Here is a 72089-nt window from a genome sequence, read left to right on the forward strand (position 1 = left end):
GGTGGAGGATTCTCGCAATGTAGGTGTGTTCGCGTCTGGTTTCGCGTCTTCTCCAGGCAGCTTTTTTCGTCGCAGGTGGCTGCGTGGTGGCCGGTGCCGCAGTGATGGGGATTTCGCGTCAGAAAGTGCCCTCGTCGTCGATCTGATTCGCAGTGGTTCTGCAACGCGTGCCTTCGTCAACGTGTGGTAGTTCGTCGTGGCAGCCTGGTTTCGCGAGACATCTGCTGGCTCTGGTTTCGTCGCAGCGGAGGTGGCTCGCAACACCGATCTGGTTGTGTTCGCGTAGGTGGTTCGCGACGACGGCGATCTGGTTCGGGACGGCGGCTTCGCAAGCGGCAATTTGATTTTCCAGGCCCTTTTTTTGGCCGTCAATGGCTGTGGTTTGCTCTAAAGTGTGCCGGCAGAGATTCCGTTTAGGGGTTAGTTCATGCGCGTGGGAGAAGATAAAAACCTGATAACCAGAGCAAAAGTTATGGTCCTTTGAAGTTTCACTTAAAATCAGTCCAAATTTTGTTTGAATCTCTTAACTCAGACCATACCAATTGCTCTAGCTATTTTTCCTATCAAGTTCAACGTCTTAGAAGTGGGGAAAAAAATTTCAAGTTAAAACAAGCTCCGTAGCTACCAAAACAAAAATCCAGAAGTTAAATGCCAGATTCGGACACTATTCAAACACTATTCACTACTACAAATGACCCTATTCATGCGCGCCGCGACACTATTCACTACACTAAACAGAAACACACAGGAATGGAAACAGACACTAAACTTAACACAACATTAACATCACAATGAACATATACCAACTCAACCACACTTGAACTACACACACACCAAAACACAGAACACAAACACACTGAAAATTTTACTTTGAACGAAACGATTGGTCCCCGGCAACGGCGCCAAATTTGATAGAGGCCGTACCCCACCAAATTAAAACATATTAAATGCAGTACATGAAAGTGAACCAAGTCGTCTCCCAACGACCAATATTTTCATTTAAAGCCAATTTTCCAGATGAACACAACAATAAAACACAGGGGGGAGGGGGGTTGGCAGACAGATTCAGAATGCTAATCAATAGATTAATTTAAATGCTACAGTGACTAAAACCGTATTGACATCCCTGATTCAAACGCAATTTCACTTACCATAGGCCACCAAATTAACACCAACCCTGCCTTGTCTCAATCCACTAGATAATAATTCACTAAGCGAAAATTACAATCTAGCTTCATTATGCAATTAAGCAATGCACACATCCTTAAATTCGTGGCAGCCAAGCTACATACATTAAGCATGAATATATCTTTAACAAAGCACATGCAATTACTCTGTAAATTAAGCATTGATAGATTCACCACATGCATTCCACGAGTTCAGAACAAAAACATGGCAGATTTCACAGAACAAGCACAACCTCAAAGCTTCATTGCATTTTTCATCAAGGAGTCAATACACGAATTTAGCTAGACATGGAAATGAGTAATTAAACACTTCAAAACTGAAATCACAAAAATCAGAACCAAGAACCAAGAACCAAGAACCTTTCAAATCTGAAAACGCAATTTAAGAGCAAAAATTGAGATTTCAAAGCTTAAATGGAATGCAAAACAGTGTTATCATATATAAATGCGAAAACCCCATGAATGGGTATTGTTCCAAGTCAATAAAATCCACAAACCGAACTGCCCAACCAAGAAAACGAATTCCAAACGTAAAACCCTCAATGGGTGCTGTCAAATATGCATAAAAACGGTAAAAATGAGCCTAAAACGTGAAAAACCGCAAGGGGGACGTCCATGGAAGCTTGGAGAACGAAAATGGAGGTTTTGAAGAGAGGTTGAAGATGAATGAGCGGCTGCCTTCTTCTCATGCAGACCTAATTCGTGGTCATATCACCCATGCCACTCAGAATTACAAAACTGCCATTATAAGCCGCAGAATTACAAAAATGCCACTATGGGCCTCAAATGTTGACCCATTGACTTTGCTGACGTGGAAATGACATGGAAATGATGTGGCAATGATGTGGAAAGTTTCTTCAACTAAATATTAATGTCCAAGCTCCAAAATTGCTTCACCCAAATACCTAAAAATAATTAAAAACAAAAATTAGGCCAAATAATGTGAAATTAGTCCAAATTCGGAACAGTGGCCCAATAAAGCCCAACAGATGAAAAACACTCTAATGATGAACAATTAAGCACTAATCAACTGTCTAATGGGTGCACAAAGGCTAGTGGAATAGAAGAAAATAATGACTCATCAGTTGCTTCGCGGGGGTCTGTCTGATCTAGTTTTTTGGAGGTACCGTGGTGGCTGTCGCATTGGCGCAATCGACATCGATTTCTGTCACGGTGGCCTGCGGTTCAGTTGGGAACGGAGGTGGAGGATTCTCGCAATGTAGGTGTGTTCGCGTCTGGTTTCGCGTCTTCTCCAGGCAGCTTTTTTCGTCGTAGGTGGCTGCGTGGTGGCCGGCGCCGCAGTGATGGGGATTTCGCGTCAGAAAGTGCCCTCGTCGTCGATCTGATTCGCAGTGGTTCTGCAACGCGTGGCTTCGTCAACGTGTGGTGGTTCGTCGTGGCAGCCTGGTTTTGCGAGACATCTGCTGGCTCTGGTTTCGTCGCAGCGGAGGTGGCTCGCAACACCGATCTGGTTGTGTTCGCGTAGGTGGCTCGCGATGGCGGCGATCTGGTTCGGGACGGCGGCTTCGCAAGCGGCAATTTGATTTTCCAGGCCCTTTTTTTGGCCGTCAATGGCTGTGGTTTGCTCTAAAGTGTGCCGGCAGAGATTACGTTTAGGGGTTAGTTCATGCGCGTGGGAGAAGATAAAAACCTGATAACCAGAGCAAAAGTTATGGTCCTTTGAAGTTTCACTTAAAATCAGTCCAAATTTTTTTTGAATCCCTTAACTCAGAACATACCAATTGCTCTAGCTATTTTGCCTATCAAGTTCAACGTCTTAGAAGTGGGGAAAAAAAATTTCAAGTTAAAACAAGCTCCATAGCTACCAAAACAAAAATCCAGAAGTTAAATGCCAGATTCGGACACTATTCAAACACTATTCACTACTACAAATGACATTATTCATGCGCGCCGCGACACTATTCACTACACTAAACAGAAACACACAGGAATGGAAACAGACACTGAACTTAACACAACATTAACATCACAATGAACATATACCAACTCAACCACACTTGAACTACACACACACACCAAAACACAGAACACAAACACACTGAAAATTTTACTTTGAACGAAACGATTGGTCCCCGGCAACGGCGCCAAATTTGATAGAGGCCGTACCCCACCAAATTAAAACATATTAAATGCAGTACATGAAAGTGAACCAAGTCGTCTCCCAACGACCAATATTTTCATTCAAAGCCAATTTTCCAGATGAACACAACAATAAAACACAGGGGGAGGGGGGTTGGCAGACAGATTCAGAATGCTAATCAACAGATTAATTTAAATGCTACAGTGACTAAAACCGTATTGACATCCCTGATTCAAACGCAATTTCACTTATCATAGGCCACCAAATTAACACCAACCCTGCCTTGTCTCAATCCACTAGATAATAATTCACTAAGCGAAAATTACAATCTAGCTTCATTATGCAATTAAGCAATGCACACATCCTTAAATTCGTGACAGCCAAGCTACATACATTAAGCATGAACGTATCTTAAACAAAACACATGCAATTACTCTGTAAATTAAGCATTGACAGATTCACCACATGCATTCCACGAATTCAGAACAAAAACATAGCAGATTTCACAGAACAAGCACAACCTCAAAGCTTCATTGCATTTTTCATCAAGGAGTCAATACACGAATTTAGCTAGACATGGAAATGAGTAATTAAACACTTCAAAACTGAAATCACAAAAATCAGAACCAAGAACCAAGAACCAAGAACCTTTCAAATCTGAAAACGCAATTTAAGAGCAAAAATTGAGATTTCAAAGCTTAAATGGAATGCAAAACAGTGTTATCATATATAAATGCGAAAACCCCATGAATGGGTATTGTTCCAAGTCAATAAAATCCACAAACCGAACTGCCCAACCAAGAAAACGAATTCCAAACGTAAAACCCTCAATGGGTGCTGTCAAATATGCATAAAAACGGTAAAAATGAGCCTAAAACGTGAAAAACCGCAAGGGGGACGTCCATGGAAGCTTGGAGAACGAAAATGGAGGTTTTGAAGAGAGGTTGAAGATGAATGAGCGGCTGCCTTGTTCTCATGCAGACCTAATTCGTGGTCATATCACCCATGCCACTCAGAATTACAAAACTGCCATTATAAGCCGCAGAATTACAAAAATGCCACTATGGGCCTCAAATGTTGACCCATTGACTTTGCTGACGTGGAAATGACATGGAAATGATGTGGCAATGATGTGGAAAGTTTCTTCAACTAAATATTAATGTCCAAGCTCCAAAATTGCTTCACCCAAATACCTAAAAATAATTAAAAACAAAAATTAGGCCAAATAATGTGAAATTAGTCCAAATTCGGAACAGTGGCCCAATAAAGCCCAACAGATGAAAAACACTCTAATGATGAACAATTAAGCACTAATCAACTGTCTAATGGGTGCACAAAGGCTAGTGGAATAGAAGAAAATAATGACTCATCAGTTGCTTCGCGGGGGTCTGTCTGGTCTAGTTTTTTGGAGGTACCGTGGTGGCTGTCGCATTGGCGCAATCGACATCGATTTCTGTCACGGTGGCCTGCGGTTCAGTTGGGAACGGAGGTGGAGGATTCTCGCAATGTAGGTGTGTTCGCGTCTGGTTTCGCGTCTTCTCCAGGCAGCTTTTTTCGTCGCAGGTGGCTGCGTGGTGGCCGGTGCCGCAGTGATGGGGATTTCGCGTCAGAAAGTGCCCTCGTCGTCGATCTGATTCGCAGTGGTTCTGCAACGCGTGCCTTCGTCAACGTGTGGTAGTTCGTCGTGGCAGCCTGGTTTCGCGAGACATCTGCTGGCTCTGGTTTCGTCGCAGCGGAGGCGGCTCGCAACACCGATCTGGTTGTGTTCGCGTAGGTGGTTCGCGACGACGGCGATCTGGTTCGGGACGGCGGCTTCGCAAGCGGCAATTTGATTTTCCAGGCCCTTTTTTTGGCCGTCAATGGCTGTGGTTTGCTCTAAAGTGTGCCGGCAGAGATTCCGTTTAGGGGTTAGTTCATGCGCGTGGGAGAAGATAAAAACCTGATAACCAGAGCAAAAGTTATGGTCCTTTGAAGTTTCACTTAAAATCAGTCCAAATTTTGTTTGAATCTCTTAACTCAGACCATACCAATTGCTCTAGCTATTTTTCCTATCAAGTTCAACGTCTTAGAAGTGGGGAAAAAAAATTTCAAGTTAAAACAAGCTCCGTAGCTACCAAAACAAAAATCCAGAAGTTAAATGCCAGATTCGGACACTATTCAAACACTATTCACTACTACAAATGACCCTATTCATGCGCGCCGCGACACTATTCACTACACTAAACAGAAACACACAGGAATGGAAACAGACACTAAACTTAACACAACATTAACATCACAATGAACATATACCAACTCAACCACACTTGAACTACACACACACCAAAACACAGAACACAAACACACTAAAAATTTTACTTTGAACGAAACGATTGGTCCCCGGCAACGGCGCCAAATTTGATAGAGGCCGTACCCCACCAAATTAAAACATATTAAATGCAGTACATGAAAGTGAACCAAGTCGTCTCCCAACGACCAATATTTTCATTTAAAGCCAATTTTCCAGATGAACACAACAATAAAACACAGGGGGGAGGGGGGTTGGCAGACAGATTCAGAATGCTAATCAATAGATTAATTTAAATGCTACAGTGACTAAAACCGTATTGACATCCCTGATTCAAACGCAATTTCACTTACCATAGGCCACCAAATTAACACCAACCCTGCCTTGTCTCAATCCACTAGATAATAATTCACTAAGCGAAAATTACAATCTAGCTTCATTATGCAATTAAGCAATGCACACATCCTTAAATTCGTGGCAGCCAAGCTACATACATTAAGCATGAATATATCTTTAACAAAGCACATGCAATTACTCTGTAAATTAAGCATTGATAGATTCACCACATGCATTCCACGAGTTCAGAACAAAAACATGGCAGATTTCACAGAACAAGCACAACCTCAAAGCTTCATTGCATTTTTCATCAAGGAGTCAATACACGAATTTAGCTAGACATGGAAATGAGTAATTAAACACTTCAAAACTGAAATCACAAAAATCAGAACCAAGAACCAAGAACCAAGAACCTTTCAAATCTGAAAACGCAATTTAAGAGCAAAAATTGAGATTTCAAAGCTTAAATGGAATGCAAAACAGTGTTATCATATATAAATGCGAAAACCCCATGAATGGGTATTGTTCCAAGTCAATAAAATCCACAAACCGAACTGCCCAACCAAGAAAACGAATTCCAAACGTAAAACCCTCAATGGGTGCTGTCAAATATGCATAAAAACGGTAAAAATGAGCCTAAAACGTGAAAAATCGCAAGGGGGACGTCCATGGAAGCTTGGAGAACGAAAATGGAGGTTTTGAAGAGAGGTTGAAGATGAATGAGCGGCTGCCTTGTTCTCATGCAGACCTAATTCGTGGTCATATCACCCATGCCACTCAGAATTACAAAACTGCCATTATAAGCCGCAGAATTACAAAAATGCCACTATGGGCCTCAAATGTTGACCCATTGACTTTGCTGACGTGGAAATGACATGGAAATGATGTGGCAATGATGTGGAAAGTTTCTTCAACTAAATATTAATGTCCAAGCTCCAAAATTGCTTCACCCAAATACCTAAAAATAATTAAAAACAAAAATTAGGCCAAATAATGTGAAATTAGTCCAAATTCGGAACAGTGGCCCAATAAAGCCCAACAGATGAAAAACACTCTAATGATGAACAATTAAGCACTAATCAACTGTCTAATGGGTGCACAAAGGCTAGTGGAATAGAAGAAAATAATGACTCATCAGTTGCTTCGCGGGGGTCTGTCTGGTCTAGTTTTTTGGAGGTACCGTGGTGGCTGTCGCATTGGCGCAATCGACATCGATTTCTGTCACGGTGGCCTGCGGTTCAGTTGGGAACGGAGGTGGAGGATTCTCGCAATGTAGGTGTGTTCGCGTCTGGTTTCGCGTCTTCTCCAGGCAGCTTTTTTCGTCGTAGGTGGCTGCGTGGTGGCCGGCGCCGCAGTGATGGGGATTTCGCGTCAGAAAGTGCCCTCGTCGTCGATCTGATTCGCAGTGGTTCTGCAACGCGTGGCTTCGTCAACGTGTGGTGGTTCGTCGTGGCAGCCTGGTTTTGCGAGACATCTGCTGGCTCTGGTTTCGTCGCAGCGGAGGTGGCTCGCAACACCGATCTGGTTGTGTTCGCGTAGGTGGCTCGCGATGGCGGCGATCTGGTTCGGGACGGCGGCTTCGCAAGCGGCAATTTGATTTTCCAGGCCCTTTTTTTGGCCGTCAATGGCTGTGGTTTGCTCTAAAGTGTGCCGGCAGAGATTACGTTTAGGGGTTAGTTCATGCGCGTGGGAGAAGATAAAAACCTGATAACCAGAGCAAAAGTTATGGTCCTTTGAAGTTTCACTTAAAATCAGTCCAAATTTTTTTTGAATCCCTTAACTCAGAACATACCAATTGCTCTAGCTATTTTGCCTATCAAGTTCAACGTCTTAGAAGTGGGGAAAAAAAATTTCAAGTTAAAACAAGCTCCGTAGCTACCAAAACAAAAATCCAGAAGTTAAATGCCAGATTCGGACACTATTCAAACACTATTCACTACTACAAATGACACTATTCATGCGCGCCGCGACACTATTCACTACACTAAACAGAAACACACAGGAATGGAAACAGACACTGAACTTAACACAACATTAACATCACAATGAACATATACCAACTCAACCACACTTGAACTACACACACACCAAAACACAGAACACAAACACACTGAAAATTTTACTTTGAACGAAACGATTGGTCCCCGGCAACGGCGCCAAATTTGATAGAGGCCGTACCCCACCAAATTAAAACATATTAAATGCAGTACATGAAAGTGAACCAAGTCGTCTCCCAACGACCAATATTTTCATTCAAAGCCAATTTTCCAGATGAACACAACAATAAAACACAGGGGGAGGGGGGTTGGCAGACAGATTCAGAATGCTAATCAACAGATTAATTTAAATGCTACAGTGACTAAAACCGTATTGACATCCCTGATTCAAACGCAATTTCACTTATCATAGGCCACCAAATTAACACCAACCCTGCCTTGTCTCAATCCACTAGATAATAATTCACTAAGCGAAAATTACAATCTAGCTTCATTATGCAATTAAGCAATGCACACATCCTTAAATTCGTGACAGCCAAGCTACATACACTAAGCATGAACGTATCTTAAACAAAACACATGCAATTACTCTGTAAATTAAGCATTGACAGATTCACCACATGCATTCCACGAATTCAGAACAAAAACATAGCAGATTTCACAGAACAAGCACAACCTCAAAGCTTCATTGCATTTTTCATCAAGGAGTCAATACACGAATTTAGCTAGACATGGAAATGAGTAATTAAACACTTCAAAACTGAAATCACAAAAATCAGAACCAAGAACCAAGAACCAAGAACCTTTCAAATCTGAAAACGCAATTTAAGAGCAAAAATTGAGATTTCAAAGCTTAAATGGAATGCAAAACAGTGTTATCATATATAAATGCGAAAACCCCATGAATGGGTATTGTTCCAAGTCAATAAAATCCACAAACCGAACTGCCCAACCAAGAAAACGAATTCCAAACGTAAAACCCTCAATGGGTGCTGTCAAATATGCATAAAAACGGTAAAAATGAGCCTAAAACGTGAAAAACCGCAAGGGGGATGTCCATGGAAGCTTGGAGAACGAAAATGGAGGTTTTGAAGAGAGGTTGAAGATGAATGAGCGGTTGCCTTCTTCTCATGCAGACCTAATTCGTGGTCATATCACCCATGCCACTCAGAATTACAAAACTGCCATTATAAGCCGCAGAATTACAAAAATGCCACTATGGGCCTCAAATGTTGACCCATTGACTTTGCTGACGTGGAAATGACATGGAAATGATGTGGCAATGATGTGGAAAGTTTCTTCAACTAAATATTAATGTCCAAGCTCCAAAATTGCTTCACCCAAATACCTAAAAATAATTAAAAACAAAAATTAGGCCAAATAATGTGAAATTAGTCCAAATTCGGAACAGTGGCCCAATAAAGCCCAACAGATGAAAAACACTCTAATGATGAACAATTAAGCACTAATCAACTGTCTAATGGGTGCACAAAGGCTAGTGGAATAGAAGAAAATAATGACTCATCAGTTGCTTCGCGGGGGTCTGTCTGGTCTAGTTTTTTGGAGGTACCGTGGTGGCTGTCGCATTGGCGCAATCGACATCGATTTCTGTCACGGTGGCCTGCGGTTCAGTTGGGAACGGAGGTGGAGGATTCTCGCAATGTAGGTGTGTTCGCGTCTGGTTTCGCGTCTTCTCCAGGCAGCTTTTTTCGTCGGAGGTGGCTGCGTGGTGGCCGGTGCCGCAGTGATGGGGATTTCGCGTCAGAAAGTGCCCTCGTCGTCGATCTGATTCGCAGTGGTTCTGCAACGCGTGCCTTCGTCAACGTGTGGTAGTTCGTCGTGGCAGCCTGGTTTCGCGAGACATCTGCTGGCTCTGGTTTCGTCGCAGCGGATGTGGCTCGCAACACCGATCTGGTTGTGTTCGCGTAGGTGGTTCGCGACGACGGCGATCTGGTTCGGGACGGCGGCTTCGCAAGCGGCAATTTGATTTTCCAGGCCCTTTTTTTGGCCGTCAATGGCTGTGGTTTGCTCTAAAGTGTGCCGGCAGAGATTCCGTTTAGGGGTTAGTTCATGCGCGTGGGAGAAGATAAAAACCTGATAACCAGAGCAAAAGTTATGGTCCTTTGAAGTTTCACTTAAAATCAGTCCAAATTTTGTTTGAATCTCTTAACTCAGACCATACCAATTGCTCTAGCTATTTTTCCTATCAAGTTCAACGTCTTAGAAGTGGGGAAAAAAAATTTCAAGTTAAAACAAGCTCCGTAGCTACCAAAACAAAAATCCAGAAGTTAAATGCCAGATTCGGACACTATTCAAACACTATTCACTACTACAAATGACTCTATTCATGCGCGCCGCGACACTATTCACTACACTAAACAGAAACACACAGGAATGGAAACAGACACTAAACTTAACACAACATTAACATCACAATGAACATATACCAACTCAACCACACTTGAACTACACACACCAAAACACAGAACACAAACACACTGAAAATTTTACTTTGAACGAAACGATTGGTCCCCGGCAACGGCGCCAAATTTGATAGAGGCCGTACCCCACCAAATTAAAACATATTAAATGCAGTACATGAAAGTGAACCAAGTCGTCTCCCAACGACCAATATTTTCATTTAAAGCCAATTTTCCAGATGAACACAACAATAAAACACAGGGGGGAGGGGGGTTGGCAGACAGATTCAGAATGCTAATCAATAGATTAATTTAAATGCTACAGTGACTAAAACCGTATTGACATCCCTGATTCAAACGCAATTTCACTTACCATAGGCCACCAAATTAACACCAACCCTGCCTTGTCTCAATCCACTAGATAATAATTCACTAAGCGAAAATTACAATCTAGCTTCATTATGCAATTAAGCAATGCACACATCCTTAAATTCGTGGCAGCCAAGCTACATACATTAAGCATGAATATATCTTAAACAAAGCACATGCAATTACTCTGTAAATTAAGCATTGATAGATTCACCACATGCATTCCACGAGTTCAGAACAAAAACATGGCAGATTTCACAAAACAAGCACAACCTCAAAGCTTCATTGCATTTTTCATCAAGGAGTCAATACACGAATTTAGCTAGACATGGAAATGAGTAATTAAACACTTCAAAACTGAAATCACAAAAATCAGAACCAAGAACCAAGAACCAAGAACCTTTCAAATCTGAAAACGCAATTTAAGAGCAAAAATTGAGATTTCAAAGCTTAAATGGAATGCAAAACAGTGTTATCATATATAAATGCGAAAACCCCATGAATGGGTATTGTTCCAAGTCAATAAAATCCACAAACCGAACTGCCCAACCAAGAAAACGAATTCCAAACGTAAAACCCTCAATGGGTGCTGTCAAATATGCATAAAAACGGTAAAAATGAGCCTAAAACGTGAAAAACCGCAAGGGGGATGTCCATGGAAGCTTGGAGAACGAAAATGGAGGTTTTGAAGAGAGGTTGAAGATGAATGAGCGGTTGCCTTCTTCTCATGCAGACCTAATTCGTGGTCATATCACCCATGCCACTCAGAATTACAAAACTGCCATTATAAGCCGCAGAATTACAAAAATGCCACTATGGGCCTCAAATGTTGACCCATTGACTTTGCTGACGTGGAAATGACATGGAAATGATGTGGCAATGATGTGGAAAGTTTCTTCAACTAAATATTAATGTCCAAGCTCCAAAATTGCTTCACCCAAATACCTAAAAATAATTAAAAACAAAAATTAGGCCAAATAATGTGAAATTAGTCCAAATTCGGAACAGTGGCCCAATAAAGCCCAACAGATGAAAAACACTCTAATGATGAACAATTAAGCACTAATCAACTGTCTAATGGGTGCACAAAGGCTAGTGGAATAGAAGAAAATAATGACTCATCAGTTGCTTCGCGGGGGTCTGTCTGGTCTAGTTTTTTGGAGGTACCGTGGTGGCTGTCGCATTGGCGCAATCGACATCGATTTCTGTCACGGTGGCCTGCGGTTCAGTTGGGAACGGAGGTGGAGGATTCTCGCAATGTAGGTGTGTTCGCGTCTGGTTTCGCGTCTTCTCCAGGCAGCTTTTTTCGTCGGAGGTGGCTGCGTGGTGGCCGGTGCCGCAGTGATGGGGATTTCGCGTCAGAAAGTGCCCTCGTCGTCGATCTGATTCGCAGTGGTTCTGCAACGCGTGCCTTCGTCAACGTGTGGTAGTTCGTCGTGGCAGCCTGGTTTCGCGAGACATCTGCTGGCTCTGGTTTCGTCGCAGCGGATGTGGCTCGCAACACCGATCTGGTTGTGTTCGCGTAGGTGGTTCGCGACGACGGCGATCTGGTTCGGGACGGCGGCTTCGCAAGCGGCAATTTGATTTTCCAGGCCCTTTTTTTGGCCGTCAATGGCTGTGGTTTGCTCTAAAGTGTGCCGGCAGAGATTCCGTTTAGGGGTTAGTTCATGCGCGTGGGAGAAGATAAAAACCTGATAACCAGAGCAAAAGTTATGGTCCTTTGAAGTTTCACTTAAAATCAGTCCAAATTTTGTTTGAATCTCTTAACTCAGACCATACCAATTGCTCTAGCTATTTTTCCTATCAAGTTCAACGTCTTAGAAGTGGGGAAAAAAAATTTCAAGTTAAAACAAGCTCCGTAGCTACCAAAACAAAAATCCAGAAGTTAAATGCCAGATTCGGACACTATTCAAACACTATTCACTACTACAAATGACTCTATTCATGCGCGCCGCGACACTATTCACTACACTAAACAGAAACACACAGGAATGGAAACAGACACTAAACTTAACACAACATTAACATCACAATGAACATATACCAACTCAACCACACTTGAACTACACACACCAAAACACAGAACACAAACACACTGAAAATTTTACTTTGAACGAAACGATTGGTCCCCGGCAACGGCGCCAAATTTGATAGAGGCCGTACCCCACCAAATTAAAACATATTAAATGCAGTACATGAAAGTGAACCAAGTCGTCTCCCAACGACCAATATTTTCATTTAAAGCCAATTTTCCAGATGAACACAACAATAAAACACAGGGGGGAGGGGGGTTGGCAGACAGATTCAGAATGCTAATCAATAGATTAATTTAAATGCTACAGTGACTAAAACCGTATTGACATCCCTGATTCAAACGCAATTTCACTTACCATAGGCCACCAAATTAACACCAACCCTGCCTTGTCTCAATCCACTAGATAATAATTCACTAAGCGAAAATTACAATCTAGCTTCATTATGCAATTAAGCAATGCACACATCCTTAAATTCGTGGCAGCCAAGCTACATACATTAAGCATGAATATATCTTAAACAAAGCACATGCAATTACTCTGTAAATTAAGCATTGATAGATTCACCACATGCATTCCACGAGTTCAGAACAAAAACATGGCAGATTTCACAAAACAAGCACAACCTCAAAGCTTCATTGCATTTTTCATCAAGGAGTCAATACACGAATTTAGCTAGACATGGAAATGAGTAATTAAACACTTCAAAACTGAAATCACAAAAATCAGAACCAAGAACCAAGAACCAAGAACCTTTCAAATCTGAAAACGCAATTTAAGAGCAAAAATTGAGATTTCAAAGCTTAAATGGAATGCAAAACAGTGTTATCATATATAAATGCGAAAACCCCATGAATGGGTATTGTTCCAAGTCAATAAAATCCACAAACCGAACTGCCCAACCAAGAAAACGAATTCCAAACGTAAAACCCTCAATGGGTGCTGTCAAATATGCATAAAAACGGTAAAAATGAGCCTAAAACGTGAAAAACCGCAAGGGGGACGTCCATGGAAGCTTGGAGAACGAAAATGGAGGTTTTGAAGAGAGGTTGAAGATGAATGAGCGGCTGCCTTCTTCTCATGCAGACCTAATTCGTGGTCATATCACCCATGCCACTCAGAATTACAAAACTGCCATTATAAGCCGCAGAATTACAAAAATGCCACTATGGGCCTCAAATGTTGACCCATTGACTTTGCTGACGTGGAAATGACATGGAAATGATGTGGCAATGATGTGGAAAGTTTCTTCAACTAAATATTAATGTCCAAGCTCCAAAATTGCTTCACCCAAATACCTAAAAATAATTAAAAACAAAAATTAGGCCAAATAATGTGAAATTAGTCCAAATTCGGAACAGTGGCCCAATAAAGCCCAACAGATGAAAAACACTCTAATGATGAACAATTAAGCACTAATCAACTGTCTAATGGGTGCACAAAGGCTAGTGGAATAGAAGAAAATAATGACTCATCAGTTGCTTCGCGGGGGTCTGTCTGGTCTAGTTTTTTGGAGGTACCGTGGTGGCTGTCGCATTGGCGCAATCGACATCGATTTCTGTCACGGTGGCCTGCGGTTCAGTTGGGAACGGAGGTGGAGGATTCTCGCAATGTAGGTGTGTTCGCGTCTGGTTTCGCGTCTTCTCCAGGCAGCTTTTTTCGTCGTAGGTGGCTGCGTGGTGGCCGGCGCCGCAGTGATGGGGATTTCGCGTCAGAAAGTGCCCTCGTCGTCGATCTGATTCGCAGTGGTTCTGCAACGCGTGGCTTCGTCAACGTGTGGTGGTTCGTCGTGGCAGCCTGGTTTTGCGAGACATCTGCTGGCTCTGGTTTCGTCGCAGCGGAGGTGGCTCGCAACACCGATCTGGTTGTGTTCGCGTAGGTGGCTCGCGATGGCGGCGATCTGGTTCGGGACGGCGGCTTCGCAAGCGGCAATTTGATTTTCCAGGCCCTTTTTTTGGCCGTCAATGGCTGTGGTTTGCTCTAAAGTGTGCCGGCAGAGATTACGTTTAGGGGTTAGTTCATGCGCGTGGGAGAAGATAAAAACCTGATAACCAGAGCAAAAGTTATGGTCCTTTGAAGTTTCACTTAAAATCAGTCCAAATTTTTTTTGAATCCCTTAACTCAGAACATACAAATTGCTCTAGCTATTTTGCCTATCAAGTTCAACGTCTTAGAAGTGGGGAAAAAAAATTTCAAGTTAAAACAAGCTCCGTAGCTACCAAAACAAAAATCCAGAAGTTAAATGCCAGATTCGGACACTATTCAAACACTATTCACTACTACAAATGACACTATTCATGCGCGCCGCGACACTATTCACTACACTAAACAGAAACACACAGGAATGGAAACAGACACTGAACTTAACACAACATTAACATCACAATGAACATATACCAACTCAACCACACTTGAACTACACACACACCAAAACACAGAACACAAACACACTGAAAATTTTACTTTGAACGAAACGATTGGTCCCCGGCAACGGCGCCAAATTTGATAGAGGCCGTACCCCACCAAATTAAAACATATTAAATGCAGTACATGAAAGTGAACCAAGTCGTCTCCCAACGACCAATATTTTCATTCAAAGCCAATTTTCCAGATGAACACAACAATAAAACACAGGGGGAGGGGGGTTGGCAGACAGATTCAGAATGCTAATCAACAGATTAATTTAAATGCTACAGTGACTAAAACCGTATTGACATCCCTGATTCAAACGCAATTTCACTTATCATAGGCCACCAAATTAACACCAACCCTGCCTTGTCTCAATCCACTAGATAATAATTCACTAAGCGAAAATTACAATCTAGCTTCATTATGCAATTAAGCAATGCACACATCCTTAAATTCGTGACAGCCAAGCTACATACATTAAGCATGAACGTATCTTAAACAAAACACATGCAATTACTCTGTAAATTAAGCATTGACAGATTCACCACATGCATTCCACGAATTCAGAACAAAAACATAGCAGATTTCACAGAACAAGCACAACCTCAAAGCTTCATTGCATTTTTCATCAAGGAGTCAATACACGAATTTAGCTAGACATGGAAATGAGTAATTAAACACTTCAAAACTGAAATCACAAAAATCAGAACCAAGAACCAAGAACCAAGAACCTTTCAAATCTGAAAACGCAATTTAAGAGCAAAAATTGAGATTTCAAAGCTTAAATGGAATGCAAAACAGTGTTATCATATATAAATGCGAAAACCCCATGAATGGGTATTGTTCCAAGTCAATAAAATCCACAAACCGAACTGCCCAACCAAGAAAACGAATTCCAAACGTAAAACCCTCAATGGGTGCTGTCAAATATGCATAAAAACGGTAAAAATGAGCCTAAAACGTGAAAAACCGCAAGGGGGATGTCCATGGAAGCTTGGAGAACGAAAATGGAGGTTTTGAAGAGAGGTTGAAGATGAATGAGCGGCTGCCTTCTTCTCATGCAGACCTAATTCGTGGTCATATCACCCATGCCGCTCAGAATTACAAAACTGCCATTATAAGCCGCAGAATTACAAAAATGCCACTATGGGCCTCAAATGTTGACCCATTGACTTTGCTGACGTGGAAATGACATGGAAATGATGTGGCAATGATGTGGAAAGTTTCTTCAACTAAATATTAATGTCCAAGCTCCAAAATTGCTTCACCCAAATACCTAAAAATAATTAAAAACAAAAATTAGGCCAAATAATGTGAAATTAGTCCAAATTCGGAACAGTGGCCCAATAAAGCCCAACAGATGAAAAACACTCTAATGATGAACAATTAAGCACTAATCAACTGTCTAATGGGTGCACAAAGGCTAGTGGAATAGAAGAAAATAATGACTCATCAGTTGCTTCGCGGGGGTCTGTCTGGTCTAGTTTTTTGGAGGTACCGTGGTGGCTGTCGCATTGGCGCAATCGACATCGATTTCTGTCACGGTGGCCTGCGGTTCAGTTGGGAACGGAGGTGGAGGATTCTCGCAATGTAGGTGTGTTCGCGTCTGGTTTCGCGTCTTCTCCAGGCAGCTTTTTTCGTCGTAGGTGGCTGCGTGGTGGCCGGCGCCGCAGTGATGGGGATTTCGCGTCAGAAAGTGCCCTCGTCGTCGATCTGATTCGCAGTGGTTCTGCAACGCGTGGCTTCGTCAACGTGTGGTGGTTCGTCGTGGCAGCCTGGTTTTGCGAGACATCTGCTGGCTCTGGTTTCGTCGCAGCGGAGGTGGCTCGCAACACCGATCTGGTTGTGTTCGCGTAGGTGGCTCGCGATGGCGGCGATCTGGTTCGGGACGGCGGCTTCGCAAGCGGCAATTTGATTTTCCAGGCCCTTTTTTTGGCCGTCAATGGCTGTGGTTTGCTCTAAAGTGTGCCGGCAGAGATTACGTTTAGGGGTTAGTTCATGCGCGTGGGAGAAGATAAAAACCTGATAACCAGAGCAAAAGTTATGGTCCTTTGAAGTTTCACTTAAAATCAGTCCAAATTTTTTTTGAATCCCTTAACTCAGAACATACCAATTGCTCTAGCTATTTTGCCTATCAAGTTCAACGTCTTAGAAGTGGGGAAAAAAAATTTCAAGTTAAAACAAGCTCCGTAGCTACCAAAACAAAAATCCAGAAGTTAAATGCCAGATTCGGACACTATTCAAACACTATTCACTACTACAAATGACACTATTCATGCGCGCCGCGACACTATTCACTACACTAAACAGAAACACACAGGAATGGAAACAGACACTGAACTTAACACAACATTAACATCACAATGAACATATACCAACTCAACCACACTTGAACTACACACACACCAAAACACAGAACACAAACACACTGAAAATTTTACTTTGAACGAAACGATTGGTCCCCGGCAACGGCACCAAATTTGATAGAGGCCGTACCCCACCAAATTAAAACATATTAAATGCAGTACATGAAAGTGAACCAAGTCGTCTCCCAACGACCAATATTTTCATTCAAAGCCAATTTTCCAGATGAACACAACAATAAAACACAGGGGGAGGGGGGTTGGCAGACAGATTCAGAATGCTAATCAACAGATTAATTTAAATGCTACAGTGACTAAAACCGTATTGACATCCCTGATTCAAACGCAATTTCACTTATCATAGGCCACCAAATTAACACCAACCCTGCCTTGTCTCAATCCACTAGATAATAATTCACTAAGCGAAAATTACAATCTAGCTTCATTATGCAATTAAGCAATGCACACATCCTTAAATTCGTGACAGCCAAGCTACATACATTAAGCATGAACGTATCTTAAACAAAACACATGCAATTACTCTGTAAATTAAGCATTGACAGATTCACCACATGCATTCCACGAATTCAGAACAAAAACATAGCAGATTTCACAGAACAAGCACAACCTCAAAGCTTCATTGCATTTTTCATCAAGGAGTCAATACACGAATTTAGCTAGACATGGAAATGAGTAATTAAACACTTCAAAACTGAAATCACAAAAATCAGAACCAAGAACCAAGAACCAAGAACCTTTCAAATCTGAAAACGCAATTTAAGAGCAAAAATTGAGATTTCAAAGCTTAAATGGAATGCAAAACAGTGTTATCATATATAAATGCGAAAACCCCATGAATGGGTATTGTTCCAAGTCAATAAAATCCACAAACCGAACTGCCCAACCAAGAAAACGAATTCCAAACGTAAAACCCTCAATGGGTGCTGTCAAATATGCATAAAAACGGTAAAAATGAGCCTAAAACGTGAAAAACCGCAAGGGGGACGTCCATGGAAGCTTGGAGAACGAAAATGGAGGTTTTGAAGAGAGGTTGAAGATGAATGAGCGGCTGCCTTCTTCTCATGCAGACCTAATTCGGGGCCATATCACCTATGCCACTATGAATTACAAAACTGCCATTATAAGCCGCAGAATTACAAAAATGCCACTATGGGCCTCAAATGTTGACTCATTGACTTTGCTGACGTGGAAATGACATGGAAATGATGTGGCAATGATGTGGAAAGTTTCTTCAACTAAATATTAATGTCCAAGCTCCAAAATTGCTTCACCCAAATACCTAAAAATAATTAAAAACAAAAATTAGGCCAAATAATGTGAAATTAGTCCAAATTCGGAACAGTGGCCCAATAAAGCCCAACGGATGAAAAACACTCTAATGATGAACAATTAAGCACTAATCAACTGTTTAATGGGTGCACAAAGGCTAGTGGAATAGAAGAAAATAATGACTCATCTGTTGCTTCGTGGGGGTCTGTCTGGTCTGGTTTTTTGCAGGTACCGTGGTGGCTGTCGCATTGGCGCAATCGACATCGATTTCTGTCACGGTGGCCTGCGGTTCTGTTTGGAACGGAGGTGGAGGATTCTCGCAATGTAGGTGTGTTCGCGTCTGGTTTCGCGTCTTCTCCAGGCAGCTTTTTTCGTCGGAGGTGGCTGCGTGGTGGCCGGCGCCGCAGTGATGGGGATTTCGCGTCAGAAAGTGCCCTCGTCGTCGATCTAATTCGCAGTGGTTCTGCAACGCGTGGCTTCGTCAACGTGTGGTGGTTCGTCGTGGCAGCCTGGTTTTGCGAGACATCTGCTGGCTCTGGTTTCGTCGCAGCGGAGGTGGCTCGCAACACCGATCTGGTTGTGTTCGCGTAGGTGGCTCGCGACGGCGGCGATCTGGTTCGGGACGGCGGCTTCGCAAGCGGTAATTTGATTTTCCAGGCCCTTTTTTTGGCCGTCAATGGCTGTGGTTTGCTCTAAAGTGTGCCGGTAGAGATTACGTTTAGGGGTTAGTTCATGCGCGTGGGAGAAGATAAAAACCTGATAACCAGAGCAAAAGTTATGGTCCTTTGAAGTTTCACTTAAAATCAGTCCAAATTTTTTTTGACTCCCTTAACTCAGACCATACCAATTGCTCTAGCTATTTTGCCTATCAAGTTCAACGTCTTAGAAGTGGGGAAAAAAAATTTCAAGTTAAAACAAGCTCCGTAGCTACCAAAACAAAAATCCAGAAGTTAAATGCCAGATTCGGACACTATTCAAACACTATTCACTACTACAAATGACACTATTCATGCGCGCCGCGACACTATTCACTACACTAAACAGAAACACACAGGAATGGAAACAGACACTGAACTTAACACAACATTAACATCACAATGAACATATACCAACTCAACCACACTTGAACTACACACACACCAAAACACAGAACACAAACACACTGAAAATTTTACTTTGAACGAAACGATTGGTCCCCGGCAACGGCGCCAAATTTGATAGAGGCCGTACCCCACCAAATTAAAACATATTAAATGCAGTACATGAAAGTGAACCAAGTCGTCTCCCAACGACCAATATTTTCATTCAAAGCCAATTTTCCAGATGAACACAACAATAAAACACAGGGGGAGGGGGGTTGGCAGACAGATTCAGAATGCTAATCAACAGATTAATTTAAATGCTACAGTGACTAAAACCGTATTGACATCCCTGATTCAAACGCAATTTCACTTATCATAGGCCACCAAATTAACACCAACCCTGCCTTGTCTCAATCCACTAGATAATAATTCACTAAGCGAAAATTACAATCTAGCTTCATTATGTAATTAAGCAATGCACACATCCTTAAATTCGTGACAGCTAAGCTACATACATTAAGCATGAACGTATCTTAAACAAAACACATGCAATTACTCTGTAAATTAAGCATTGACAGATTCACCACATGCATTCCACGAATTCAGAACAAAAACATAGCAGATTTCACAGAACAAGCACAACCTCAAAGCTTCATTGCATTTTTCATTAAGGAGTCAATACACGAATTTAGCTAGACATGGAAATGAGTAATTAAACACTTCAAAACTGAAATCACAAAAATCAGAACCAAGAACCAAGAACGCTTCAAATCTGAAAACGCAATTTAAGAGCAAAAATTGAGATTTCAAAGCTTAAATGGAATGCAAAACAGTGTTATCATATATAAATGCGAAAACCCCATGAATGGGTATTGTTCCAAGTCAATAAAATCCACAAACCGAACTGCCCAACCAAGAAAACGAATTCCAAACGTAAAACCCTCAATGGGTGCTGTCAAATATGCATAAAAACGGTAAAAATGAGCCAAAAACGTGAAAAACCGCAAGGGGGACGTCCATGGAAGCTTGGAGAACGAAAATGGAGGTTTTGAAGAGAGGTTGAAGATGAATGAGCGGCTGCCTTCTTCTCATGCAGACCTAATTCGTGGTCATATCACCCATGCCACTCAGAATTACAAAACTGCCATTATAAGCCGCAGAATTACAAAAATGCCACTATGGGCCTCAAATGTTGACCCATTGACTTTGCTGACGTGGAAATGACATGGAAATGATGTGGCAATGATGTGGAAAGTTTCTTCAACTAAATATTAATGTCCAAGCTCCAAAATTGCTTCACCCAAATACCTAAAAATAATTAAAAACAAAAATTAGGCCAAATAATGTGAAATTAGTCCAAATTCGGAACAGTGGCCCAATAAAGCCCAACGGATGAAAAACACTCTAATGATGAACAATTAAGCTCTAATCAACTGTCTAATGGGTGCACAAACGCTAGTGGAATTGAAGAAAATAATGACTCATCAGTTGCTTTGCGGGGGTCTGTCTGGTCTGCTTTTTTGCAGGTACCGTGGTGGCTGTCGCATTGGCGCAATCGACATCGATTTCTGTCACGGTGGCCTGCGGTTCAGTTGGGAACGGAGGTGGAGGATTCTCGCAATGTAGGTGTGTTCGCGTCTGGTTTCGCGTCTTCTCCAGGCAGCTATTTTCGTCGTAGGTGGCTGCGTGGTGGCCGACGCCGCAGTGATGGGGATTTCGCGTCAGAAAGTGCCCTCGTCGTCGATCTGATTCGCAGTGGTTCTGCAACGCGTGGCTTCGTCAACGTGTGGTGGTTCGTCGTGGCAGCCAGGTTTTGTGAGACATCTACTGGCTCTGGTTTCGTCGCAGCGGAGGTGGCTCGCAACACCGATCTGGTTGTGTTCAAGTAGGTGGCTCGCGACGGCGGCGATCTGGTTCGGGACGGCGGCTTCGCAAGTGGCAATTTGATTTTCCAAGCCCTTTTTTTGGCCGTCAATGGCTGTGGTTTGCTCTAAAGTGTGCCGGCAGAGATTCCGTTTAGGGGTTAGTTCATGCGCGTGGGAGAAGATAAAAACCTGATAACCAGAGCAAAAGTTATGGTCCTTTGAAGTTTCACTTAAAATCAGTCCAAAATTTTTTGAATCTCTTAACTCAGACCATACCAATTGCTCTAGCTATTTTTCCTATCAAGTTCAACGTCTTAGAAGTGGGGAAAAAAAATTTCAAGTTAAAACAAGCTCCGTAGCTACCAAAACAAAAATCCAGAATTTAAATGCCAGATTCGGACACTATTCAAACATTATTCACTACTACAAATGACACTATTCATGCGCGCCGCGACACTATTCACTACACTAAACAGAAACACACAGGAATGGAAACAGACACTGAACTTAACACAACATTAACATCACAATGAACATATACCAACTCAACCACACTTGAACTACACACACACCAAAACACAGAACACAAACACACTGAAAATTTTACTTTGAACGAAACGATTGGTCCCCGGCAACGGCGCCAAATTTGATAGAGGCCGTACCCCACCAAATTAAAACATATTAAATGCAGTACATGAAAGTGAACCAAGTCGTCTCCCACCGACCAATATTTTCATTCAAAGCCAATTTTCCAAATGAACACAACAATAAAACACAGGGGGGAGGGGGGTTGGCAGACAGATTCAGAATGCTAATCAATAGATTAATTTAAATGCTACAGTGACTAAAACCGTATTGACATCCCTGATTCAAACGCAATTTCACTTATCATAGGCCACCAAATTAACACCAACCCTGCCTTGTCTCAATCCACTAGATAATAATTCACTAAGCGAAAATTACAATCTAGCTTCATTATGCCATTAAGCAATGCACACATCCTTAAATTCGTGACAGCCAAGCTACATACGTTAAGCATGAACGTATCTTAAACAAAACACATGCAATTGCTCTATAAATTAAGCATTGACAGATTCACCACATGCATTCCACGAATTCAGAACAAAAACATGGCAGATTTCACAAAACAAGCACAACCTCAAAGCTTCATTGCATTTTTCATCAAGGAGTCAATACACGAATTTAGCTAGACATGGAAATGAGTAATTAAACAATTCAAAACTGAAATCACAAAAATCAGAACCAAGAACCAAGAACCAAGAACCCTTCAAATATGAAAACGCAATTTAAGAGCAAAAATTGAGATTTCAAAGCTTAAATGGAATGCAAAACAGTGTTATCATATATAAATGCGAAAACCCCATGAATGGGTATTGTTCCAAGTCAATAAAATCCACAAACCGAACTGCCCAACCAAGAAAACGAATTCCAAACGTAAAACCCTCAATGGGTGCTGTCAAATATGCATAAAAACGGTAAAAATGAGCTAAAAACGTGAAAAACCGCAAGGGGGACGTCCGTGGAAGCTTGGAGAACGAAAATGGAGGTTTTGAAGAGAGGTTGAAGATGAATGAGCGGCTGCCTTCTTCTCATGCAGACCTAATTCGTGGTCATATCACCCATGCCACTCAGAATTACAAAACTGCCATTATAAGCCACAAAATTACAAAAATGCCACTATGGGCCTCAAATGTTGACCCATTGACTTTGCTGACGTGGAAATGACATGGAAATGATGTGGCAATGATGTGGAAAGTTTCTTCAACTAAATATTAATGTCCAAGCTCCAAAATTGCTTCACCCAAATACCTAAAAATAATTAAAAACAAAAATTAGGCCAAATAATGTGAAATTAGTCCAAATTCGGAACAGTGGCCCAATAAAGCCCAATAGATGAAAAACACTCTAATGATGAACAATTAAGCACTAATCAACTGTCTAATGGGTGCACAAAGGCTAGTGGAATAGAAGAAAATAATGACTCATCAGTTGCTTCGCGGGGGTCTGTCTGGTCTAGTTTTTTGGAGGTACCGTGGTGGCTGTCGCATTGGCGCAATCGACATCGATTTCTGTCACGGTGGCCTGCGGTTCTGTTTGGAACGGAGGTGGAGGATACTCGTAATGAAGGTGTGTTCGCGTCTGGTTTCGCGTCTTCTCCAGGCAGCTTTTTTCGTCGCAGGTGGCTGCGTGGTGGCCGGCGCCGCAGTGATGGGGATTTCGCGTCAGAAAGTGCCCTCGTCGTCGATCTGATTCGCAGTGGTTCTGCAACGCGTGGCTTCGTCAACGTGTGGAGGTTCGTCGTGGCAGCCTGATTTTGCGAGACATCTGCTGGCTCTGGTTTCGTCGCAGCGGAGGTGGCTCGCAACACCGATCTGGTTGTGTTCGCGTAGGTGGCTCGCGACGGTGGCGATCTGGTTCGGGACGGCGGCTTCGCAAGCGCAATTTGATTTTCCAGGCCCTTTTTTTGGCCGTCAATGGCTGTGGTTTGCTCTAAAGTGTGCCGGCAGAGATTCCGTTTAGGGGTTAGTTCATGCGCGTGGGAGAAGATAAAAACCTGATAACCAGAGCAAAAGTTATGGTCCTTTGAAGTTTCACTTAAAATCAGTCCAAAATTTTTTTGAATCTCTTAACTCAGACCATACCAATTGCTCTAGCTATTTTTCCGATCAAGTTCAACGTCTTAGAAGTGGGGAAAAAAAATTTCACGTTAAAACAAGCTCTGTAGCTACCAAAACAAAAATCCAGAATTTAAATGCCAGATTCGGACACTATTCAAACTCTATTCACTACTACAAATGACACTATTCATGCGCGCCGCGACACTATTCACTACACTAAACAGAAACACACAGGAATGGAAACAGACACTGAACTTAACACAACATTAACATCACAATGAACATATACCAACTCAACCACACTTGAACTACACACACACCAAAACACAGAACACAAACACACTGAAAATTTTACTTTGAACGAAACGATTGGTCCCCGGCAACGGCGCCAAATTTGATAGAGGCCGTACCCCACCAAATTAAAACATATTAAATGCAGTACATGAAAGTGAACAAAGTCGTCTCCCAACGACCAATATTTTCATTCAAAGCCAATTTTCCAGATGAACACAACAATAAAACACAGGGGGGAGGGGGGTTGGCAGACAGATTTAGAATGCTAATCAATAGATTAATTTAAATGCTACAGTGACTAAAACCGTATTGACATCCCTGATTCAAACGCAATTTCACTTATCATAGGCCACCAAATTAACACCAACCCTGCCTTGTCTCAATCCACTAGATAATAATTCACTAAGCGAAAATTACAATCTAGCTTCATTATGCAATTAAGCAATGCACACATCCTTAAATTCGTGACAGCCAAGCTACATACATTAAGCATGAACGTATCTTAAACAAAACACATGCAATTACTCTGTAAATTAAGCATTGACAGATTCACCACATGCATTCCACGAATTCAGAACAAAAACATGGCAGATTTCACAAAACAAGCACAACCTCAAAGCTTCATTGCATTTTTCATCAAGGAGTCAATACACGAATTTAGCTAGACATGGAAATGAGTAATTAAACACTTCAAAACTGAAATCACAAAAATCAGAACCAAGAACCAAGAACCAAGAACCCTTCAAATCTGAAAATGCAATTTAAGAGCAAAAATTGAGATTTCAAAGCTTAAATGGAATGCAAAACAGTGTTATCATATATAAATGCGAAAACCCCATGAATGGGTATTGTTCCAAGTCAATAAAATCCACAAACCGAACTGCCCAACCAAGAAAACGAATTCCAAACGTAAAACCCTCAATGGGTGCTGTCAAATATGCATAAAAACGGTAAAAATGAGCCAAAAACGTGAAAAACCGCAAGGGGGACGTCCATGGAAGCTTGGAGAACGAAAATGGAGGTTTTGAAGAGAGGTTGAAGATGAAAGAGCGGCTGCCATCTTCTCATGCAGACCTAATTCGTGGTCATATCACCCATGCCACTCAGAATTACAAAACTGCCATTATAAGCCGCAGAATTACAAAAATGCCACTATGGGCCTCAAATGTTGACCCATTGACTTTGCTGACGTGGAAATGACATGGAAATGATGTGGCAATGATGTGGAAAGTTTCTTGAACTAAATATTAATGTCCAAGCTCCAAAATTGCTTCACCCAAATACCTAAAAATAATTAAAAACAAAAATTAGGCCAAATAATGTGAAATTAGTCCAAATTCGGAACAGTGGCCCAATAAAGCCCAACAGATGAAAAACACTCTAATGATGAACAATTAAGCACTAATCAACTGTCTAATGGGTGCACAAAGGCTAGTGGAATAGAAGAAAATAATGACTCATCAGTTGCTTCGCGGGGGTCTGTCTGGTCTAGTTTTTTGGAGGTACCGTGGTGGCTGTCGCATTGGCGCAATCGACATCGATTTCTGTCACGGTGGCCTGCGGTTCTGTTTGGAACGGAGGTGGAGGATACTCGTAATGAAGGTGTGTTCGCGTCTGGTTTCGCGTCTTCTCCAGGCAGCTTTTTTCGTCGCAGGTGGCTGCGTGGTGGCCGGCGCCGCAGTGATGGGGATTTCGCGTCAGAAAGTGCCCTCGTCGTCGATCTGATTCGCAGTGGTTCTGCAACGCGTGGCTTCGTCAACGTGTGGAGGTTCGTCGTGGCAGCCTGATTTTGCGAGACATCTGCTGGCTCTGGTTTCGTCGCAGCGGAGGTGGCTCGCAACACCGATCTGGTTGTGTTCGCGTAGGTGGCTCGCGACGGTGGCGATCTGGTTCGGGACGGCGGCTTCGCAAGCGCAATTTGATTTTCCAGGCCCTTTTTTTGGCCGTCAATGGCTGTGGTTTGCTCTAAAGTGTGCCGGCAGAGATTCCGTTTAGGGGTTAGTTCATGCGCGTGGGAGAAGATAAAAACCTGATAACCAGAGCAAAAGTTATGGTCCTTTGAAGTTTCACTTAAAATCAGTCCAAATTTTTTTTGAATCTCTTAACTCAGACCATACCAATTGCTCTAGCTATTTTTCCGATCAAGTTCAACGTCTTAGAAGTGGGGAAAAAAAATTTCACGTTAAAACAAGCTCTGTAGCTACCAAAACAAAAATCCAGAATTTAAATGCCAGATTCGGACACTATTCAAACTCTATTCACTACTACAAATGACACTATTCATGCGCGCCGCGACACTATTCACTACACTAAACAGAAACACACAGGAATGGAAACAGACACTGAACTTAACACAACATTAACATCACAATGAACATATACCAACTCAACCACACTTGAACTACACACACACCAAAACACAGAACACAAACACACTGAAAATTTTACTTTGAACGAAACGATTGGTCCCCGGCAACGGCGCAAAATTTGATAGAGGCCGTACCCCACCAAATTAAAACATATTAAATGCAGTACATGAAAGTGAACAAAGTCGTCTCCCAACGACCAATATTTTCATTCAAAGCCAATTTTCCAGATGAACACAACAATAAAACACAGGGGGGAGGGGGGTTGGCAGACAGATTTAGAATGCTAATCAATAGATTAATTTAAATGCTACAGTGACTAAAACCGTATTGACATCCCTGATTCAAACGCAATTTCACTTATCATAGGCCACCAAATTAACACCAACCCTGCCTTGTCTCAATCCACTAGATAATAATTCACTAAGCGAAAATTACAATCTAGCTTCATTATGCAATTAAGCAATGCACACATCCTTAAATTCGTGACAGCCAAGCTACATACATTAAGCATGAACGTATCTTAAACAAAACACATGCAATTACTCTGTAAATTAAGCATTGACAGATTCACCACATGCATTCCACGAATTCAGAACAAAAACATGGCAGATTTCACAAAACAAGCACAACCTCAAAGCTTCATTGCATTTTTCATCAAGGAGTCAATACACGAATTTAGCTAGACATGGAAATGAGTAATTAAACACTTCAAAACTGAAATCACAAAAATCAGAACCAAGAACCAAGAACCAAGAACCCTTCAAATCTGAAAATGCAATTTAAGAGCAAAAATTGAGATTTCAAAGCTTAAATGGAATGCAAAACAGTGTTATCATATATAAATGCGAAAACCCCATGAATGGGTATTGTTCCAAGTCAATAAAATCCACAAACCGAACTGCCCAACCAAGAAAACGAATTCCAAACGTAAAACCCTCAATGGGTGCTGTCAAATATGCATAAAAACGGTAAAAATGAGCCAAAAACGTGAAAAACCGCAAGGGGGACGTCCATGGAAGCTTGGAGAACGAAAATGGAGGTTTTGAAGAGAGGTTGAAGATGAAAGAGCGGCTGCCATCTTCTCATGCAGACCTAATTCGTGGTCATATCACCCATGCCACTCAGAATTACAAAACTGCCATTATAAGCCGCAGAATTACAAAAATGCCACTATGGGCCTCAAATGTTGACCCATTGACTTTGCTGACGTGGAAATGACATGGAAATGATGTGGCAATGATGTGGAAAGTTTCTTCAACTAAATATTAATGTCCAAGCTCCAAAATTGCTTCACCCAAATACCTAAAAATAATTAAAAACAAAAATTAGGCCAAATAATGTGAAATTAGTCCAAATTCGGAACAGTGGCCCAATAAAGCCCAACAGATGAAAAACACTCTAATGATGAACAATTAAGCACTAATCAACTGTCTAATGGGTGCACAAAGGCTAGTGGAATAGAAGAATATAATGACTCATCAGTTGCTTCGCGGGGGTCTGTCTGGTCTGGTCTTTTGCAGGTACCGTGGTGGCTGTCGCATTGGCGCAATCGACATCGATTTCTGTCACGGTCGCCTGCGGTTCTGTTTGGAACGGAGGTGGAGGATTCTCGCAATGTAGGTGTGTTCGCGTCTGGTTTCGCGTCTTCTCCAGGCAGCTTTTTTCGTCGCAGGTGGCTGCGTGGTGGCCGGCGCCGCAGTGATGGGGATTTCGCGTCAGAAAGTGCCCTCGTCGTCGATCTGATTCGCAGTGATTCTGCAACGCGTGGCTTCGTCAACGTGTGGTGGTTCGTCGTGGCAGCCTGGTTTCGCGAGACATCTGCTGGCTCTGGTTTCGTCGCAGCGGAGGTGGCTCGCAACACCGATCTAGTTGTGTTCGCGTAGGTGGCTCGCGACGGCGGCGATCTGGTTCGGGACGGCGGCTTCGCAAGCGGCAATTTGATTTTCCAGGCCCTTTTTTTGGCCGTCAATGGCTGTGGTTTGCTCTAAAGTGTGCCGGCAGAGATTCCGTTTAGGGGTTAGTTCATGCGCGTGGGAGAAGATAAAAACCTGATAACCAGAGCAAAAGTTATGGTCCTTTGAAGTTTCACTTAAAATCAGTCCAAAATTTTTTTGAATCTCTTAACTCAGACCATACCAATTGCTCTAGCTATTTTTCCTATCAAGTTCAACGTCTTAGAAGTGGGGAAAAAAAATTTCATGTTAAAACAAGCTCCGTAGCTACCAAAACAAAAATCCAGAATTTAAATGCCAGATTCGGACACTATTCAAACTCTATTCACTACTAAAAATGACACTATTCATGCGCGCCGCGACACTATTCACTACACTAAACAGAAACACACAGGAATGGAAACAGACACTGAACTTAACACAACATTAACATCACAATGAACATATACCAACTCAACCACACTTGAACTACACACACACCAAAACACAGAACACAAACACACTGAAAATTTTACTTTGAACGAAACGATTGGTCCCCAGCAACGGCGCCAAATTTGATAGAGGCCGTACCCCACCAAATTAAAACATATTAAATGCAGTACATGAAAGTGAACCAAGTCGTCTCCCAACGACCAATATTTTCATTCAAAGCCAATTTTCCAGATGAACACAACAATAAAACACAGGGGGGAGGGGGTTGGCAGACAGATTCAGAATGCTAATCAATAGATTAATTTAAATGCTACAGTGACTAAAACCGTATTGACATCCCTGATTCAAACGCAATTTCACTTATCATAGGCCACCAAATTAACACCAACCCTGCCTTGTCTCAATCCACTAGATAATAATTCACTAAGCGAAAATTACAATCTAGCTTCATTATGCAATTAAGCAATGCACACATCCTTAAATTCGTGACAGCCAAGCTACATACATTAAGCATGAACGTATCTTAAACAAAACACATGCAATTACTCTGTAAATTAAGCATTGACAGATTCACCACATGCATTCCACGAATTCAGAACAAAAACATGGCAGATTTCACAAAACAAGCACAACCTCAAAGCTTCATTGCATTTTTCATCAAGGAGTCAATACACGAATTTAGCTAGACATGGAAATGAGTAATTAAACACTTCAAAACTGAAATCACAAAAATCAGAACCAAGAACCAAGAACCAAGAACCCTTCAAATCTGAAAACGCAATTTAAGAGCAAAAATTGAGATTTCAAAGCTTAAATGGAATGCAAAACAGTGTTATCATATATAAATGCGAAAACCCCATGAATGGGTATTGTTCCAAGTCAATAAAATCCACAAACCGAACTGCCCAACCAAGAAAACGAATTCCAAACGTAAAACCCTCAATGGGTGCTGTCAAATATGCATAAAAACGGTAAAAATGAGCCAAAAACGTGAAAAACCGCAAGGGGGACGTCCATGGAAGCTTGGAGAACGAAAATGGAGGTTTTGAAGAGAGGTTGAAGATGAATGAGCGGCTGCCATCTTCTCATGCAGACCTAATTCGTGGTCATATCACCCATGCCACTCAGAATTACAAAACTGCCATTATAAGCCGCAGAATTACAAAAATGCCACTATGGGCCTCAAATGTTGACCCATTGACTTTGCTGACATGGAAATGACATGGAAATGATGTGGCAATGATGTGGAAAGTTTCTTCAACTAAATATTAATGTCCAAGCTCCAAAATTGCTTCACCCAAATACCTAAAAATAATTAAAAACAAAAGTTAGGCCAAATAATGTGAAATTAGTCCAAATTCGGAACAGTGGCCCAATAAAGCCCAACAGATGAAAAACACTCTAATGATGAACAATTAAGCACTAATCAACTGTCTAATGGGTGCACAAAGGCTAGTGGAATAGAAGAAAATAATGACTCATCAGTTGCTTCGCGGGGGTCTGTCTGGTCTGGTTTTTTGCAGGTACCGTGGTGGCTGTCGCATTGGCGCAATCGACACCGATTTCTGTCACGGTGGCCTGCGGTTCTGTTTGGAACGGAGGTGGAGGATTCTCGCAATGTAGGTGTGTTCGCGTCTGGTTTCGCGTCTTCTCCAGGCAGCTTTTTTCGTCGCAGGTGGCTGCATGGTGGCCGGCGCCGCAGTGATGGGGATTTCGCGTCAGAAAGTGCCCTCGTCGTCGATCTGATTCGCAGTGGTTCTGCAATGCGTGGCTTCGTCAACGTGTGGTGGTTCGTCGTGGCAGCCTGGTTTCGCGAGACATCTGCTGGCTCTGGTTTCGTCGCAGCGGAGGTGGCTCGCAACACCGATCTGGTTGTGTTCGCGTAGGTGGCTCGCGACGGCGGCGATCTGGTTCGGGACGGCGGCTTCGCAAGCGGCAATTTGATTTTCCAGGCCCTTTTTTTGGCCGTCAATGGCTGTGGTTTGCTCTAAAGTGTGCCGGCAGAGATTCCGTTCAGGGGTTAGTTCATGCGCGTGGGAGAAGATAAAAACCTGATAACCAGAGCAAAACTTATGGTCCTTTGAAGTTTCACTTAAAATCAGTCCAAAATTTTTTTGAATCTCTTAACTCAGACCATACCAATTGCTCTAGCTATTTTTCCTATCAATTTCAACGTCTTAGAAGTGGGGAAAAAAAATTTCAAGTTAAAACAAGCTCCGTAGCTACCAAAACAAAAATCCAGAAGTTAAATGTCAGATTCGGACACTATTCAAACACTATTCACTACTACAAATGACACTATTCATGTGCGCCGCGACACTATTCACTACACTAAACAGAAACACACAGGAATGGAAACAGACACTGAACTTAACACAACATTAACATCACAATGAACATATACCAACTCAACCACACTTGAACTACACACACACCAAAACACAGAACACAAACACACTGAAAATTTTACTTTGAACGAAACGATTGGTCCCCGGCAACGGCTCCAAATTTGATAGAGGTCGTACCCCACCAAATTAAAACATATTAAATGCAGTACATGAAAGTGAACCAAGTCGTCTCCCAACGACCAATATTTTCATTCAAAGCCAATTTTCCAGATGAACACAACAATAAAACACAGGGGGGAGGGGGGTTGGCAGACAGATTCAGAATGCTAATCAATAGATTAATTTAAATGCTACAGTGACTAAAACCGTATTGACATCCCTGATTCAAATGCAATTTCACTTATCATAGGCCACCAAATTAACACCAACCCTGCCTTGTCTCAATCCACTAGATAATAATTCACTAAGCGAAAATTACAATCTAGCTTCATTATGCAATTAAGCAATGCACACATCCTTAAATTCGTGACAGCCAAGCTACATACATTAAGCATGAACGTATCTTAAACAAAACACATGCAATTACTCTGTAAATTAAGCATTGACAGATTCACCACATGCATTCCACGAATTCAGAACAAAAACATGGCAGATTTCACAAAACAAGCACAACCTCAAAGCTTCATTGCATTTTTCATCAAGGAGTCAATACACGAATTTAGCTAGACATGGAAATGAGTAATTAAACACTTCAAAACTGAAATCACAAAAATCAGAACCAAGAACCAAGAACCAAGAACCCTTCAAATCTGAAAACGCAATTTAAGAGCAAAAATTGAGATTTCAAAGCTTAAATGGAATGCAAAACAGTGTTATCATATATAAATGCGAAAACCCCATGAATGGGTATTGTTCCAAGTCAATAAAATCCACAAACCGAACTGCCCAACCAAGAAAACGAATTCCAAACGTAAAACCCTCAGTGGGTGCTGTCAAATATGCATAAAAACGGTAAAAATGAGCCAAAAACGTGAAAAACCGCAAGGGGGACGTCCATGGAAGCTTGGAGAACGAAAATGGAGGTTTTGAAGAGTGGTTGAAGATGAATGAGCGGCTGCCTTCTTCTCATGCAGACCTAATTCGTGGTCATATCACCCATGCCACTCAGAATTACAAAACTGCCATTATAAGCCGCAGAATTACAAAAATGCCACTATGGGCCTCAAATGTTGACCCATTGACTTTGCTGACGTGGAAATGACATGGAAATGATGTGGCAATGATGTGGAAAGTTGCTTCAACTAAATATTAATGTCCAAGCTCCAAAATTGCTTCACCCAAATACCTAAAAATAATTAAAAACAAAAATTAGGCCAAATAATGTGAATTTAGTCCAAATTCGGAACAGTGGTCCAATAAAGCCCAACAGATGAAAAACACTCTAATGATGAACAATTAAGCACTAATCAACTGTCTAATGGGTGCACAAAGGCTAGTGGAATAGAAGAAAATAATGACTCATCAGTTGCTTCGCGGGGGTCTGTCTGGTCTGGTTTTTTGCAGGTACCGTGGTGGCTGTCGCATTGGCGCAATCGACATCGATTTCTGTCACGGTGGCCTGCGGTTCTGTTTGGAACGGAGGTGGAGGATTCTCGCAATGTAGGTGTGTTCGCGTCTGGTTTCGCGTCTTCTCCAGGCAGCTTTTTTCGTCGCAGGTGGCTGCGTGGTGGCCGGCGCCGCAGTGATGGGGATTTCGCGTCAGAAAGTGCCCTCGTCGTCGATCTGATTCGCAGTGGTTCTGCAACGCGTGGCTTCGTCAACGTGTGGTGGTTCGTCGTGGCAGCCTGGTTTCGCGAGACATCTGCTGGCTCTGGTTTCGTCGCAGCGGAGGTGGCTCGCAACACCGATCTAGTTGTGTTCGCGTAGGTGGCTCGCGACGGCGGCGATCTGGTTCGGGACGGCGGCTTCGCAAGCGGCAATTTGATTTTCCAGGCCCTTTTTTTGGCCGTCAATGGCTGTGGTTTGCTCTAAAGTGTGCCGGCAGAGATTCCGTTTAGGGGTTAGTTCATGCGCGTGGGAGAAGATAAAAACCTGATAACCAGAGCAAAACTTATGGTCCTTTGAAGTTTCACTTAAAATCAGTCCAAAATTTTTTTAAATCTCTTAACTCAGACCATACCAATTGCTCTAGCTATTTTTCCTATCAATTTCAACGTCTTAGAAGTGGGGAAAAAAATTTTCAAGTTAAAACAAGCTCCGTAGGTACCAAAACAAAAATCCATAAGTTAAATGCCAGATTCGGACACTATTCAAACACTATTCACTACTACAAATGACACTATTCATGCGCGCCGTGACACTATTCACTACACTAAACAGAAACACACAGGAATGGAAACAGACACTGAACTTAACACAACATTAACATCACAATGAACATATACCAACTCAACCACACTTGAACTACACACACACCAAAACACAGAACACAAACACACTGAAAATTTTACTTTGAACGAAACGATTGGTCCCCGGCAACGACGCCAAATTTGATAGAGGTCGTACCCCACCAAATTAAAACATATTAAATGCAGTACATGAAAGTGAACCAAGTCGTCTCCCAACGACCAATATTTTCATTCAAAGCCAATTTTCCAGATGAACACAACAATAAAACACAGGGGGGAGGGGGGTTGGCAGACAGATTCAGAATGCTAATCAATAGATTAATTTAAATGCTACAGTGACTAAAACCGTATTGACATCCCTGATTCAAACGCAATTTCAGTTATCATAGGCCACCAAATTAACACCAACCCTGCCTTGTCTCAATCCACTAGATAATAATTCACTAAGCGAAAATTACAATCTAGCTTCATTATGCAATTAAGCAATGCACACATCCTTAAATTCGTGACAGCCAAGCTACATACATTAAGCATGAACGTATCTTAAACAAAACACATGCAATTACTCTGTAAATTAAGCATTGACAGATTCACCACATGCATTCCACGAATTCAGAACAAAAACATGGCAGATTTCACAAAACAAGCACAACCTCAAAGCTTCATTGCATTTTTCATCAAGGAGTCAATACACGAATTTAGCTAGACATGGAAATGAGTAATTAAACACTTCAAAACTGAAATCACAAAAATCAGAACCAAGAACCAAGAACCAAGAACCCTTCAAATCTGAAAACGCAATTTAAGAGCAAAAATTGAGATTTCAAAGCTTAAATGGAATGCAAAACAGTGTTATCATATATAAATGCGAAAACCCCATGAATGGGTATTGTTCCAAGTCAATAAAATCCACAAACCGAACTGCCCAACCAAGAAAACGAATTCGAAACGTAAAACCCTCAATGGGTGCTGTCAAATATGCATAAAAACGGTAAAAATGAGCCAAAAACGTGAAAAACCGCAAAGGGCACGTCCATGGAAGCTTGGAGAACGAAAATGGAGGTTTTGAAGAGAGGTTGAAGATGAATGAGCGGCTGCCTTCTTCTCATGCAGACCTAATTCGTGGTCATATCACCCATGCCACTCAGAATTACAAAACTGCCATTATAAGCCGCAGAATTACAAAAATGCCACTATGGGCCTCAAATGTTGACCCATTGACTTTGCTGACGTGGAAATGACATGGAAATGATGTGGCAATGATGTGGAAAGTTTCTTGAACTAAATATTAATGTCCAAGCTCCAAAATTGCTTCACCCAAATACCTAAAAATAATTAAAAACAAAAATTAGGCCAAATAATGTGAAATTAGTCCAAATTCGGAACAGTGGCCCAATAAAGCCCAACAGATGAAAAACACTCTAATGATGAACAATTAAGCACTAATCAACTGTCTAATGGGTGCACAAAGGCTAGTGGAAAAGAAGAAAATAATGACTCATCAGTTGCTTCGCGGGGGTCTGTCTGGTCTGGTTTTTTGCAGGTACCGTGGTGGCTGTCGCATTGGCGCAATCGACATCGATTTCTGTCACGGTGGCCTGCGGTTCTGTTTGGAACGGAGGTGGAGGATTCTCGCAATGTAGGTGTGTTCGCGTCTGGTTTCGCGTCTTCTCCAGGCAGCTTTTTTCGTCGCAGGTGGCTGCGTGGTGGCCGGCGCCGCAGTGATGGGGATTTCGCGTCAGAAAGTGCCCTCGTCGTCAATCTGATTCGCAGTGGTTCTGCAACGCGTGGCTTCGTTAGCGTGTGGTGCTTCGTCGTGGCAGCCTGGTTTCGCGAGACATCTGCTGGCTCTGGTTTCGTCGCAGCGGAGGTGGCTCGCAACACCAATCTGGTTGTGTTCGCGTAGGTGGCTCGCGTTGGCGGCTTCGCAAGCGGCAATTTGATTTTCCAGGCCCTTTTTTTGGCCGTCAATTGCTGTGGTTTGCTCTAAAGTGTGCCGGCAGAGATTCCGTTTAGGGGTTAGTTCATGCGCGTGGGAGAAGATAAAAACCTGATAACCAGAGCAAAAGTTATGGTCCTTTGAAGTTTCACTTAAAATCAGTCCAAAATTTTTTTGAATCTCTTAACTCAGACCATACCAATTGCTCTAGCTATTTTTCCTATCAAGTTCAACGTCTTAGAAGTGGGGAAAAAAATTTCAAGTTAAAACAAGCTCCGTAGCTACCAAAACAAAAATCCAGAAGTTAAATGCCAGATTCGGACACTATTCAAACACTATTCACTACTACAAATGACACTATTCATGCGCGCCGCGACACTATTCACTACACTAAACAGAAACACACAGGAATGGAAACAGACACTGAACTTAACACAACGTTAACATCACAATGAACATATACCAACTCAACCACACTTGAACTACACACACACCAAAACACAGAACACAAACATACTGAAAATTTTACTTTGAACGAAGCGATTGGTCCCCGGCAACGGCGCCAAATTTGATAGAGGTCGTACCCCACCAAATTAAAACATATTAAATGCAGTACATGAAAGTGAACAAAGTCGTCTCCCAACGACCAATATTTTCATTCAAAGCCAATTTTCCAGATGAACACAACAATAAAACACAAGGGGGAAGGGGGTTGGCAGACAGATTCAAAATGCTAATCAATAGATTAATTTAAATGCTACAATGACTAAAACCGTATTGACATCGCTGATTCAAACGCAATTTCGCTTATCATAGGCCACCAAATTAACACCAACCCTGCCTTGTCTCAATCCACTAGATAATAATTCACTAAGCGAAAATTACAATCTAGCTTCATTATGCAATTAAGCAATGAACACATCCTTAAATTCGTGACAGCCAAGCTACATACATTAAGCATGAACGTATCTTAAACAAAACACATGCAATTACTCTGTAAATTAAGCATTGACAGATTCACCACATGCATTCCACGAATTCAGAACAAAAACATGGCAGATTTCACAAAACAAGCACAACCTCAAAGCTTCATTGCATTTTTCATCAAGGAGTCAATACACGAATTTAGCTAGACATGGAAATGAGTAATTAAACACTTCAAAACTGAAATCACAAAAATCAGAACCAAGAACCAAGAACCAAGAACCCTTCAAATCTGAAAACGCAATTTAAGAGCAAAAATTGAGATTTCAAAGCTTAAATGGAATGCAAAACAGTGTTATCATATATAAATGCGAAAACCCCATGAATGGGTATTGTTCCAAGTCAATAAAATCCACAAACCGAACTGCCCAACCAAGAAAACGAATTCAAAACGTAAAACCCTCAATGGGTGCTGTCAAATATGCATAAAAACGGTAAAAATGAGCCAAAAACGTGAAAAACCGCAAAGGGCACGTCCATGGAAGCTTGGAGAACGAAAATGGAGGTTTTGAAGAGAGGTTGAAGATGAATGAGCGGCTGCCTTCTTCTCATGCAGACCTAACTCGTGGTCATATCACCCATGCCACTCAGAATTACAAAACTGCCATTATAAGCCGCAGAATTACAAAAATGCCACTATGGGCCTCAAATGTTGACCCATTGACTTTGCTGACGTGGAAATGACATGGAAATGATGTGGCAATGATGTGGAAAGTTTCTTGAACTAAATATTAATGTCCAAGCTCCAAAATTGCTTCACCCAAATACCTAAAAATAATTAAAAACAAAAATTAGGCCAAATAATGTGAAATTAGTCCAAATTCGGAACAGTGGCCCAATAAAGCCCAACAGATGAAAAACACTCTAATGATGAACAATTAAGCACTAATCAACTGTCTAATGGGTGCACAAAGGCTAGTGGAATAGAAGAAAATAATGACTCATCAGTTGCTTCGCGGGGGTCTGTCTGGTCTGGTTTTTTGCAGGTACCGTGGTGGCTGTCGCATTGGCGCAATCGACATGGATTTCTGTCACGGTGGCCTGCGGTTCTGTTTGGAACGGAGGTGGAGGATTCTCGCAATGTAGGTGTGTTCGCGTCTGGTTTCGCGTCTGGTTTCGCGTCTTCTCCAGGCAGCTTTTTTCGTCGCAGGTGGCTGCGCGGTGGCCGGCGCCGCAGTGATGGGGATTTCGCGTCAGAAAGTGCCCTCGTCGTCGATCTGATTCGCAGTGGTTCTGCAACGCGTGGCTTCGTCAACGTGTGGTGGTTCGTCGTGGCAGCCTGGTTTCGCGAGACATCTGCTGGCTCTGGTTTCGTCGCAGCGGAGGTGGGTCGCAACACCGATCTGGTTGTGTTCGCGTAGGTGGCTCGCGACGGCGGCGATCTGGTTCGGGACGGCGGCTTCGCAAGCGGCAATTTGCTTTTCCAGGCCCTTTTTTTGGCCGTCAATGGCTGTGGTTTGCTCTAAAGTGTGCCGGCAGAGATTCCGTTTAGGGGTTAGTTCATGCGCGTGGGAGAAGATAAAAACCTGATAACCAGAGCAAAAGTTATGGTCCTTTGAAGTTTCACTTAAAATCAGTCCAAAATTTTTTTGAATCTCTTAACTCAGACCATACCAATTGCTCTAGCTATTTTTCCTATCAAGTTCAACGTCTTAGAAGTGGGGAAAAAAATTTCAAGTTAAAACAAGCTCCGTAGCTACCAAAACAAAAATCCAAAAGTTAAATGCCAGATTCGGACACTATTCAAACACTATTCACTACTACAAATGACACTATTCATGCGCGCCGCGACACTACTCACTACACTAAACAGAAACACACAAGAATGGAAACAGACACTGAACTTAACACAACGTTAACATCACAATGAACATATACCAACTCAACCACACTTGAACTACACACACACCAAAACACAGAACACAAACACAATGAAAATTTTACTTTGAACGAAGCGATTGGTCCCCGGCAACGGCGCCAAATTTGATAGAGGCCGTACCCCACCAAATTAAAACATATTAAATGCAGTACATGAAAGTGAACAAAGTCGTCTCCCAACGACCAATATTTTCATTCAAAGCCAATTTTCCAGATGAACACAACAATAAAACACAGGGGGGAGGGGGGTTGGCAGACAGATTCAAAATGCTAATCAATAGATTAATTTAAATGCTACAATGACTAAAACCGTATTGACATCGCTGATTCAAACGCAATTTCGCTTATCATAGGCCACCAAATTAACACCAACCCTGCCTTGTCTCAATCCACTAGATAATAATTCACTAAGCGAAAATTACAATCTAGCTTCATTATGCAATTAAGCAATGAACACATCCTTAAATTCGTGACAGGCAAGCTACATACATTAAGCATGAACGTATCTTAAACAAAACACATGCAATTACTCTGTAAATTTAGCATTGACAGATTCACCACATGCATTCCACGAATTCAGAACAAAAACATGGCAGATTTCACAAAACAAGCACAACCTCAAAGCTTCATTGCATTTTTCATCAAGGAGTCAATACACGAATTTAGCTAGACATGGAAATGAGTAATTAAACACTTCAAAACTGAAATCACAAAATTCAGAACCAAGAACCAAGAACCAAGAACCCTTCAAATCTGAAAACGCAATTTAAGAGCAAAAATTGAGATTTCAAAGCTTAAATGGAATGCAAAACAGTGTTATCATATATAAATGCGAAAACCCCATGAATAGGTATTGTTCCAAGTCAATAAAATCCACAAACCGAACTGCCCAACCAAGAAAACGAATTCGAAACGTAAAACCCTCAATGGATGCTGTCAAATATGCATAAAAACGGTAAAAATGAGCCAAAAACGTGAAAAACCGCAAAGGGCACGTCCATGGAAGCTTGGAGAACGAAAATGGAGGTTTTGAAGAGAGGTTGAAGATGAATGAGCGGCTGCCTTCTTCTCATGCAGACCTAATTCGTGGTCATATCACCCATGCCACTCAGAATTACAAAACTGCCATTATAAGCCGCAGAATTACAAAAATGCCACTATGGGCCTCAAATGTTGACCCATTGACTTTGCTGACGTGGAAATGACATGGAAATGATGTGGCAATGATGTGGAAAGTTTCTTGAACTAAATATTAATGTCCAAGCTCCAAAATTGCTTCACCCAAATACCTAAAAATAATTAAAAACAAAAATTAGGCCAAATAATGTGAAATTAGTCCAAATTCGGAACAGTGGCCCAATAAAGCCCAACAGATGAAAAACACTCTAATGATGAACAATTAAGCACTAATCAACTGTCTAATGGGTGCACAAAGGCTAGTGGAAAAGAAGAAAATAATGACTCATCAGTTGCTTCGCGGGGGTCTGTCTGGTCTGGTTTTTTGCAGGTACCGTGGTGGCTGTCGCATTGGCGCAATCGACATCGATTTCTGTCACGGTGGCCTGCGGTTCTGTTTGGAACGGAGGTGGAGGATTCTCGCAATGTAGGTGTGTTCGCGTCTGGTTTCGCGTCTTCTCCAGGCAGCTTTTTTCGTCGCAGGTGGCTGCGTGGTGGCCGGCGCCGCAGTGATGGGGATTTCGCGTCAGAAAGTGCCCTCGTCGTCAATCTGATTCGCAGTGGTTCTGCAACGCGTGGCTTTGTTAGCGTGTGGTGGTTCGTCGTGGCAGCCTGGTTTCGCGAGACATCTGCTGGCTCTGGTTTCGTCGCAGCGGAGGTGGCTCGCAACACCAATCTGGTTGTGTTCGCGTAGGTGGCTCGCGTTGGCGGCTTCGCAAGCGGCAATTTGATTTTCCAGGCCCTTTTTTTGGCCGTCAATTGCTGTGGTTTGCTCTAAAGTGTGCCGGCAGAGATTCCGTTTAGGGGTTAGTTCATGCGCGTGGGAGAAGATAAAAACCTGATAACCAGAGCAAAAGTTATGGTCCTTTGAAGTTTCACTTAAAATCAGTCCAAAATTTTTTTGAATCTCTTAACTCAGACCATACCAATTGCTCTAGCTATTTTTCCTATCAAGTTCAACGTCTTAGAAGTGGGGAAAAAAATTTCAAGTTAAAACAAGCTCCGTAGCTACCAAAACAAAAATCCAGAAGTTAAATGCCAGATTCGGACACTATTCAAACACTATTCACTACTACAAATGACACTATTCATGCGCGCCGCGACACTATTCACTACACTAAACAGAAACACACAGGAATGGAAACAGACACTGAACTTAACACAACGTTAACATCACAATGAACATATACCAACTCAACCACACTTGAACTACACACACACCAAAACACAGAACACAAACATACTGAAAATTTTACTTTGAACGAAGCGATTGGTCCCCGGCAACGGCGCCAAATTTGATAGAGGTCGTACCCCACCAAATTAAAACATATTAAATGCAGTACATGAAAGTGAACAAAGTCGTCTCCCAACGACCAATATTTTCATTCAAAGCCAATTTTCCAGATGAACACAACAATAAAACACAAGGGGGAAGGGGGTTGGCAGACAGATTCAAAATGCTAATCAATAGATTAATTTAAATGCTACAATGACTAAAACCGTATTGACATCGCTGATTCAAACGCAATTTCGCTTATCATAGGCCACCAAATTAACACCAACCCTGCCTTGTCTCAATCCACTAGATAATAATTCACTAAGCGAAAATTACAATCTAGCTTCATTATGCAATTAAGCAATGAACACATCCTTAAATTCGTGACAGCCAAGCTACATACATTAAGCATGAACGTATCTTAAACAAAACACATGCAATTACTCTGTAAATTTAGCATTGACAGATTCACCACATGCATTCCACGAATTCAGAACAAAAACATGGCAGATTTCACAAAACAAGCACAACCTCAAAGCTTCATTGCATTTTTCATCAAGGAGTCAATACACGAATTTAGCTAGACATGGAAATGAGTAATTAAACACTTCAAAACTGAAATCACAAAATTCAGAACCAAGAACCAAGAACCAAGAACCCTTCAAATCTGAAAACGCAATTTAAGAGCAAAAATTGAGATTTCAAAGCTTAAATGGAATGCAAAACAGTGTTATCATATATAAATGCGAAAACCCCATGAATAGGTATTGTTCCAAGTCAATAAAATCCACAAACCGAACTGCCCAACCAAGAAAACGAATTCGAAACGTAAAACCCTCAATGGGTGCTGTCAAATATGCATAAAAACGGTAAAAATGAGCCAAAAACGTGAAAAACCGCAAAGGGCACGTCCATGGAAGCTTGGAGAACGAAAATGGAGGTTTTGAAGAGAGGTTGAAGATGAATGAGCGGCTGCCTTCTTCTCATGCAGACCTAATTCGTGGTCATATCACCCATGCCACTCAGAATTACAAAACTGCCATTATAAGCCGCAGAATTACAAAAATGCCACTATGGGCCTCAAATGTTGACCCATTGACTTTGCTGACGTGGAAATGACATGGAAATGATGTGGCAATGATGTGGAAAGTTTCTTGAACTAAATATTAATGTCCAAGCTCCAAAATTGCTTCACCCAAATACCTAAAAATAATTAAAAACAAAAATTAGGCCAAATAATGTGAAATTAGTCCAAATTCGGAACAGTGGCCCAATAAAGCCCAACAGATGAAAAACACTCTAATGATGAACAATTAAGCACTAATCAACTGTCTAATGGGTGCACAAAGGCTAGTGGAAAAGAAGAAAATAATGACTCATCAGTTGCTTCGCGGGGGTCTGTCTGGTCTGGTTTTTTGCAGGTACCGTGGTGGCTGTCGCATTGGCGCAATCGACATCGATTTCTGTCACGGTGGCCTGCGGTTCTGTTTGGAACGGAGGTGGAGGATTCTCGCAATGTAGGTGTGTTCGCGTCTGGTTTCGCGTCTTCTCCAGGCAGCTTTTTTCGTCGCAGGTGGCTGCGTGGTGGCCGGCGCCGCAGTGATGGGGATTTCGCGTCAGAAAGTGCCCTCGTCGTCAATCTGATTCGCAGTGGTTCTGCAACGCGTGGCTTCGTTAGCGTGTGGTGGTTCGTCGTGGCAGCCTGGTTTCGCGAGACATCTGCTGGCTCTGGTTTCGTCGCAGCGGAGGTGGCTCGCAACAACAATCTGGTTGTGTTCGCGTAGGTGGCTCGCGTTGGCGGCTTCGCAAGCGGCAATTTGATTTTCCAGGCCCTTTTTTTGGCCGTCAATTGCTGTGGTTTGCTCTAAAGTGTGCCGGCAGAGATTCCGTTTAGGGGTTAGTTCATGCGCGTGGGAGAAGATAAAAACCTGATAACCAGAGCAAAAGTTATGGTCCTTTGAAGTTTCACTTAAAATCAGTCCAAAATTTTTTTGAATCTCTTAACTCAGACCATACCAATTGCTCTAGCTATTTTTCCTATCAAGTTCAACGTCTTAGAAGTGGGGAAAAAAATTTCAAGTTAAAACAAGCTCCGTAGCTACCAAAACAAAAATCCAGAAGTTAAATGCCAGATTCGGACACTATTCAAACACTATTCACTACTACAAATGACACTATTCATGCGCGCCGCGACACTATTCACTACACTAAACAGAAACACACAGGAATGGAAACAGACACTGAACTTAACACAACGTTAACATCACAATGAACATATACCAACTCAACCACACTTGAACTACACACACACCAAAACACAGAACACAAACATACTGAAAATTTTACTTTGAACGAAGCGATTGGTCCCCGGCAACGGCGCCAAATTTGATAGAGGTCGTACCCCACCAAATTAAAACATATTAAATGCAGTACATGAAAGTGAACAAAGTCGTCTCCCAACGACCAATATTTTCATTCAAAGCCAATTTTCCAGATGAACACAACAATAAAACACAAGGGGGAAGGGGGTTGGCAGACAGATTCAAAATGCTAATCAATAGATTAATTTAAATGCTACAATGACTAAAACCGTATTGACATCGCTGATTCAAACGCAATTTCGCTTATCATAGGCCACCAAATTAACACCAACCCTGCCTTGTCTCAATCCACTAGATAATAATTCACTAAGCGAAAATTACAATCTAGCTTCATTATGCAATTAAGCAATGAACACATCCTTAAATTCGTGACAGCCAAGCTACATACATTAAGCATGAACGTATCTTAAACAAAACACATGCAATTACTCTGTAAATTAAGCATTGACAGATTCACCACATGCATTCCACGAATTCAGAACAAAAACATGGCAGATTTCACAAAACAAGCACAACCTCAAAGCTTCATTGCATTTTTCATCAAGGAGTCAATACACGAATTTAGCTAGACATGGAAATGAGTAATTAAACACTTCAAAACTGAAATCACAAAAATCAGAACCAAGAACCAAGAACCAAGAACCCTTCAAATCTGAAAACGCAATTTAAGAGCAAAAATTGAGATTTCAAAGCTTAAATGGAATGCAAAACAGTGTTATCATATATAAATGCGAAAACCCCATGAATGGGTATTGTTCCAAGTCAATAAAATCCACAAACCGAACTGCCCAACCAAGAAAACGAATTCGAAACGTAAAACCCTCAATGGGTGCTGTCAAATATGCATAAAAACGGTAAAAATGAGCCAAAAACGTGAAAAACCGCAAAGGGCACGTCCATGGAAGCTTGGAGAACGAAAATGGAGGTTTTGAAGAGAGGTTGAAGATGAATGAGCGGCTGCCTTCTTCTCATGCAGACCTAACTCGTGGTCATATCACCCATGCCACTCAGAATTACAAAACTGCCATTATAAGCCGCAGAATTACAAAAATGCCACTATGGGCCTCAAATGTTGACCCATTGACTTTGCTGACGTGGAAATGACATGGAAATGATGTGGCAATGATGTGGAAAGTTTCTTGAACTAAATATTAATGTCCAAGCTCCAAAATTGCTTCACCCAAATACCTAAAAATAATTAAAAACAAAAATTAGGCCAAATAATGTGAAATTAGTCCAAATTCGGAACAGTGGCCCAATAAAGCCCAACAGATGAAAAACACTCTAATGATGAACAATTAAGCACTAATCAACTGTCTAATGGGTGCACAAAGGCTAGTGGAATAGAAGAAAATAATGACTCATCAGTTGCTTCGCGGGGGTCTGTCTGGTCTGGTTTTTTGCAGGTACCGTGGTGGCTGTCGCATTGGCGCAATCGACATGGATTTCTGTCACGGTGGCCTGCGGTTCTGTTTGGAACGGAGGTGGAGGATTCTCGCAATGTAGGTGTGTTCGCGTCTGGTTTCGCGTCTTCTCCGGGCAGCTTTTTTCGTCGCAGGTGGCTGCGTGGTGGCCGGCGCCGCAGTGATGGGGATTTCGCGTCAGAAAGTGCCCTCGTCGTCGATCTGATTCGCAGTGGTTCTGCAACGCGTGGCTTCGTCAACGTGTGGTGGTTCGTCGTGGCAGCCTGGTTTCGCGAGACATCTGCTGGCTCTGGTTTCGTCGCAGCGGAGGTGGCTCGCAACACCAATCTGGTTGTGTTCGCGTAGGTGGCTCGCGACGGCGGTGATCTGGTTCGGGACGGCGGCTTCGCAAGCGGCAATTTGATTTTCCAGGCCCTTTTTTTGGCCGTCAATGGCTGTGGTTTGCTCTAAAGTGTGCCGGCAGAGATTCCGTTTAGGGGTTAGTTCATGCGCGTGGGAGAAGATAAAAACCTGATAACCAGAGCAAAAGTTATGGTCCTTTGAAGTTTCACTTAAAATCAGTCCAAAATTTTTTTGAATCTCTTAACTCAGACCATACCAATTGCTCTAGCTATTTTTCCTATCAAGTTCAACGTCTTAGAAGTGGGGAAAAAAATTTCAAGTTAAAACAAGCTCCGTAGCTACCAAAACAAAAATCCAGAAGTTAAATGCCAGATTCGGACACTATTCAAACACTATTCACTACTACAAATGACACTATTCATGCGCGCCGCGACACTATTCACTACACTAAACAGAAACACACAGGAATGGAAACAGACACTGAACTTAACACAACGTTAACATCACAATGAACATATACCAACTCAACCACACTTGAACTACACACACACCAAAACACAGAACACAAACACACTGAAAATTTTACTTTGAACGAAACGATTGGTCCCCGGCAACGGCGCCAAATTTGATAGAGGCCGTACCCCACCAAATTAAATTATATTAAATGCAGTACATGAAAGTGAACCAAGTCGTCTCCCAACGACCAATATTTTCATTCAAAGCCAATTTTACAGATGAACACAACAATAAAACACAGGGGGGAGGGGGGTTGGCAGACAGATTCAGAATGTTAATCAATAGATTAATTTAAATGCTACAGTGACTAAAACCGTATTGACATCCCTGATTCAAACGCAATTTCACTTATCATAGGCCACCAAATTAACACCAACCCTGCCTTGTCTCAATCCACTAGATAATAATTCACTAAGCGAAAATTACAATCTAGCTTCATTATGCAATTAAGCAATGCACACATCCTTAAATTCGTGACAGCCAAGCTACATACGTTAAGCATGAACGTATCTTAAACAAAACACATGCAATTACTCTGTAAATTAAGCATTGACAGATTCACCACATGCATTCCACGAATTCAGAACAAAAACATGGCAGATTTCACAAAACAAGCACAACCTCAAAGCTTCATTGCATTTTTCATCAAGGAGTCAATACACGAATTTAGCTAGACATGGAAATGAGTAATTAAACACTTCAAAACTGAAATCACAAAAATCAGAACCAAGAACCAAGAACCAAGAACCCTTCAAATCTGAAAACGCAATTTAAGAGCAACAATTGAGATTTCAAAGCTTAAATGGAATGCAAAACAATGTTATCATATATAAATGCGAAAACCCCATGAATGGGTATTGTTCCAAGTCAATAAAATCCACAAACCGAACTGCCCAACCAAGAAAACGAATTCCAAACGTAAAACCCTCAATGGGTGTTGTCAAATATGCATAGAAACGGTAAAAATGAGCCAAAAATGTGGAATACCGCAAGGGGGACGTCCATGGAAGCTTGGAGAACGAAAATGGAGGTTTTGAAGAGAGGTTGAAGATGAATGAGCGGCTGCCTTCTTCTCATGCAGACCTAATTCGTGGTCATATCACCCATGCCACTCAGAATTACAAAACTACCATTATAAGCTGCAAAATTACAAAAATACCACTATGGGCCTCAAATGTTGACCCATTGACTTTGCTGACGTGGAAATGACATGGAAATGATGTGGCAATGATGTGGAAAGTTTCTTCAACTAAATATTAATGTCCAAGCTCCAAAATTGCTTCACCCAAATACCTAAAAATAATTAAAAACAAAAATTAGGCAAAATAATGTGAAATTAGTCCAAATTCGGAACACTGGCCCAATAAAGCCCAACAGATGAAAAAGACTCTAATGATGAACAATTAAGCACTAATCAACTGTCTAATGGTTGCACAAAGGCTAGTGGAATAGAAGAAAATAATGACTCATCAGTTGCTTCGCGGGGGTCTGTCTGGTCTGGTTTTTTGCAGGTACCGTGGTGGCTGTCGCATTGGCGCAATCGACATTGAATTCTGTCACGGTGGCCTGCGGTTCTGTTTGGAACGGAGGTGGAGGATTCTCGCAATGTAGGTGTGTTCGCGTCTGGTTTCGCGTCTTCTCCAGGCAGCTTTTTTCGTCGCAGGTGGCTGCGTGGTGGCCGGCGCCGCAGTGATGGGGATTTCGCGTCAGAAAGTGCCCTCGTCGTCGATCTGATTCGCAGTGGTTCTGCAACGCGTGACTTCGTCAACGTGTGGTGGTTCGTCGTGGCAGCCTGGTTTCGCGAGACATCTGCTGACTCTGGTTTCCTCGCAGCGGAGGTGGCTCGCAACACTGATCTGGTTGTGTTCGTGTAGGTGGCTGGCGACGGCGGCGATCTGGTTCGGGATGGCGGCTTCGCAAGCGGCAATTTGCTTTTCCAGGCCCTTTTTTTGGCCGTGAATGGCTGTGGTTTGCTCTAAAGTGTGCCGGCAGAGATTTCGTTTAGGGGTTAGTTCATGCGCGTGGGAGAAGATAAAAACCTGATAACCAGAGCAAAAGTTATGGTCCTTTGAAGTTTCACTTAAAATCAGTCCAAAATTTTTTTGAATCTCTTAACTCAGACCATACCAATTGCTCTAGCTATTTTTCCTATCAAGTTCAATGTCTTAGAAGTGGGGAAAAAAAATTTCAAGTTAAAACAAGCTCCGTAGCTACCAAAACAAAAATCCAGAAGTTAAATGCCAGATTCGGACACTATTCAAACACTATTCACTACTACAAATGACACTATGCATGCGCGCCGCGACACTATTCACTACACTAAACAGAAACACACAGGAATGGAAACAGACACTGAACTTAACACAACATTAACATCACAATGAACATATACCAACTCAACCACACTTGAACTACACACACACCAAAACACAGAACACAAACACACTGAAAATTTTACTTTAAACGAAACGACTGGTCCCCGGCAACGGCGCCAAATTTGATAGAGGTCGTACCCCACCAAATTAAAACATATTAAATGCAGTACATGAAAGTGAACCAAGTCGTCTCCCAACGACCAATATTTTCATTCAAAGCCAATTTTCCAGATGAACACAACAATAAAACACAGGGGGGAGGGGGGTTGGCAGACAGATTCAGAATGTTAATCAATAGATTAATTTAAATGCTACAGTGACTAAAACCGTATTGACATCCCTGATTCAAACGCAATTTCACTTATCATAGGCCACCAAATTATCACCAACCCTGCCTTGTCTCAATCCACTAGATAATAATTCACTAAGCGAAAATTACAATCTAGCTTCATTATGCAATTAAGCAATGCACACATCCTTAAATTCGTGACAGCCAAGCTACATACGTTAAGCATGAACGTATCTTAAACAAAACACATGCAATTACTCTGTAAATTAAGCATTGACAGATTCACCACATGCATTCCACGAATTCAGAACAAAAACATGGCAGATTTCACAAAACAAGCACAACCTCAAAGCTTCATTGCATTTTTCATCAAGGAGTCAATACACGAATTTAGCTAGACATGGAAATGAGTAATTAAACACTTCAAAACTGAAATCACAAAACTCAGAACCAAGAACCAAGAACCAAGAACCCTTCAAATCTGAAAACGCAATTTAAGAGCAAAAATTGAGATTTCAAAGCTTAAATGGAATGCAAAACAGTGTTATCATATATAAATGCGAAAACCCCATGAATGAGTATTGTTCCAAGTCAATAAAATCCACAAACCGAACTGCCCAACCAAGAAAACGAATTCCAAATGTAAAACCCTCAATGGGTGCTGTCAAATATGCATAAAAACGGTAAAAATGAGCCAAAAACGTGAAAAACCGCAAGGGGGACGTACATGGAAGCTTGGAGAACGAAAATGGAGGTTTTGAAGAGAGGTTGAAGATGAATGGGCGGCTGCCTTCTTCTCATGCAGACCTAATTCGTGGTCATATCACCCATGCCACTCAGAATTACAAAACTGCCATTATAAGCCGCAGAATTACAAAAATGCCACTATGGGCCTCAAATGTTGACCCATTGACTTTGCTGACGTGGAAATGACATGGAAATGATGTGGCAATGATGTGGAAAGTTTCTTCAACTAAATATCAATGTCCAAGCTCCAAAATTGCTTCACCCAAATACCTAAAAATAATTAAAAACAAAAATTAGGCCAAATAATGTGAAATTAGTCCAAATTCGGAACAGTGGCCCAATAAAGCCCAACAGATGAAAAACACTCTAATGATGAACAATTAAGCACTAATCAACTGTCTAATGGGTGCACAAAGGCTAGTGGAATAGAAGAAAATAATGACTCATCAGTTGCTTCGCGGGGGTCTGTCTGGTCTGGTTTTTTGCAGGTACCGTGGTGGCTGTCGCATTGGCGCAATCGACATCGATTTCTGTCACGGTGGCCTGCGGTTCTGTTTGGAACGGAGGTGGAGGATTCTCGCAATGTAGGTGTGTTCGCGTCTGGTTTCGCGTCTTCTGCAGGCAGCTTTTTTCGTCGCAGGTGGCTGCGTGGTGGCCGGCGCCGCAGTGATGGGGATTTCGCGTCAGAAAGTGCCCTCGTCGTCGATCTGATTCGCAGTGGTTCTGCAACGCGTGGCTTCGTCAACGTGTGGTGGTTCGTCGTGGCAACCTGGTTTCGCGAGACATCTGCTGGCTCTGGTTTCGTCGCAGCGGAGGTGGCTCGCAACACCGATCTGGTTGTGTTCGCGTAGGTGGCTCGCGACGGCGGCGATCTGGTTCGGGACGGCGGCTTCGCAAGCGGCAATTTGATTTTCCAGGCCCTTTTTTTGGCCGTCAATGGCTGTGGTTTGCTCTAAAGTGTGCCGGCAGAGATTCCGTTTAGGGGTTAGTTCATGTGCGTGGGAGAAGATAAAAACCTGATAACCAGAGCAAAAGTTATGGTCCTTTGAAGTTTCACTTAAAATCAGTCCAAAATTTTTTTGAATCTCTTAACTCAGACCATACCAATTGCTCTAGCTATTTTTCCTATCAAGTTCAACGTCTTAGAAGTGGGGAAAAAAATTTCAAGTTAAAACAAGCTCCGTAGCTACCAAAACAAAAATCCAGAAGTTAAATGCAAGATTCGGACACTATTCAAACACTATTCACTACTACAAATGACACTATTCATGCGCGCCGCGACACTATTCACTACACTAAACAGAAACACACAGGAATGGAAACAGACACTGAACTTAACACAACATTAACATCACAATGAACATATACCAACTCAACCACACTTGAACTACACACACACACCAAAACACAGAACACAAACACACTGAAAATTTTACTTTGAACGAAACGATTGGTCCCCGGCAACGGCGCCAAATTTGATAGAGGCCGTACCCCACCAAATTAAAACATATTAAATGCAGTACATCAAAGTGAACCAAGTCGTCTCCCAACGACCAATATTTTCATTCAAAGCCAATTTTCCAGATGAACACAACAATAAAACACAGGGGGGAGGGGGGTTGGCAGACAGATTCAGAATGCTAATCAATAGATTAATTTAAATGCTGCAGTGACTAAAACCGTATTGACATCCCTGATTCAAACGCAATTTCACTTATCATAGGCCACCAAATTAACACCAACCCTGCCTTGTCTCAATCCACTAGATAATAATTCACTAAGCGAAAATTACAATCTAGCTTCATTATGCAATTAAGCAATGCACACATCCTTAAATTCGTGACAGCCAAGCTACATACATTAAGCATGAACGTATCTTAAACAAAAAACATGCAATTACTCTGTAAATTAAGCATTGACAGATTCACCACATGCATTCCACGAATTCAGAACAAAAACATGGCAGATTTCACAAAACAAGCACAACCTCAAAGCTTCATTGCATTCTTCATCAAGGAGTCAATACACGAATTAGGTAGACATGGAAATGAGTAATTAAACACTTCAAAACTGAAATCACAAAAATCAGAACCAAGAACCAAGAACCAAAAACCCTTCAAATCTGAAAACGCAATTTAAGAGCAAAAATATGGATTTCAAAGCTTAAATGGAATGCAAAACAGTGTTATCATATATAAATGCGAAAACCCCATGAATGGGTATTGTTCCAAGTCAATAAAATCCACAAACCGAACTGCCCAACCAAGAAAACGAATTCCAAATGTAAAACCCTCAATGGGTGCTGTCAAATATGCATAAAAACGGTAAAAATGAGCCAAAAACGTGAAAAACCGCAAGGGGGACGTCCATGGAAGCTTGGAGAACAAAAATGGAGGTTTTGAAGAGAGGTTGAAGATGAATGAGCGGCTGCCTTCTTCTCATGCAGACCTAATTCGTGGTCATATCACCCATGCCACTCAGAATTACAAAACTGCCATTATAAGCCGCAGAATTACAAAAATGCCACTATGGGCCTCAAATGTTGACGCATTGACTTTGCTGACGTGCAAATGACTTGGAAATGATGTGGCAATGATGTGGAAAGTTTCTTCAACTAAATATTAATGTCCAAGCTCCAAAATTGCTTCACCCAAATACCTAAAAATAATTAAAAACAAAAATTAGGCCAAATATTGTGAAATTAGTCCAAATTCGGAACAGTGGCCCAATAAAGCCCAATAGATGAAAAACACTCTAATGATGAACAATTAAGCACTAATCAACTGTCTAATGGGTGCACAAAGGCTAGTGGAATAGAAGAAAATAATGACTCATCATTTGCTTCGCGGGGGTCTGTCTGGTCTGGTTTTTTGCAGGTACCGTGGTGGCTGTCGCATTGGCGCAATCGACATCGATTTCTGTCACGGTGGCCTGCGGTTCTGTTTGGAACGGAGGTGGAGGATTCTCGCAATGTAGGTGTGTTCGCGTCTGGTTTCGCGTCTTCTCCAAGCAGCTTTTTTCGTCGCAGGTGGCTGCGTGGTGGCCGGCGCCGCAGTGATGGGGATTTCGCGTCAGAAAGTGCCCTCGTCGTCGATCTGATTCGCAGTGGTTCTGCAACGCGTGGCTTCGTCAACGTGTGGTGGTTCGTCGTGGCAGCCTGGTTTCGCGAGACATTTGTTGGCTCTGGTTTCGTCGCAGCGGAGGTGGCTCACAACACCGACCTGGTTGTGTTCGCGTAGGTGGCTCGCGACGGCGGCGATCTGGTTCGGGACGGCGGCTTCGCAAGCGGCAATTTGATTTTCCAGGCCCTTTTTTTGGCTGTCAATGGCTGTGGTTTGCTCTAAAGTGTGCTGGCAGAGATTCCGTTTAGGGGTTAGTTCATGCGCGTGGGAGAAGATAAAAACCTGATAACCAGAGCAAAAGTTATGGTCCTTTGAAGTTTCACTTAAAATCAGTCCAAATTTTTTTTGAATCTCTTAACTCAGACCATACCAATTGCTCTAGCTATTTTTCCTATCAAGTTCAACGTCTTAGAAGTGGGGAAAAAAATTTCAAGTTAAAACAAGCTCCGTAGCTACCAAAACAAAAATCCAGAAGTTAAATGCCAGATTCGGACACTATTCAAACACTATTCACTACTACAAATGACACTATTCATGCGCGCCGCGACACTATTCACTACACTAAACAGAAACACACAGGAATGGAAACAGACACTGAACTTAACACAACATTAACATCACAATGAACATATACCAACTCAACCACACTTGAACTACACACACACCAAAACACAGAACACAAACACACTGAAAATTTTACTTTGAACGAAACGATTGGTCCCCGGCAACGGCGCCAAATTTGATAGAGGCCGTACCCCACCAAATTAAAACATATTAAATGCAGTACATGAAAGTGAACCAAGTCGTCTCCCAACGACCAATATTTTCATTCAAAGCCAATTTTCCAGATGAACACAACAATAAAACACAGGGGGGAGGGGGGTTGGCAGACAGATTCAGAATGCTAATCAATAGATTAATTTAAATGCTACAGTGACTAAAACCGTATTGACATCCCTAATTCAAACGCAATTTCACTTATCATAGGCCACCAAATTAACACCAACCCTGCCTTGTCTCAATCCACTAGATAATAATTCACTAAGCGAAAATTACAATCTAGCTTCATTATGCAATTAAGCAATGCACACATCCTTAAATTCGTGACAGCCAAGCTACATACATTAAGCATGAACGTATCTTAAACAAAACACATACAATTACTCTGTAAATTAAGCATTGACAGATTCACCACATGCATTCCACGAATTCAGAACAAAAACATGGCAGATTTCACAAAACAAGCACAACCTCAAAGCTTCATTGCATTTTTCATCAAGGAGTCAATACACGAATTTAGCTAGACATGGAAATGAGTAATTAAACACTTCAAAACTGAAATCACAAAAATCAGAACCAAGAACCAAGAACCAAGAACCCTTCAAATCTGAAAACGTAATTTAAGAGCAAAAATTGAGAATTCAAAGCTTAAATGGAATGCAAAACAGTGTTATCATATATAAATGCGAAAACCCCATGAATGGGTATTGTTCCAAGTCAATAAAATCCACAAACTGAACTGCCCAACCAAGAAAACGAATTCCAAATGTAAAACCCTCAATGGGTGCTGTCAAATATGCATAAAAACGGTAAAAATGAGCCAAAAACGTGAAAAACCGCAAGGGGGACGTCCATGGAAGCTTGGAGAACAAAAATGGAGGTTTTGAAGAGAGGTTGAAGATGAATGAGCGGCTGCCTTCTTCTCATGCAGACCTAATTCGTGGTCATATCACCCATGCCACTCAGAATTACAAATCTGCCATTATAAGCCGCAGAATTACAAAAATGCCACTATGGGCCTCAAATGTTGACGCATTGACTTTGCTGACGTGGAAATGACATGGAAATGATGTGGCAATGATGTGGAAAGTTTCTTCAACTAAATATTAATGTCCAAGCTCCAAAATTGCTTCACCCAAATACCTAAAAATAATTAAAAACAAAAATTAGGCCAAATATTGTGAAATTAGTCCAAATTCGGAACAGTGGCCCAATAAAGCCCAACAAATGAAAAACACTCTAATGATGAACAATTAAGCACTAATCAACTGTCTATTGGGTGCACAAAGGCTAGTGGAATAGAAGAAAAGAATGACTCATCAGTTGCTTCGCGGGGGTCTGTCTGGTCTGGTTTTTTGCAGGTACAGTGGTGGCTGTCGCATTGGCGCAATCGACATCGATTTCTGTCACGGTGGCCTGCGGTTCTGTTTGGAACGGAGGTGGAGGATTCTCGCAATGTAGGTGTGTTCGCGTCTGGTTTCGCGTCTTCTGCAGGCAGCTTTTTTCGTCGCAGGTGGTTGCGTGGTGGCCGGCGCCGCAGTGATGGGGATTTCGCGTCAGAAAGTGCCCTCGTCGTCGATCTGATTCGCAGTGGTTCTGCAACGCGTGGCTTCGTCAACGTGTGGTGGTTCGTCGTGGCAACCTGGTTTCGCGAGACATCTGCTGGCTCTGGTTTCGTCGCAGCGGAGGTGGCTCGCAACACCGATCTGGTTGTGTTCGCGTAGGTGGCTCGCGACGGCGGCGATCTGGTTCGGGACGGCGGCTTCGCAAGCGGCAATTTGATTTTCCAGGCCCTTTTTTTGGCCGTCAATGGCTGTGGTTTGCTCTAAAGTGTGCCGGCAGAGATTCCGTTTAGGGGTTAGTTCATGTGCGTGGGAGAAGATAAAAACCTGATAACCAGAGCAAAAGTTATGGTCCTTTGAAGTTTCACTTAAAATCAGTCCAAAATTTTTTTGAATCTCTTAACTCAGACCATACCAATTGCTCTAGCTATTTTTCCTATCAAGTTCAACGTCTTAGAAGTGGGGAAAAAAATTTCAAGTTAAAACAAGCTCCGTAGCTACCAAAACAAAAATCCAGAAGTTAAATGCAAGATTCGGACACTATTCAAACACTATTCACTACTACAAATGACACTATTCATGCGCGCCGCGACACTATTCACTACACTAAACAGAAACACACAGGAATGGAAACAGACACTGAACTTAACACAACATTAACATCACAATGAACATATACCAACTCAACCACACTTGAACTACACACACACACCAAAACACAGAACACAAACACACTGAAAATTTTACTTTGAACGAAACGATTGGTCCCCGGCAACGGCGCCAAATTTGATAGAGGCCGTACCCCACCAAATTAAAACATATTAAATGCAGTACATCAAAGTGAACCAAGTCGTCTCCCAACGACCAATATTTTCATTCAAAGCCAATTTTCCAGATGAACACAACAATAAAACACAGGGGGAGGGGGGTTGGCAGACAGATTCAGAATGCTAATCAATAGATTAATTTAAATGCTGCAGTGACTAAAACCGTATTGACATCCCTGATTCAAACGCAATTTCACTTATCATAGGCCACCAAATTAACACCAACCCTGCCTTGTCTCAATCCACTAGATAATAATTCACTAAGCGAAAATTACAATCTAGCTTCATTATGCAATTAAGCAATGCACACATCCTTAAATTCGTGACAGCCAAGCTACATACATTAAGCATGAACGTATCTTAAACAAAACACATGCAATTACTCTGTAAATTAAGCATTGACAGATTCACCACATGCATTCCACGAATTCAGAACAAAAACATGGCAGATTTCACAAAACAAGCACAACCTCAAAGTTTCATTGCATTTTTCATCAAGGAGTCAATACACGAATTTAGCTAGACATGGAAATGAGTAATTAAACACTTCAAAACTGAAATCACAAAAATCAGAACCAAGAACCAAGAACCAAGAACCCTTCAAATCTGAAAACGCAATTTAAGAGCAAAAATTGAGATTTCAAAGCTTAAATGGAATGCAAAACAGTGTTATCATATATAAATGCAAAAACCCCATGAATGGGTATTGTTCCAAGTCAATAAAATCCACAAACCGAACTGCCCAACCAAGAAAACGAATTCCAAACGTAAAACCCTTAATGGGTGCTGTCAAATATGCATAAAAACGGTAAAAATGAGCCAAAAACGTGAAAACCGCAAGGGGGACGACCATGGAAGCTTGGAGAACGAAAATGGAGGTTTTGAAGAGAGGTTGAAGATGAATGAGCGGCTGCTTTCTTCTCATGCAGACCTAATTCGTGGTCATATCAACCATGCCACTCAGAATTACAAAACTGCCATTATAAGCCGCAGAATTACAAAAATGCCACTATGGGCCTTAAATGTTGACGCATTGACTTTGCTGACGTGGAAATGACATGGAAATGATGTGGCAATGATGTGGAAAGTTTCTTCAACTAAATATTAATGTCCAAGCTCCAAAATTGCTTCACCCAAATACCTAAAAATAATTAAAAACAAAAATTAGGCCAAATAATGTGAAATTAGTCCAAATTCGGAACAGTGGCCCAATAAAGACCAACAGATGAAAAACACTCTAATGATGAACAATTAAGCACTAATCAACTGTCTAATGGGTGCACAAAGGCTAGTGGAATAGAAGAAAATAATGACTCATCAGTTGCTTCGCGGGGGTCTGTCTGGTCTGGTTTTTTGCAGGTACCGTGGTGGCTGTCGCATTGGAGCAATCGACATCGATTTCTGTCACGGTGGCCTACGGTTCTGTTTGGAACGGAGGTGGAGGATTCTCGCAATGTAGGTGTGTTCGCGTCTGGTTTCACGTCTTCTCAAGGCAGCTTTTTTCGTCGCAGGTGGCTGCGTGATGGCCGGCGCTGCAGTGATGGGGATTTCGCGTCAGAAAGTGCCCTCGTCGTCGATCTGATTCGCAGTGGTTCTGCAACGCGTGGCTTAGTCAACGTGTGGTGGTTCGTCTTGGCAGCCTGGTTTCGCGAGACATCTGTTGGCTCTGGTTTCGTCGCAGCGGAGGTGGCTCGCAACACCGATCTGGTTGTGTTCGCGTAGGTGGCTCGCGACGGCGGCGATCTGGTTCGGGACGGCGGCTTCGCAAGCGGCAATTTGATTTTCCAAGCCCTTTTTTTGGCCGTCAATGGCTGTGGTTTGCTCTAAAGTGTGCCGGCAGAGATTTCGTTTAGGGGTTAGTTCATGCGCGTGGGAGAAGATAAAAACCTGATAACCAGAGCAAAAGTTATGGTCCTTTGAAGTTTCACTTAAAATCAGTCCAAAATTTTTTTGAATCTCTTAACTCAGACCATACCAATTGCTCTAGCTAGTTTTCCTATCAAGTTCAACGTCTTAGAAGTGGGGAAAAAAAATTTCAAGTTAAAACAAGCTCCGTAGCTACCAAAACAAAAATCCAGAAGTTAAATGCCAGATTCGGACACTATTCAAACACTATTCACTACTACAAATGACATTATTCATGCGCGCCGCGACACTATTCACTATACTAAACAGAAACACACAGGAATGGAAACAGACACTGAACTTAACACAACATTAACATCACAATGAACATATACCAACTCAACCACACTTGAACTACACACACACCAAAACACAGAACACAAACACACTGAAAATTTTAGTTTGAACGAAACGATTGGTCCCCGGCAACGGCGCCAAATTTGATAGAGGCCGTACCCCACCAAATTAAAACATATTAAATGCAGTACATGAAACTGAACCAAGTCGTCTCCCAACGACCAATATTTTCATTCAAAGCCAATTTTCCAGATGAACACAACAATAAAACACAGGGGGGAGGGGGGTTGGCAGACAGATTCAGAATTCTAATCAATAGATTAATTTAAATGCTACAGTGACTAAAACCGTATTGACATCCCTGATTCAAACGCAATTTCACTTATCATAGGCCACCAAATTAACACCAACCCTGCCTTGTCTCAATCCACTAGATAATAATTCACTAAGCGAAAATTACAATCTAGCTTCATTATGCAATTAAGTAATGCACACATCCTTAAATTCGTGACAGCCAAGCTACATACATTAAGCATGAACGTATCTTAAACAAAACACATGCAATTACTATGTAAATTAAGCATTGACAGATTCACCACATGCATTCCACGAATTCAGAACAAAAACATGGCAGATTTCACAAAACAAGCACAACCTCAAAGCTTCATTGCATTTTTCATCAAGGAGTCAATACACGAATTTAGCTATACATGGAAATGAGTAATTAAACACTTCAAAACTGAAATCACAAAAATCAGAACCAAGAACCAAGAACCAAGAACCCTTCAAATCTGAAAACGCAATTTAAGAGCAAAAATTGAGATTTCAAAGCTTAAATGGAATGCAAAACAGTGTTATCATATATAAATGCGAAAACCCCATGAATGGGTATTGTTTCAAGTCAATAAAATCCACAAACCGAACTGCCCAACCAAGAAAACGAATTCCAAATGTAAAACCCTCAATGGGTGCTGTCAAATATGCATAAAAACGGTAAAAATGAGCCAAAAACGTGAAAAACCGCAAGGGGGACGTCCATGGAAGCTTGGAGAACGAAAATGGAGGTTTTGAAGAGAGGTTGAAGATGAATGAGCGGCTGCCTTCTTCTCATGCAGACCTAACTCGTGGTCATATCACCCATGCCACTCAGAATTACAAAACTGCCATTATAAGCCGCAGAATTACAAAAATGCCACTATGGGCCTCAAATGTTGACGCATTGACTTTGCTGACGTGGAAATGACATGGAAATGATGTGGCAATGATGTGGAAAGTTTCTTCAACTAAATATTAATGTCCAAGCTCCAAAATTGCTTCACCCAAATACCTAAAAATAATTAAAAACAAAAATTAGGCCAAATAATGTGAAATTAGTCCAAATTCGGAACAGTGGCCCAATAAAGACCAACAGATGAAAAACACTCTAATGATGAACAATTAAGCACTAATCAACTGTCTAATGGGTGCACAAAGGCTAGTGGAATAGAAGAAAATAATGACTCATCAGTTGCTTCGCGGGGGTCTGTCTGGTCTGGTTTTTTGCAGGTACCGTGGTGGCTGTCGCATTGGCGCAATCGACATCGATTTCTGTCACGGTGGCCTGCGGTTCTGTTTGGAACGAAGGTGGAGGATTCTCGCAATGTAGGTGTGTTCGCGTCTGGTTTCGCGTCTTCTCCAGGCAGCTTTTTTCGTCGCAGGTGGCTGTGTGATGGCCGGCGCTGTAGTGATGGGGATTTCGCGTCAGAAAGTGCCCTCGTCATCGATCTGATTCGCAGTGGTTCTACAACGCGTGGCTTCGTCAACGTGTGGTGGTTCGTCGTGGCAGCCTGGTTTCGCGAGACATCTGTTGGCTCTGGTTTCGTCGCAGCAGAGGTGGCTCGCAACACCGATCTGGTTGTGTTCGCGTAGGTGGCTCGCGACGGCGGCGATCTGGTTCGGGACGGCGGCTTCGCAAGCGGCAATTTGATTTTCCAGGCCCTTTTTTTGGCCGTTAATGGCTGTGGTGTGCTCTAAAGTGTGCCGGCAGAGATTTCGTTTAGGGGTTAGTTCATGCGTGTGGGAGAAGATAAAAACCTGATAACCAGAGCAAAAGTTATGGTCCTTTGAAGTTTCACTTAAAATCAGTCCAAAATTTTTTTGAATCTCTTAACTCAGACCATACCAATTGCTCTAGCTATTTTTCCTATCAAGTTCAACGTCTTAGAAGTGGGGAAAAAAAATTTCAAGTTAAAACAAGCTCCGTAGCTACCAAAACAAAAATCCAGAAGTTAAATGCCAGATTCGGACACTATTCAAACACTATTCACTACTACAAATGACATTATTCATGCGCGCCGCGACACTATTCACTACACTAAACAGAAACACACAGGAATGGAAACAGACACTGAACTTAACACAACATTAACATCACAATGAACATATACCAACTCAACCACACTTGAACTACACACACACCAAAACACAGAACACAAACACACTGAAAATTTTACTTTGAACGAAACGATTGGTCCCCGGCAACGGCGCCAAATTTGATAGAGGCCGTACCCCACCAAATTAAATTATATTAAATGCAGTACATGAAACTGAACCAAGTCGTCTCCCAACGACCAATATTTTCATTCAAAGCCAATTTTCCAGATGAACACAACAATAAAACACATGGGGGAGGGGTGTTGGCAGACAGAATCAGAATTCTAATCAATAGATTAATTTAAATGCTACAGTGACTAAAACCGTATTGACATCCCTGATTCAAACGCAATTTCACTTATCATAGGCCACCAAATTAACACCAACCCTGCCTTGTCTCAATCCACTAGATAATAATTCACTAAGCGAAAATTACAATCTAGCTTCATTATGCAATTAAGTAATGCACACATCCTTAAATTCGTGACAGCCAAGCTACATACATTAAGCATGAACGTATCTTAAACAAAACACATGCAATTACTATGTAAATTAAGCATTGACAGATTCACCACATGCATTCCACGAATTCAGAACAAAAACATGGCAGATTTCACAAAACAAGCACAACCTCAAAGCTTCATTGCATTTTTCATCAAGGAGTCAATACACGAATTTAGCTATACATGGAAATGAGTAATTAAACACTTCAAAACTGAAATCACAAAAATCAGAACCAAGAACCAAGAACCAAGAACCCTTCAAATCTGAAAACGCAATTTAAGAGCAAAAATTGAGATTTCAAAGCTTAAATGGAATGCAAAACAGTGTTATCATATATAAATGCGAAAACCCCATGAATGGGTATTGTTTCAAGTCAATAAAATCCACAAACCGAACTGCCCAACCAAGAAAACGAATTCCAAACGTAAAACCCTCAATGGGTGCTGTCAAATATGCATAAAAATGGTAAAAATGAGCCAAAAACGTGAAAAACCGCAAGGGGGACGTCCATGGAAGCTTGGAGAACGAAAATGGAGGTTTTGAAGAGAGGTTGAAGATGAATGAGCGACTGCCTTCTTCTCATGCAGACCTAATTCGTGGTCATATCACCCATGCCACTCAGAATTACAAAACTGCCATTATAAGCCGCAGAATTACAAAAATGCCACTATGGGCCTCAAATGTTGACCCATTGACTTTGCTGACGTGGAAATGACATGGAAATGATGTGGCAATGATGTGGAAAGTTTCTTCAACTAAATATTAATGTCCAAGCTCCAAAATTGCTTCACCCAAATACCTAAAAATAATTAAAAACAAAAATTAGGCCAAATAATGTGAAATTAGTCCAAATTCGGAACAGTGGCCCAATAAAGCCCAATAGATGAAAAACACTCTAATGATGAACAATTAAGCACTAATCAACTGTCTAATGGGTGCACAAAGGCTAGTGGAATAGAAGAAAATAATGACTCATCAGTTGCTTCGCGGGGGTCTGTCTGGTCTGGTTTTTTGCCGGTACCGTGGTGGCTGTCGCATTGGCGCAATCGACATCGATTTTTGTCACGGTGGCCTGCGGTTCTGTTTGGAACGGAGGTGGAGGATTCTCGCAATGTAGGTGTGTTCGCGTCTGGTTTCGCGTCTTCTCCAGGCAGCTTTTTTCGTCGCAGGTGGCTGCGTGGTGGCCGGCGCCGCAGTGATGGGGATTTCGCGTCGGAAAGTGCCCTCGTCGTTGATCTTATTCGCAGTGGTTCTGCAACGCGTGGCTTCGTTAGCGTGTGGTGGTTCGTCGTGGCAGCCTGGTTTCGCGAGACATCTGCTGGCTCTGGTTTTGTCGCAGCGGAGGTGGCTCGTAACACCGATCTGGTTGTGTTCGCGTAGGTGGCTCGCGACGGCGCCGATCTGGTTCGGGACGGCGGCTTCGCAAGCGGCAATTTGATTTTCCAGGCCCTTTTTTTGGCCGTCAATGGCTGTGGTTTGCTCTAAAGTGTGCTGGCAAAGATTCCGTTTAAGGGTTAGTTCATGCGCGTGGGAGAAGATAAAAACCTGATAACCAGAGCAAAAGTTATGGTCCTTTGAAGTTTCACTTAAAATCAGTCCAAAATTTTTTTGAATCTCTTAACTCAGACCATACCAATTGCTCTAGCTAGTTTTCCTATCAAGTTCAACGTCTTAGAAGTGGGGAAAAAAAATTTCAAGTTAAAACAAGCTCCGTAGCTACCAAAACAAAAATCCAGAAGTTAAATGCCAGATTCGGACACTATTCAAACATTATTCACTACTACAAATGACATTATTCATGCGCGCCGCGACACTATTCACTACACTAAACAGAAACACACAGGAATGGAAACAGACACTGAACTTAACACAACATTAACATCACAATGAACATATACCAACTCAACCACACTTGAACTACACACACACCAAAACACAGAACACAAACACACTGAAAATTTTACTTTGAACGAAACGATTGGTCCCCGGCAACGGCGCCAAATTTGATAGAGGCCGTACCCCACCAAATTAAAACATATTAAATGCAGTACATGAAACTGAACCAAGTCGTCTCCCAACGACCAATATTTTCATTCAAAGCCAATTTTCCAGATGAACACAACAATAAAACACAGGGGGGAGGGGGGTTGGCAGACAGATTCAGAATTCTAATCAATAGATTAATTTAAATGCTACAGTGACTAAAACCGTATTGACATCCCTGATTCAAACGCAATTTCACTTATCATAGGCCACCAAATTAACACCAACCCTGCCTTGTCTCAATCCACTAGATAATAATTCACTAAGCGAAAATTACAATCTAGCTTCATTATGCAATTAAGTAATGCACACATCCTTAAATTCGTGACAGCCAAGCTACATACATTAAGCATGAACGTATCTTAAACAAAACACATGCAATTACTATGTAAATTAAGCATTGACAGATTCACCACATGCATTCCACGAATTCAGAACAAAAACATGGCAGATTTCACAAAACAAGCACAACCTCAAAGCTTCATTGCATTTTTCATCAAGGAGTCAATACACGAATTTAGCTAGACATGGAAATGAGTAATTAAACACTTCAAAACCGAAATCACAAAAATCAGAACCAAGAACCAAGAACCAAGAACCCTTCAAATCTGAAAACGCAATTTAAGAGCAAAAATTGAGATTTCAAAGCTTAAATGGAATGCAAAACAGTGTTATCATATATAAATGCGAAAACCCCATGAATGGGTATTGTTTCAAGTCAATAAAATCCACAAACCGAACTGCCCAACCAAGAAAACGAATTCCAAACGTAAAACCCTCAATGGGTGCTGTCAAATATGCATAAAAATGGTAAAAATGAGCCAAAAACGTGAAAAACCGCAAGGGGGACGTCCATGGAAGCTTGGAGAACGAAAATGGAGGTTTTGAAGAGAGGTTGAAGATGAACGAGCGGCTGCCTTCTTCTCATGCAGACCTAATTCGTGGTCATATCACCCATGCCACTCAGAATTACAAAACTGCCATTATAAGCCGCAAAATTACAAAAAGGCCACTATGGGCCTCAAATGTTGACCCATTGACTTTGCTGACGTGGAAATGACATGGAAATGATGTGGCAATGATGTGGAAAGTTTCTTCAACTAAATATTAATGTCCAAGCTCCAAAATTGCTTCACCCAAATACCTAAAAATAATTAAAAACAAAAATTAGGCCAAATAATGTGAAATTAGTCCAAATTCGGAACAGTGGCCCAATAAAGTCCAACAGATGAAAAACACTCTAATGATGAACAATTAAGCACTAATCAACTGTCTAATGGGTGCACAAAGGCTAGTGGAATAGAAGAAAATAATGACTCATCAGTTGCTTCGCGGGGGTCTGTCTGGTCTGGTTTTTTGCAGGTACCGTGGTGGCTGTCGCATTGGCGCAATCGACATCGATTTCTGTCACGGTGGCCTGCGGTTCTGTTTGGAACGGAGGTGGAGGATTCTCGCAATGTAGGTTTGTTCGCGTCTGGTTTCGCGTCTTCTCCAGGCAGCTTTTTTCGTCGCAGGTGGCTGCGTGGTTGCCGGCACCGTAGTGATGGGGATTTCGCGTCAGAAAGTGCCCTCGTCGTCGATCTGATTCGCAGTGGTTCTGCAACGCGTGGCTTCGTCAACGTGTGGTGGTTCGTCGTGGCAGCCTGGTTTCGCGAGACATCTGCTGGCTCTGGTTTCGTCGCAGCGGAGGTGGCTCGCAACACCGATCTGGTTGTGTTCGCGTAGGTGGCTTGCGACGGCGGCGATCTGGTTCGGGACGGCGGCTTCGCAAGCGGCAATTTGATTTTCCAGGCCCTTTTTTTGGCCGTCAATGGCTGTGGTTTGCTCTAAAGTGTGCCGGCAGAGATTCCGTTTAAGGGTTAGTTCATGCGCGTGGGAGAAGATAAAAACCTGATAACCAGAGCAAAAGTTATGGTCCTTTGAAGTTTCACTTAAAATCGGTCCAAAATTTTATTGAATCTCTTAACTCAGACCATACCAATTGCTCTAGCTATTTTTCCTATCAAGTTCAACGTCTTAGAAGTGGGGAAAAAAATTTCAAGTTAAAACAAGCTCCGTAGCTACCAAAACAAAAATCCAGAAGTTAAATGCCAGATTCGGACACTATTCAAACACTATTCACTACTACAAATGACACTATTCATGCGCGCCGCGACACTATTCACTACACTAAACAGAAACACACAGGAATGGAAACAGACACTGAACTTAACACAACATTAACATCACAATGAACATATACCAACTCAACCACACTTGAACTACACACACACCAAAACACAGAACACAAACACACTGAAAATTTTACTTTGAACGAAACGATTGGTCCCCGGCAACGGCGCCAAATTTGATAGAGGCCGTACCCCACCAAATTAAAACATATTAAATGCAGTACATGAAACTGAACCAAGTCGTCTCCCAACGACCAATATTTTCATTCAAAGCCAATTTTCCAGATGAACACAACAATAAAACACAGGGGGGAGGGGGGGTTGGCAGACAGATTCAGAAAGCTAATCAATAGATTAATTTAAATGCTACAGTGACTAAAACCGTATTGACATCCCTGATTCAAACGCAATTTCACTTATCATAGGCCACCAAATTAACACCAACCCTGCCTTGTCTCAATCCACTAGATAATAATTCACTAAGCGAAAATTACAATCTAGCTTCATTATGCAATTAAGCAATGCACACATCCATAAATTCGTGACAGCCAAGCTACATACATTAAGCATGAACGTATCTTAAACAAAACACATGCAATTACTCTGTAAATTAAGCATTGACAGATTCACCACATGCATTCCACGAATTCAGAACAAAAACATGGCAGATTTCACAAAACAAGCACAACCTCAAAGCTTCATTGCATTTTTCATCAAGGAGTCAATACACGAATTTAGCTAGACATGGAAATGAGTAATTAAACACTTCAAAACTGAAATCACAAAAATCAGAACCAAGAACCAAGAACCAAGAACCCTTCAAATCTGAAAACGCAATTTAAGAGCAAAAATTGAGATTTCAAAGCTTAAATGGAATGCAAAACAGTGTTATCATATATAAATGCGAAAACCCCATGAATGGGTATTGTTCCAAGTCAATAAAATCCACAAACCGAACTGCCCAACCAAGAAAACGAATTCCAAACGTAAAACCCTCAATGGGTGCTGTCAAATATGCATAAAAACGGTAAAAATGAGCCAAAAACGTGAAAAACCGCAAGGGGGACGTCCATGGAAGCTTGGAGAACGAAAATGGAGGTTTTGAAGAGAGGTTGAAGATGAATGAGCGGCTGCCTTCTTCTCATGAAGACCTAATTCGTGGTGATATCACCCATGCCACTCAGAATTACAAAACTGCCATTATAAGCCGCAGAATTACAAAAATGCCACTATGGGCCTCAAATGTTGACCCATTGACTTTGCTGACGTGGAAATGACATGGAAATGATGTGGCAATGATGTGGAAAGTTTCTTCAACTAAATATTAATGTCCAAGCTCCAAAATTGCTTCACCCAAATACCTAAAAATAATTAAAAACAAAAATTAGGCCAAATAATGTGAAATTAGTCCAAATTCGGAACAGTGGCCCAATAAAGCCCAACAGATGAAAAACACTCTAATGATGAACAATTAAGCACTAATCAACTGTCTAATGGGTGCACAAAGGCTAGTGGAATAGAAGAAAATAATGACTCATCAGTTGCTTTGCGGGGGTCTGTCTGGTCTGGTTTTTTGCAGGTATCGTGGTGGCTGTCGCATTGGCGCAATCGACATCGATTTCTGTCACGGTGGCCTGCGGTTCTGTTTGGAACGGAGGTGGAGGATTCTCGCAATGTAGGTGTGTTCGCGTCTGGTTTCGCGTCTTCTCCAGGCAGCTTTTTTCGTCGCAGGTGGCTGCGTGGTGGCCGGCGCCGCAGTGATGGAGATTTCGCGTCAGAAAGTGCCCTCGTCGTCGATCTGATTCGCAGTGGTTCTGCAACGCGTGGCTTCGTCAACGTGTGGTGGTTCGTCGTGGCAGCCTGGTTTCGCGAGACATCTGCTGGCTCTGGTTTCGTCGCAGCGGAGGTGGCTCGCAACACCGATCTGGTTGTGTTCGCGTAGGTGGCTCGCGACGGCGGCGATCTGGTTCGGGACGGCAGCTTCGGAAGCGGCAATTTGATTTTCCAGGCCCTTTTTTTGGCCGTCAATGGCTGTGGTTTGCTCTAAAGTGTGCCGGCAGAGATTCCGTTTAGGGGTTAGTTCATGCGCGTGGGAGAAGATAAAAACCTGATAACCAGAGCAAAAGTTATGGTCCTTTGAAGTTTCACTTAAAATCAGTCCAAATTTTTTTTGAATCTCTTAACTCAGACCATACCAATTGCTCTAGCTATTTTTCCTATCAAGTTCAACGTCTTAGAAGTGGGGAAAAAAAATTTCAAGTTAAAACAAGCTCCGTAGCTACCAAAACAAAAATCCAGAAGTTAAATGCCAGATTCAGACACTATTCAAACACTATTCACTACTACAAATGACACTATTCATGCGCGCCGCGACACTATTCACTACACTAAACAGAAACACACAGGAATGGAAACAGACACTGAACTTAACACAACATTAACATCACAATGAACATATACCAACTCAACCACACTTGAACTACACACACACCAAAACACAAAACACAAACACACTGAAAATTTTACTTTGAACGAAACGATTGGTCCCCGGCAACGACGCCAAATTTGATAGAGGCCGTACCCCACCAAATTAAAACATATTAAATGCAGTACATGAAAGTGAACCAAGTCGTCTCCCAACGACCAATATTTTCATTCAAAGCCAATTTTCCAAATGAACACAACAATAAAACACAGGGGGGAGGAGGGTTGGCAGACAGATTCAGAATGCTAATCAATAGATTAATTTAAATGCTACAGTGACTAAAACCGTATTGACATCCCTGATTCAAACGCAATTTCACTTATCATAGGCCACCAAATTAACACCAACCCTGCCTTGTCTCAATCCACTAGATAATAATTCACTAAGCGAAAATTACAATCTAGCTTCATTATGCAATTAAGCAATGCACACATCCTTAAATTCGTGACAGCCAAGCTACATACATTAAGCATGAACGTATCTTAAACAAAACACATGCAATTACTCTGTAAATTAAGCATTGACAGATTCACCACATGCATTCCACGAATTCAGAACAAAAACATGGCAGATTTCACAAAACAGGCACAACCTCAAAGCTTCATTGCATTTTTCATCAAGGAGTCAATACACGAATTTAGCTAGACATGGAAATGAGTAATTAAACACTTCAAAACTGAAATCACAAAAATCAGAACCAAGAACCAAGAACCCTTCAAATCTGAAAACGCAATTTAAGAGCAAAAATTGAGATTTCAAAGCTTAAATGGAATGCAAAACAGTGTTATCATATATAAATGCGAAAACCCCATGAATGGGTATTGTTCCAAGTCAATAAAATCCACAAACCGAACTGCCCAACCAAGAAAACGAATTCCAAACGTAAAACCCTCAATGGGTGCTGTCAAATATGCATAAAAACGGTAAAAATGAGCCAAAAACGTGAAAAACCGCAAGGGGGACGTCCATGGAAGCTTGGAGAACGAAAATGGAGGTTTTGAAGAGAGGTTGAAGATGAATGAGCGGCTGCCTTCTTCTCATGAAGACCTAATTCGTGGTGATATCACCCATGCCACTCAGAATTACAAAACTGCCATTATAAGCCGCAGAATTACAAAAATGCCACTATGGGCCTCAAATGTTGACCCATTGACTTTGCTGACGTGGAAATGACATGGAAATGATGTGGCAATGATGTGGAAAGTTTCTTCAACTAAATATTAATGTCCAAGCTCCAAAATTGCTTCACCCAAATACCTAAAAATAATTAAAAACAAAAATTAGGCCAAATAATGTGAAATTAGTCCAAATTCGGAACAGTGGCCCAATAAAGCCCAACAGATGAAAAACACTCTAATGATGAACAATTAAGCACTAATCAACTGTCTAATGGGTGCACAAAGGCTAGTGGAATAGAAGAAAATAATGACTCATCAGTTGCTTTGCGGGGGTCTGTCTGGTCTGGTTTTTTGCAGGTATCGTGGTGGCTGTCGCATTGGCGCAATCGACATCGATTTCTGTCACGGTGGCCTGCGGTTCTGTTTGGAACGGAGGTGGAGGATTCTCGCAATGTAGGTGTGTTCGCGTCTGGTTTCGCGTCTTCTCCAGGCAGCTTTTTTCGTCCCAGGTGGCTGCGTGGTGGCCGGCGCCGCAGTGATGGAGATTTCGCGTCAGAAAGTGCCCTCGTCGTCGATCTGATTCGCAGTGGTTCTGCAACGCGTGGCTTCGTCAACGTGTGGTGGTTCGTCGTGGCAGCCTGGTTTCGCGAGACATCTGCTGGCTCTGGTTTCGTCGCAGCGGAGGTGGCTCGCAACACCGATCTGGTTGTGTTCGCGTAGGTGGCTCGCGACGGCGGCGATCTGGTTCGGGACGGCAGCTTCGGAAGCGGCAATTTGATTTTCCAGGCCCTTTTTTTGGCCGTCAATGGCTGTGGTTTGCTCTAAAGTGTGCCGGCAGAGATTCCATTTAGGGGTTAGTTCATGCGCGTGGGAGAAGATAAAAACCTGATAACCAGAGCAAAAGTTATGGTCCTTTGAAGTTTCACTTAAAATCAGTCCAAATTTTTTTTGAATCTCTTAACTCAGACCATACCAATTGCTCTAGCTATTTTTCCTATCAAGTTCAACGTCTTAGAAGTGGGGAAAAAAAATTTCAAGTTAAAACAAGCTCCGTAGCTACCAAAACAAAAATCCAGAAGTTAAATGCCAGATTCAGACACTATTCAAACACTATTCACTACTACAAATGACACTATTCATGCGCGCCGCGACACTATTCACTACACTAAACAGAAACACACAGGAATGGAAACAGACACTGAACTTAACACAACATTAACATCACAATGAACATATACCAACTCAACCACACTTGAACTACACACACACCAAAACACAAAACACAAACACACTGAAAATTTTACTTTGAACGAAACGATTGGTCCCCGGCAACGACGCCAAATTTGATAGAGGCCGTACCCCACCAAATTAAAACATATTAAATGCAGTACATGAAAGTGAACCAAGTCGTCTCCCAACGACCAATATTTTCATTCAAAGCCAATTTTCCAAATGAACACAACAATAAAACACAGGGGGGAGGAGGGTTGGCAGACAGATTCAGAATGCTAATCAATAGATTAATTTAAATGCTACAGTGACTAAAACCGTATTGACATCCCTGATTCAAACGCAATTTCACTTATCATAGGCCACCAAATTAACACCAACCCTGCCTTGTCTCAATCCACTAGATAATAATTCACTAAGCGAAAATTACAATCTAGCTTCATTATGCAATTAAGCAATGCACACATCCTTAAATTCATGACAGCCAAGCTACATACATTAAGCATGAACGTATCTTAAACAAAACACATGCAATTACTCTGTAAATTAAGCATTGACAGATTCACCACATGCATTCCACGAATTCAGAACAAAAACATGGCAGATTTCACAAAACAGGCACAACCTCAAAGCTTCATTGCATTTTTCATCAAGGAGTCAATACACGAATTTAGCTAGACATGGAAATGAGTAATTAAACACTTCAAAACTGAAATCACAAAAATCAGAACCAAGAACCAAGAACCCTTCAAATCTGAAAACGCAATTTAAGAGCAAAAATTGAGATTTCAAAGCTTAAATGGAATGCAAAACAGTGTTATCATATATAAATGCGAAAACCCCATGAATGGGTATTGTTCCAAGTCAATAAAATCCACAAACCGAACTGCCCAACCAAGAAAACGAATTCCAAACGTAAAACCCTCAATAGGTGCTGTCAAATATGCAGAAAAACGGAAAAAATGAGCCAAAAACGTGAAAAACCGCAAGGGGGACGTCCATGGAAGCTTGGAGAACGAAAATGGAGGTTTTGAAGAGAGGTTGAAGATGAATGAGCGGCTGCCTTCTTCTCATGCAGACCTAATTCGTGGTCATATCACCCATGCCACTCAGAATTACAAAACTGCCATTATAGGCCGCAGAATTACAAAAATGCCACTATCGGCCTCAAATGTTGACCCCATTGACTTTGCTGACGTGGAAATGACATGGAAATGATGTGGCAATGATGTGGAAAGTTTCTTCAACTAACTATTAATGTCCAAGCTCCAAAATTGCTTCACCCAAATACCTAAAAATAATTAAAAAAAAAAATTAGGCCAAATAATGTGAAATTAGTCCAAATTCGGAACAGTGGCCCAATAAAGCCCAACAGATGAAAAACACTCTAATGATGAACAATTAAGCACTAATCAACTGTCTAATGGGTGCACAAAGGCTAGTGGAATAGAAGAAAATAATGACTCATCAGTTGCTTCGCGGGGGTCTGTCTGGTCTGGTTTTTTGTAGGTACCGTGGTGGCTGTCGCATTGGCGCAATCGACATCGATTTCTGTCACGGTGGCCTGCGGTTCTGTTTGGAACGGAGGTGGAGGATTCTCGCAATGTAGGTGTGTTCGCGTCTGGTTTCGCGTCTTCTCCAGGCAGCTTTTTTCGTCGCAGGTGGCTGCGTGGTGGCCGGCGCCGCAGTGATGGGGATTTCGCGTCGGAAAGTGCCCTCGTCGTCGATCTGATTCGCAGTGGTTCTGCAACGCGTGGCTTCGTCAACGTGTGGTGGTTCGTCATGGCAGCCTGGTTTCGCGAGACATCTGCTGGCTCTGGTTTCGTCGCAGCGGAGATGGCTCGCAACACCGATCTGGTTGTGTTCGCGTAGGTGGCTCGCGACGGCGACGATCTGGTTCGGGACGGCGACTTCGCAAGCGGCAATTTGATTTTCCAGGCCCTTTTTTTGGCCGTCAATGGCTGTGGTTTGGTCTAAAGTGTGCCGGCACAGATTCCGTTTAGGTGTTAGTTCATACGCGTGGGAGAAGATAAAAACCTGATAACCAGAGCAAAAGTTATGGTCCTTTGAAGTTTCACTTAAAATCAGTCCAAAATTTTTTTGAATCTCTTAACTCAGACCATAC

This window comes from Vigna unguiculata, chromosome 1 (assembly GCF_037176805.1).
Source record: "Vigna unguiculata cultivar grain cowpea cultivar isolate G323 ecotype 2 chromosome 1, ASM3717680v1, whole genome shotgun sequence".
In the NCBI taxonomy this organism is placed as follows: Eukaryota; Viridiplantae; Streptophyta; class Magnoliopsida; order Fabales; family Fabaceae; genus Vigna; species Vigna unguiculata.